The sequence below is a fragment of the Thalia democratica genome, chromosome 4 (assembly GCF_965202585.1).
Source record: "Thalia democratica chromosome 4, ktThaDemo2.hap1.1, whole genome shotgun sequence".
In the NCBI taxonomy this organism is placed as follows: domain Eukaryota; kingdom Metazoa; phylum Chordata; class Thaliacea; order Salpida; family Salpidae; genus Thalia; species Thalia democratica.
Window position 1 is genome coordinate 34,280,151 of NC_139168.1, and position 63,324 is coordinate 34,343,474.

At 26.2% G+C, this 63,324-nt stretch overlaps 2 protein-coding genes across 3 annotated transcripts; one reads left to right on the forward strand and one right to left on the reverse strand.

Moving 5' to 3' along the window:
- Nucleotides 1-4,702: 4,702 nt before the first annotated feature.
- On the reverse strand, nucleotides 4,703-30,078 carry LOC145833911 (collagen alpha-1(XII) chain-like). Of its 2 annotated transcripts, none has more exons than XM_082941173.1 (40): nucleotides 29,930-30,078; nucleotides 29,359-29,509; nucleotides 28,605-28,765; nucleotides 28,070-28,195; nucleotides 27,780-27,905; nucleotides 26,943-27,040; nucleotides 26,607-26,775; nucleotides 26,290-26,417; nucleotides 25,991-26,132; nucleotides 25,476-25,739; nucleotides 25,219-25,296; nucleotides 24,961-25,152; nucleotides 24,604-24,678; nucleotides 23,945-24,175; nucleotides 23,761-23,838; nucleotides 23,178-23,363; nucleotides 22,917-22,994; nucleotides 20,850-21,059; nucleotides 20,203-20,280; nucleotides 19,210-19,407; nucleotides 18,954-19,031; nucleotides 18,570-18,764; nucleotides 17,145-17,222; nucleotides 16,354-16,530; nucleotides 16,079-16,156; nucleotides 15,748-15,942; nucleotides 15,319-15,393; nucleotides 13,975-14,241; nucleotides 13,453-13,635; nucleotides 12,819-12,896; nucleotides 12,293-12,478; nucleotides 11,909-11,986; nucleotides 10,995-11,189; nucleotides 10,708-10,785; nucleotides 8,367-8,636; nucleotides 7,926-8,108; nucleotides 7,657-7,731; nucleotides 7,377-7,565; nucleotides 6,838-6,909; nucleotides 4,703-5,676 (listed from the first exon to the last, which is right to left on the reverse strand). In XM_082941173.1, the coding sequence occupies exons 1-40, from the start codon at nucleotides 30,018-30,020 to the stop codon at nucleotides 5,279-5,281; spliced, it is 5,988 nt and encodes a 1,995-aa protein (XP_082797299.1). In that variant the 5' UTR covers nucleotides 30,021-30,078; the 3' UTR covers nucleotides 4,703-5,278. The 2 variants fall into 2 exon arrangements, with proteins under 2 accessions (XP_082797299.1, XP_082797298.1); XM_082941172.1 differs by having other exon boundaries at nucleotides 23,178-23,399.
- A 19,726-nt stretch (nucleotides 30,079-49,804) lies between these two features.
- Nucleotides 49,805-55,311, forward strand: LOC145834766 (uncharacterized). The gene is made up of 11 exons (XM_082942277.1): nucleotides 49,805-49,896; nucleotides 49,963-50,027; nucleotides 50,095-50,181; nucleotides 51,385-51,452; nucleotides 51,701-51,999; nucleotides 52,366-52,598; nucleotides 52,795-52,959; nucleotides 53,206-53,367; nucleotides 53,523-53,675; nucleotides 54,264-54,368; nucleotides 54,948-55,311. The coding sequence occupies exons 2-11, from the start codon at nucleotides 49,992-49,994 to the stop codon at nucleotides 54,999-55,001; spliced, it is 1,362 nt and encodes a 453-aa protein (XP_082798403.1). The 5' UTR covers nucleotides 49,805-49,896; nucleotides 49,963-49,991; the 3' UTR covers nucleotides 55,002-55,311.
- Nucleotides 55,312-63,324: the final 8,013 nt, after the last annotated feature.

The following is a 63,324-nucleotide window of genomic DNA, read 5'->3' on the forward strand; positions in this document are numbered from 1 at the left end:
AACTGTTATTTAAGCCAGTGCTTCTGAAATGGGGTTCCGCGGAACCCTAGGGTTCCGCGAAGCCTTTCGAAATTTAAAAAAGAAAATAAAAAATATAAATTATAAAACTTCAAAAAAAATAGTACACATAAAATGGAAAACATATATAATTATAGCATTCATTGATCTGCTTAGTGTGTATCTAGTGGTAGAAATTTTAATAGGTATTCATTATTAATAGGTGTCCTGGTTGCGCAAATTTTTGTAAATTTTTTGAATTTCTATTTTTAGTGAAGTCATTAAAATATTGGTATTATCACTAAAGCAAACAATGTAGGAGCGATCAAAACAAATTCTAAATGTTTACACAATAAAACTAAACAAAAGATCTTTATCAGAAACTTATTTCTGGTATATTATATTGTTTCAAATGCTGTAAAAATGTTTAAAAAGATGTCTATTAGCTTGATTTAAAATTTAATACGTATAAAAGCTTATTTTCTACTTAAAAAATGCTACTATAATGAAATGAAATGTGTCGAAAATTATTTCATCATCAACGGTTTAGAGTGGAATAAATGTGTCGGCATTTGTACTGACGGTGCAGCGTCTATGACTGGGTCCAAAAATGGTGTAGTGAGGAAAATAAAGGATAAAGCAGTTGAAGCTAAATGGATACATTGTTTTTTACATAGAGAAAATTTGGCAACAAAACATTTTCCTTCTTGATTACAAGAATTTCTCTCAGCGTCGATTAAAACTGTTAATTTTATAAAGAAAATAGACACAAAGGCCAGATGTTTCAATAATTTATGTGAAAGTCTAGATGCTAACCATCTGCGACTTCTTTATCACAACGAAGTTCGCTGGAAATCGAAGGGGCGGACACTGGTTCGTCTCGTTGAATTAAAGAAGCAGGTGTTCACCCAGTAAGCAATGGTTAGCAAAGGTTAGCAATGGTAATTTTGCTATGTTTCACCGGTTTGATGAGGCCCATGAAAAATGCATAGAATTCAACTTCTCTGACGAAATATACAACCATCTTGATCTTTTGTCTATAAAGTTTCAACATTATTTTCCTGAAGATGTTCGCATCGGAAATTTATGGATTTTGAATCCTTTTATGTGTGATATTGCTTCAGAAGAAGTGAATCTTCCTACAGATACAGAAAACGAATTGCTGCAACTATCTGAAGATAGCAATTTAAAATTAAGTTTCAAAGGGAAGGAGTTTTTAGATTTTTGGATATGTGTAATTTCAGAGTACCCCGTCTTAGCAAAGCGTGTAGTAAAATTTATTTTACCATTCACCACCACTTTTCTTTGCAAGTCCGTCTTTTCGCATGTAACAAACATTAAAACGAAGCAAAGGAACTGAATGCTGACTCAAACCTTATCTGCCTGTCTCCGTCTCAGTCTATCCAAAACCCAGCGACACATTGACATGCTTGTTGCTAAGAGACAAGTTCAAGCTTCGCGCTAAATGTTTTTTATTTATTTTTCATTAGGCATCTTACCCGTTTAATACAGTAATCTGTGAATTCGATTAAGTTCATGTTCATTTCGTTATTGTTTGTAGCTCTCAAATTTTTTTTTATGCAAGGAAAGATTTTTATAACGTTGCGATTAATCATGTTTGTTTTCGTTTATTTATTATAGAATCATAAAATACACATTGCCTCTGGCGCACTTTGAGTTTGATTTGACTTAATATTATTACAATTGGTATGATTTCTAACAATGATATAGTTTTGCTGAAAAATTAGTTTTTCACTGAAATTCTTTTGTTTTTTGCAGGAAATTTTATATTAAACATTTTATGTAAAATTAAATTAGGGGTTCCGCGGAAAAGTTGAACTTTGGAAAAGGGTTCCGCCACTAGAAAAAGGTTCAGAAGCACTGATTTAAGCAATACTTGAAAAGATTTAACTTAAACAATCGCATTTTCAATTAAAACTATTAAAATTCCTTTTAATTGACTTAGTGATTTCTTATTAGTTTGTAATATATTTGTTAAAGTAAAAATGTGTTAAAAAACCTCCTTATATACTATTTAATTTATTATGTATTATTTTTTAGTACAATTTTTTTTGTAAAAATTGCAATCAACTTTTTGTAAAGATTACTTTTTAAAAATTAAATAAGTGGTATTTTTATGCGTGATAGACTTAAAAATAAAATATTTTTTCTTGTTTTACAAGTGCTATGACCTTTTAAAAAGTTCTAATAAATTATTTTAAACATAGTTTTTTTTACAATCTAATATTCTGTAAAACTAAAAATTAAAAAATTAGCATATAAAAGTTTAATTAATCAGATATTTATAGCAGTAAAATGTTTCTACCTATAGGGATTGTTAGTCATAACACTTCTAAAAATAAAAACAAAATGTTTTGTTTCCTAGAAATATTGCAACTGACAATCTCAGTAGGGAGAAAAATTGTGTTGTAATAAACTTGTAATTAATTAAATTTATACATTTTTTTTAAAAACAGATAAAGTTGAAAGCTCTAAATGTTTTATTTTTGTAATCTAAATTCTCAAGTATCTGAAATAAACATAAGCCCTATGTTGCTTTATTAGTTTGTGAATCATATCAAAATGCAATAAAAGAAGTTTAACATTAAAAAAATGTTTATAGCATTCTTATCTATTTGTTCTAGTTTGTTTCAAACTTGTTGCACACACAGTACTCTTGTATAAGAACTTACTTAATACTAGATTAGATGGTTAAATGTTTGTTCATTTTAAGAACAAGTATCTAATCAAGGTTTACATAAAACATAGTAGACTAGTTGATAAGAAATATCAGAGAGGTAAAGTCATTAATAATAGAATAGACATGTTTTGAAGATAACATTCTATTCCTTTATAAATAAATATATCTCAGTGAAACCAGTTTTACTTTAAATAGTTTTATGAAAAAAGGTTTTGCAGTACTTTTTTTGAGAAAAAAATTATCTATAAAAAATGGCTAGTTTTAGCATGTAAAAGGTTTTCAATGTTAGAATTAAATACTATACATAACCTAATTAGAAGACATTATATAGTAAAACATGTAGAAACATTATTAAAAAAAAACTAAAGACATTTTATAGTTTATTTTAAAGGTGAATATGAAACAAAATTAAAATAACATTTTCTTTCATTTTTTAATTTTGTTTAACTGATTGTTTTATTAGATTGTTGGTTTTATTAGTTTTATTGATTTATCCTGGACGTGACTTTAAACTGTTTCCTGGTGTATGACTCGCTAACCGAAAGGTTTTTCGTACACCAGGTCCTTGGACCAAATATTCGAGCGCTTTTTATTTTTCGTTCAATAAACAACATTATAACATAGATCTTAAAAAATTTTTACGCACAACGTTTTTTTTTTTTGATTTAAAAAATAAAAAAAAGTTTATTAGTTTACTACTTTTCTTTTAATATGTCGAAACTGTTACTATTTTATTTTTTATTTTTCTGGTAAATTAACAAAACAAAAAATACTAAATGTATGAAATTTCTTTATCTACTAGAAAAAAAAAACTGAATAGCACAATCTTTATTAATGATTATCATTAAAAACTTTATTCATCCTGTATGCTGGTTTTGTATTTTGTAATCAAAAAAATTAACTATTTTATTAAAACAACGAAAATTTGTAAACTCTTTCATTAAAAATGATCTTATAATTTAAAAAGTATTAACCAAGCTTTGATTACTACTATTAAAAGGTATTTCATTAAAAAAACATCCTTTATATTTAACTTATATTTTTGAATTAAAATAAAGTCACATTAAAGTTTAAAGGACTGAAAATTCCTTTTGACACAAAAGAGAAACTTCTATATTAAGTGTAAACTATCTTAGCAGAAATCAGGGATCGGTAGTTTTTTAAATAAAATAGGTCAGGTATATTTGTAAAATTCATTCGCGGCCGTTTTAATTAAAAATATGTCTAAAAGATAAAATATAATAACATATTAAAATATCTCTGTTAAAACAAACATTTTTAGAAATGATCATTCGCATAAGCTCTAGTGTTTACTAACAAATAAATTAAGAGCACACTTTCAAACATTTAACAGTTTTTCTAAAGTTGTTTTTACCTAACAAACACGTAACGAGCCAGATGCTTTTGCCTACGATCTAGCCCACGAACCGTACTTTGCAAACACTTGATACACTTTAAAATCGAGAACAACAAAAGCAGTCAAAATGCAATAAAAAAATCTTAAAACTACTTGAGATCTTCAGTACATAGCTAGTTTTTAGAATTGTATTTTTGGATAGTACGTAACAACACTTTGGATTGTAACACTTTATAATGTTGAAAGTTTAGCAGGTTTTTTAATCTAAACAGTCTTTCTTCTATCATGCATTCATTGTACTTGAACAAAACTTTGAAAGATATTTAGTCATTGATATTAGTATGTCCTATATGGAGTTTATAAAATGTATTTAGTCTCTTTGATAAAACTTAGTTTTTATTTTAGACAAGTTGTATAGGTGTTCTGCTTTTTATACATTGTTATTTATACATTTTTTGCAAACTAGAATATTAAAGATTCAAATGTATGTATGTTAAGATTATTTATGTATGCTAAGAAAGTATGTATTAATGAGTTTATATATTTTGTTTAATATAAAAAACTAATTAAAACATTATCGTCAAATTTAGAGTTCTAAAAATTTATTCATAGCAAAACAAGACAAAATTCCACAAACAACTAAATAAATAAAAATACTATTTACTTATTTTTTCTAACCTAAAAAAACATCATTGAATTTTTTATAATAAAGTATAGAAATTAAAAAGTAAATCTTAAACTTAGGTCATTAATTTTATTATAACTAACTTAATTAATAAAAACTGATAACCTTCAAAATAAAACTATACACAGTATTAAAAAAACAAAGTTAGGCTGAATTCTTTAAAAAGTAAAGCTTGTTCGTATTGATGTACAATTTTAGAAATAAATCTAACTACTAAACAAGCATTAAAAAGACAAAAACATTCAATAGAGTAATTGGCACAGTAAACTAAAGAAAAAACTATTATAAAAATACAAATCAGCTACTTTTTTCTAACAGTGGCAAATATTATTTTAGCCTTGAAAATTTATTTTAAACACTTTTTTTTGAAAAATTATTACAACATGTTACTTATTTCATATTTGGCACACACAAAAACCAGGCTACGTATGACAACATTATTTGTACGCTAGATTCTTCATTTTATTAAACAAGGCAGCCTCTTGAAATGAAATTTATCTATTGTGTGAAGCAGCAAAACAAAAAAGCGTTCATGTCACTAAACGTCGATCAAAAAAGAGTCTAAGACGTCATCTAAATTTGTCGATGTGGTTTCCGGTTTATCTGATTCCTGATCGATGAAGTCGATCGCGCTACCTTCATCCCCCGACGAGACTTCCTCGTCTTCATCTGCTACCTCCACCTCGGCATCCTTTTCAGGTTTTCCCATCATGCTCATGGGAACGAACTTTTTGGTTACGGTTCCGGGAAAACATTGGAAGCTGCACTGCATCGCGCGAGTGTCGAACGAGGTGTATCCCCCATCCATGAACCTTAAATTCGCTTCTTTTTTTGGTGGTACGTCAGGTCTTCCGTACATAAAGTTAGATTCGTACTTTGATTTTTGGCTTTTTTGGGGCGTGTAATCGAGCATGATTTTCAAATGGCTTGGCATTTCTGAAAAAAAAAGTACTTTTTAAGCATAGAAAAAAAACATATCTCGAAAAAAGTTTAAAAATTTAAATAAGTTTATATACAATTTACAATTAATTTCACGGCAGTTAAAAAGTTTCAAATTTTGTTCAGTTTGAGCGAACTGTGGTTGTTCTTTGTAATTTTAAGCGTTTCAATTTATTTTTTTGATTAAATCATCATCTTTTAATTAGCGGTTAAGGGTTAAATATTTAGTGATTAGAATGTTTAATCTATTTGACTTTAGAAGTCTAAGGTTTTAACAAATATTTGGAAAGATAAAAACATTTTAGTCATTAAAAACAATAAAAGTTTGTACTGTAATTTAACAATGATAAAAGATAAGATAAAGCGTGACAAATAAAATTTGACAACAAAACAATATAGCTAAACCACTAAATACATTGTAACACAATTATTGTTTCATTTAATCAAATGAAATGCTACATGAGTGTTTATTTTACATCCACAATGTATATTAAAATTTTAATTGAAGAACTAATACATTCCTAGAATTACTAAGGTATAATTGAAAAACTTAAAAATAAAGAAAAATAAATTTAAACCAGTTTATTTGTCAACTTTCTTTAAATAATTACATTATAAAAAAATACTTATTAGATATCATATATATTTAAAAACTTCAAAAATTCAGTTAAAAATTACTGTTGAAAATGTCAAATTATTTTAAAACTAGTTGTTACTTTTGAAACTTAATTTTTTGCTTAAGTAATAAAATCTGATTGATATTAATTCTAAGATTGCAAATTGCATTGAAACATATAGCTTTAGTCTCATTTTAAGTTCAAAAGTAGTTGTTTGTGAGAAAGAAGATTATCTAGATGCATTACTTAAGATGCATTTTTGTGTTTATTTCATAACAGACGTTACATAATATTTGCAATTATTTATATAACTTTGATAGAACAGAGTTTTTGGTCTACCGTATTATCTATCTTTAAACGGTAGCTAAGCAATTATGGTTTGATAAATTACATGAAGTTGAAAAAAAAATTAAAAAAAAAACACTTAAATTGTCAGGCCTGTTTGTTAGAAGTAGAAACTTAAAGACTATTGTCTTAAATAATAACTATAATTAAAAGTTTAATGATTTTGTTTTAAATTACTTGAAAATTTTTCACTAACCTTTTGACTCTTTAACCATTCTCGAAATACTTAATTGGGAGTGTAATTCATACTGAAATTCTTCACTTGGAACTAAAAAAATATTTTATAATTTAAACTACTTAAAAATGAATTTTACTATTATACTTAAACTGACATTTTAAAACAAATACAGCAGCGTTTTACTTAATACTAAATATTTTAGTTTTAAATAACAACAAATACAAAACATAATTACAGTAAAGGTTTAAAAAGTTTATCATAAGTTTGTAGAAAAGTATAAGTACGGTAAAAGTATAAGAATTTCTAGAATAACATATTCTCATTGGCAATTTTTATATTATTAAATTATTCAAAAACAATCTAAACAAAACTTGAGTATTAGTTTTGTGATTTTCACACTGTTTAAAAGCTACCCTTTTTACCACAATTCGAACGTACTTTCAAAAAACTCACAAATTCTAACTTATTCAATTCGCATCCAAAGCTTAAATTAGGATAGTATTGGGAGGACCGTTTACAAAGCTAAAGTGACAAAACAATTTAATCTTAAAACTAACTGGTTTGCACAGACACGGGCACGCTGCCGTAGGCTTCCGACCGGTTCCTGCTGTCCAACGAAAACACGACAAAGGTGTACCACATCCCGCTGTGGAGGTTGGAGAGGAGGGCTTGCGGCTCCGACGTCAGCAGGATCGTGTCCTCCTTCACTCTCGCCCCGCTTGTGAACACCCGGTACAGAACGGCTCCTGAAAAGGGCGGTTTTTAAGTTTACAAGTAGCTTTGAACAAAAGTGTTTTTTTTAATGCAAAAATATGTTTTAATTAAATAAGTATTAACCTTGCACCGGCTTCCATCTGATTGAGACTTCGTTTGACGCGATGGATTTTAAGAAGACTATAGGCTGTGCGGGCACTGTTGGTTGATGTAACAATTTCAATTTAACATATAAAAGTTTTGATTATTTTAGTGTGCTTGTATCTTTTAAATCTAAACTTTCGTGTTTGTTATATTTTTAATACATCATTTCAGCGAAAAATAAAAAATTCTAGGAAGGTATTGCTCGTTAAGCAGTGAAAAATTAAACTATTTCAAACAAATCAACTTACAAGTTGATTCGAGATGTTCTTCCGATTCTTCGCTCAGCTGGTTCTGGTGATCGTAAGAGTTGATGACGAACAAGTAGCTTGTGCCCGGCTTCAGCAGGTAAAACTCCGCACTACTTGTGCCAGTAACCATCTCCCCGGACAGTATTTCGTTGGCGTACGCGCGAACGTTGTAGGCTGATGCTCCTGTCACAAGTTTTTGTTGAAGTTGCACTTAAAGTTACACTTTAAAACTTTTGTCATGTATGAGAAGATGTTAGCTTTTGAGAGTTTCAAAAAATTAAACATCAATTGATAACTAGTCAATTTTGTTTTAAATTTTGTAAATATACAATTTTAAGTAAAGTGTAACTGTTAAGCAAACCTAAGTTTTATTATTTTATACTGTGCATTATGTTTTTTTTACTCAAAATACACTGTTTTTATAACAACAAGAAGACAAACCGTATACTGGATCCCACGCCAACTTTATGAAGTTCACATCAACATCTTCGCTCCTGAAGTTCTCGGGAGCCTCAACAAGAGTTTGGAAACCCGTAGGAATCGACAACTCCAAGCTGAGGTCTCCGAGGGGCCCGACTGCCTGAATTGCCACCTGGTAACTTTCTCCCGAGACCAGCCAGCCATCCAAATGGAAATAGTTGTTTTCGGTTGTGAAGTTGAGCGCAGACTGGTTGCCGACAACAAACACGTGGACCATGTAGCTGTCCGCACCTGAAACAGTTTCAATACTTTAGGATCAATACTTAAGTAAGTATTACTTACCTTATAAGTATACTTATTAGGTTTTGTATGAGTTGTAGAAACGCGTAGAAGATAATTTTTTGTTTTTTTTTTGTTTTACGTTCCTACAAAAAATATTATTTTTGAATAAAAATGCTTAGTAGAAAGGTTGAAGTTAGTGTTGAATTAAAGAAATAGACTTCTATCATAAAAAAGTTAAATTTTTTATAAGTAGATACACTAATTCTTCTAATGCTTTTTGTATTGGAAAAGTTTTTATTAAAAAAAAATGTTATTAGTTAAACAATATATTTCTACTTTGCGTTTTTAATTAATTTTAAACGCTTAAAGATATATCTAATATACTGCTACATATTAAAAAAAAAAGTTACCTTTTAAGAAGTTAAAGGTATTTTAAATTTAAATATGTTATATATTAGATGTAATATATTAGTAAATCTAGAACTAATTTCGTTTTTATAGGAAGGTTGATGTTTGGTTTATAAATTGGCTTTAAATAGAAAAATACCTAGCTCGGATGTTAAAATTCTCGAAACCACGTTTATAACAAATCAGAAAAACAATAGACGTTTAAACGATTATATAATGGTTTAATTTTGGTTAAAGGGTTTTAGTTTTCAACAGAAAAATACCAGGCTTACAGTTTTTTGACTAATACATTTTTACTGGTTTAAAATGCGGTTTATTATACAATTACGTTTTTAGTTTTATAAAGCATAAATAACCCTTTTAGTGTTTTCTAGAAAATATAGCTAGTTGATTTATTTTTTTTAAATAAACGGCATATAAAAGCCAAAAATAATCTAATCTAAATAGAACCTAACTGACATTTTTATTATACTAGCGTAATATTACTTTTTTCGTAACAATTAGCTACAACAGTTTATACCCTTATAGGTTATTGTTTAAAAAAAACACATTCCCAAAAGATGCTCATGTAAAAGGATAACAACTAATTTGTAAAGTCTGAACTCACGCGAGTTTTAAAATTACATATTTTGTCAAAAATTCATGTCTTTTTCGAAGCAATTAGAAAAGACATGAGTTATTTTTCAAACAAGCCTAATTCATCAATCTGGTCGCTAATTGTCAACGCCTGGAGCGTTGATGACATACACTTACTTTACATAAAGCACGACCAGAAGTATTTTGATTATTTCGCAGTAAAACTTGTGTTCTTGTTTCTGCTTCAACAAACTTGTGTAACTTCAAAAATTAAGTAAAAGTTAAAATTTAAAAAGGTTTTAATTTGTTCGCTGGGCGTTCGGACATGTATTCACACGTGGCTCACAGTGGAATGCTAAGCAAGTTAAAAAAAAGAATTACAGTTTTTAATATATCACGTGCATAACTTGTAATTATACTTAATGGATTGCTTCAAAGTTAAATCAGAAATTAAAAGAATATTAATAACAGACATGTTTTAATTGAGTTTATATAACAGGTTGATCGAAAGCTTGAATTAATCTTGTAAGCAACTTTGAAATATACACAAAAACAGTTTTTACGAACTTGTAAAAAACAACAAGTTTATACAAAGTTGTCAGTTTAATGACCTAAACTTAGACATATTTTATTAAGTTTTTTTTGAGTAGGAAAGCAGTATATACATAGTATATAGTGCATCTAAAAGTTTTACGATGAAATTTGCTGACTTTTGTTGAGAAGAATAAAACAGCATTAGTTTATAATTGCATACTTAATATCTCGAGAGTTGAAAAAAAAAACTGTGACTATGTAGAATTTTAATATACTCTACCTAAAAAAAATACTTTAATTAACAAAGTTTTAGTCTTTATAAAGTCACTAATTTCCTTAGTTTAATTATACTTTTCGTTACCTAAACCTTACTTCAAATAATTGTGATTGTTTAAGATTATTTTTTAGTAATAATATATAGTTATTGTACACTGTACAACTTATTAAGCACAACGTACAGCTATATACCGGCTTGTTTAAAAACTTTCATTAAACAAAGTTCAGTCGGTTACTTTTTTGTATTTTGAATTTGTGAAAAAAAATATTGTTAAACGATAACAACCTTCTGAAGCCTCCCATTCGACAGTTGCCGATTTTTTTTCGATGTCAGTGACAGACGGCTGATCAGGCGTGTCTGGTTCTATAAACAAAGTTTTTAGTAAAAGTACGTTTCTTAAATCTAGTTTTCAAGTTTAGTTTTAAAAATTCAAAAAACTTCACCCGTAAAACTGCAAACTAATTCACTGATTTAGTGAAAAACTGCTAAAGTAAAAATGTGTATGTAACTTAATACAAAAAAAAATGATACCGCAAAATAATTTATAGCCACCAAACAGACTTCAGACTAACTCGTAATGAAGGTGATGGTTGCTGAAGGGCTGCTGTAGAGTCCGGACAGTCCCACGCACTGAATTGAGATGGCGTACACGACGGAGGGCTGCAGGAAGTCGATTGTGAAGTTTCCCGTCTCCGTGTCAAACCTGTTGTCCTCGAACGGAGTTGAACTGTCGTTTATCGAAAACGAGATGGAGTAGTACGCGACTCCTGTTCGTTTAGGAAAAATAAGTTAGTAATAAATACCTTGGACTTGATTATGATTAAGTCGTTGTCGGAGAAAATTTCAAATGTATTAAATGGTTAAGCGCTATTAAGAAAGTTAAAGCTTTTTTGCATAAAACTGTTTTTTAGCTCAGTTCTAATAGTCGAAGAAGTTCAAATAGATATCTTTAAACTCACATTACAATAAATCAAACATGCGCTGGTCATCAACAATAAAATTTAAACTATTTATAAATAAAAAACAATTAGCTAGGTGTGTTCAAAAATCGAAGCTTCACGAAAAATGCTAATTCAACGCTATCAAGTAACCAATTGTTTCGAAATTATCCTTACTTAAAAAAGCATCAATCAGAGGTCTCTTGACATCGCCTATTGTGTTGCTAAGCACCACAAGCGCTGCCAGGCAACAGTGGTCAACGGCACCTACATTTATCAAGTTCTCGTTCCCGACCGCGACCCCACGCTAATGTTTTATGACGTGTTAAAACCGAAAAAACAATGATTGGTATTTACAAGCGATTAGTTTTGTTGTTTTTTTTCTCAACAGAACAGACAAGTTTAAAATACGCTGACCGGTCTGGTGAGTTATAAATAAAATTTTTAAAAACGTTTGTGGTTGAAAAAACAATCAGACTTCATTTGCGGTCAGGTACCTGTTGTTTAGTGACAAAATAAAAGTGATTTCTAAAATGTTATCAGTTTACCTGGAACAGGATCCCACTTAATTGAAGTGCTTGCCTCTGTGACGTCATAAACCTCTAAATTTGTTGGCGTCGAAGGCGCTGAAATAGAAATTAGTGAAATATGTAAGTTTTGTTAAATTCGTACACAAATATTATTATTTTATTAATTTAGATATTTATTGTTCTACAAAAATTTATAAAACATTAAAGCTTTGTTAAATAATTTTTGAGAAATTTTATGACAAAACTTTTAGAGATATCTTCAAGTGTTAAAAAAAACTCCTTCCTAAAAACTATTATTCAGATTTAATTAAGTACGACATTTCATGTTTATTTTTCTGAATTAGTTTAAGCAAAATTCAAGGACAAATTTACTATTTTATCCACTTGTTACACAAATCTTACCGGTCATTGCTTCTTTAGCAGTCGTTCCTGCCGGGTTTCTTTTTCCTCTCGAGCCGATCGAAAACACTGTCACGTTGTAGTAAGTGTCTGCAGTCAGATCTGAAGCCAGCACTTCGGTTTCTTCCACCTCGTAGTCGTGCTTCACTCCGTGGTCGCTTATCATGAGAACGTAGTAGCCGATCGCGCCTAATAACAACGCAGTTTTATTGCAAAATGTTGCTCGAAAAAAAGTTTGTTCACAAAAAACAGTTGAAATGGTGCTTTTAAGTTTATAGGTATTGCTATTGATTCAATAAAAAATGTTTTTTATGTTACAAGTATAATGTTGAATGAGTATTAATTGTTTGTCACTGTATAAAATAGGAACTACATAAAGATTTTCGTAATTTCCCTTTAATTTTTTAATGTTTATAACTAACTTTTATTATTGCAAAACTATAAAAATTTATGTAATTCTGTGTCTGAGAGATGCTAAAAATACAACTGTGTTTATAGACAACATTTAAAAACTATAAACAAAGCTTACCTGATACTTTTCCCCATGAAACTAAAAAGGATTTTTCTGTGTTTTCTGAGATTTCAACCACTTTTGGAGCAGTTGGCACTAAAAATAAGACAAATGTTTTAAAGTCCGTTTTAAGTTACAGTTGAGGGTTGCAACCACTGTATAATCACTATAAGTTCTATCAATTCATCAACTTTGGATTAAAATACTTAAAATGATTTATAAAAAGTGCATTAATATCGTAACCTCGAGTTCTTATTATATTTACATATTTAATTTTCAACTTTAAAGCGCTCTTGGTCTTATAACCATAAACTATAATATTTTCTTTGTAATATGCTAATTTTTAAGTATATAGCAATATCACCATGCATTAAAATTATTTGTATGAATTATGAACTGCAACTTATTTCACTAAAGCATTTTTTTTTTTGGAATAATCATTTTAGTTATGCGAAGTTAAAATTAAATGTTTATCACTTTTCTTTTATAGGACTAATATTAACAGTTTTGAGTATAAAAACCATTTCCTAGTAAATAAATAGAAAAAAATCCTAATAATGGTAATATATACTTCATAAGTCACATATTCTTCTTAATGATCAACACTAAAGTTGGCGTGTTGTGTTTTAGTAAAAAAGTAAAATAAACGAACGGGTAAACTCTGAAACTCTCGCGGGTTCACCGCTGAGGGCGCCATTCTCTCCTATCGACCACAAGCTCAGCTGGTACTCTAGACCTGGTACCAGCCCGTCCAATTTGTAATCGATACCAGAAATCTCAATGTCTGCAACTTTGACTCCAGACTGATGCACATGCAGCTCGTAAGAATCAGCTCCTGAAGAAATATTTTTCGTTTATGTAATCAAACTGGCTAGACTAAAAGTAAAAAAATATTCTAAATTACAAATAGTTTACATGCAACAACTATGTTGAGTATATGTTTAACATATATTGTAGTTTACGTAACGTATTGATTGATTACGTTATCTGATCTTAGATTGATTACCTTATTTGTTACTTAAATGAATTAGAATTTATAATGAAAACAGTAGAAGTTCTAAGTAAACAAATCATGATAAGATTTTCTTTTAAAACTCACAAAAAAATGCCTGTGTTTCAAATAACATTTAACAAGTGTTCATTAGGTTAAGTTCAACTTAACAGCAAAACAAACCGAAAACAGGCAGCCACTCCAACTTCATTGAAATCTCGTCTATGTGGACGATGGTGAGGTTACTGGGAGGCACTGTGAGGGTGTAGAAGGTGGTGGTGTTGCTGGTTGCCAGCCTGCTCTCCCCTCCGTCGCTGAACGCCACTATGTGCGAGTAGTACTTGCTGCCCGCCTGCAGCCCCTCGAAGGTTGCGGGGGACGATTTGGCGCTGACCACCGCGCTGAAGTGGTAGCTGGCCGCTTCCAAGTAGACCTCGTAGTCCGTGATGGCTGGTTGGTGATCGTATATGTAAATGTGAAAGTAGTTTGACAAAATATGCGCTTTTCAAATAAAACTTAATGTTAGTATCAAAAAAACTGTTTCAATTATTTGAATTTCAACATAAACCTTGTCTAGTATTGCAATAGTAGTAAAGTGTTTTTCAATTTTTGTTTTTATCTTTTTGTCATAAATTAAATTATACAGTTTAGTTAACTTTGTACGAACCGTGATTAAACTTTGACTCACTTTGTGAATGTCAATAACAAATAAGCAGACTAAGTGTTTTGCTTTTGCAACTTAAAAAGTTCAATATAGTAATTAGTTTAAAGTTAAATAGTCACGTAACAAAACATAATGCAATTATTTCGTATTATAAAACTTTAAAAACAAAATTAAAACATTTTAAAAGAATTGGTTAAAATTTTTGAGTATTGTACGGTATTTGAGTTATTTAAGACATTTAAACTAACAAAAGTAGTATAAAATTTTACCTTATAAACATCAGTTTACTCAAAAACTAGATGTTTTAAAATTAAAATATTAAAGTTTTAGTTATAAGTTTTAGTATTTAACGTTGAAAGATTTTTGTAAGTTTTAACAGCATAAAGCTCTATAAGAACATAGGTTTTAAATATTAAACATGTAAACAATTAAAACTTTTTTATTCATTTTAAAGTAGCCTGACTTATTTTTGTTGTAATTTTTGAAGCATTTTATATAATATTTTAGTTAAAATTGTTTCTTCTACCAAAACTTTTTTTCTTTTTACATATTTTATTTAAACATTTATTACTAAATATCATAAATTTTATACCTCACGTAGTAATTATTAGTCTCTACAATATTTCTAAAGAACAATACGACTCTTGAAACTTTGAGCCCTATATAGTTAACGTTATAAGTATGTTTTGTAGTAAAATATGTAACATTTGTAAGTAGTACTTATTACACTATTTATATTTAAAAATTTTTGAATATTTGCCAAGTAATTTTCAACTAAAACTCTACTTTTAACAATTACTGAGTATCTAAATAAAGTTCATGTACTTCTATAAAACTGTTGCAACTAAAATGTGAAAACTTACCCGGAGAAAAGTCCCACATCAAGGTTAAGCTAGTCGAAGTTGTTTCTTGTAATCTCGGTGGTTCTTGCAAAATGACTGTTTAAAACAATTTAGTTAACGTCAACGTAGGTTCTGCACGTTTTATGGTGCGTTGCATCATACTTAAAAATACTTCCGAATTACATAAAAAATGTTAAGATGATGTTAGCGTCGGGTCAAGTTCATTGTTTCTGTCGCGCCAGACCTACAAATTGCTATAAAACGCCACAAAAAGCATGCAGTCTTGAGCTTGTCATATCACGTTTATCGTCAATCTCAAAATAGGTTATTTTGTTTTGTATAAACAGTTACTGGAAAAGTTATAACGTTATATCAAATATAGCACTCGTAACTTTAAGAAAAGTAGATTTTTTCTGTATTTGAAAATTTACAACAAATTCTAATACTAACAAGTTGCAAAAGTTCTTTCAACGCTTTTTTCGCTCAACCTTCCTTCTACGTTTTCCACCTGAACAGTGTACGTGTAATGAACGGAGGGCTCCAACGATGTCAAGCTTATCGAGTTGTTGGTTGACGTCATCACTTGCTTGTAGGGCTTCTGCGTGTAATCTAACCACCACATTGTCACCAAGTAAGACACGGCTCCTAAAATAGAAATGAAACTACTTTAGAAAACTACAAGTAAACAAAGTTTGTACTTTGTGTCTGCATGGTCTAAAAAACTTAATTTAAGTAAGCAACAGAAATAATTGAGTTTAAATTTTAGTAAGATCGTACAAACCATCAACTGGGTCCCATTCGAGTCTTGCTGCTCTTTCTTCCACGTCTCTTATGAACAAGGTGGTTGGTGGAACCAATGCTGCAAATTAGATACATCTCGTTTGTTTGTAGTAAATAAAAATAGTTTAAATTCCAAAAACTTTCAAACTTCTAAAACACAATCAATTTCATCTTTTACTAAGATAAAACCACTAAGTCAAACTACCGTTGGAGAGCTTTAGATACTAATATAACAGTACTTGCGTTTATTTTAAGTAACTCTTAAACCTAACTAACTTGTTCTTGCGAGCAGAATTGAGCTTGGTTCTGACGACGATTGCGCCCCGACAGCCCTGACGCTTATTTCGTACTGGGTGTCGCTGGTCAGACCGCAAATGTGGGCGCGAAGTCCCATTATCTCCTTGTGGTAGTTTTCCGTCGAGGACACCAAATGCACTTCGTAACTGTATGCTCCTGAAAAAATAATTGCTATATTTTGATCGTTTTTTTATGATAAGGTTTGTATTTATTTTTATATTTTAGTAAAATAAAAAATATTTTTGGGTAAACAAATTTCAAATTGAATAAAGGCTTCGAACCATCTAAAGTTTAATAGTTTATTAAACTGATTTTAATGTAGCTATTATAAATTCAATTAATACTTTTTATTTTAATAAATTTTTTAGACTAGTTTGTAACATTTTTAAAGTTGTATGCAATAATAAAATCTAAAAATACTTTTAATTTTGATAAAAAATAAAAACACTATCCTAGTTCTAAAAAACTGAAAGTTGTATTTCAGTAACTTATAATGTTTATAAAGGTATACTACAGCTGAAAAGTATAATCATTTCATGTTTTATCACTACTAAAAGCTGCACTTACAAACAAAAAAATTCATATATAAGTTTTTTTTTTTGTAAATAGTCCTTACTCAAATTACACTACACACAACAGTATAAAAATAAGTTACTAAAGTGTATTTATTTCTAATTACAATCAAGATTTTAAAAATATTTAAAAACTGTTATTCCAAAATTATGGCATGTTGTCAGTTTTTAATGTAAAAGTGCTTAGCTTTTACAAACCTCTTGTCGAGTTCCAAGAAATGTCGATGCATTTAGAAGTAATGTGCTCCATCACTGGTTTCGATGGTGGTAAGGGATCTGTAAACAAAAAATAGATGTTATCTGAAAATTAAATGTTATAGAATGAGATTTGGCGACTTTTATAATCGCAAGCCTAGTTTACTGGTAGAAATTTTTTGCAGTTCGGACTTATTATAAATGTCTTTCTTATGCAGCGTAATTTCGAAACTTACAACATTAAATTAAAACAAACTTTTAAAGCTCAAAGCTGTAATAAGTTGGTAATTTAATAAGCACTTCAGTATACTGAAAATGAAATTATAAGCACGTTTAAAGCTTTTTTTCATAGATTTTTTTTTGTTTGGCGCATTATATCATGGGCCAGACATTTCTGCTTAGCGGGTTGTAGATTACCCAGTCTTATCTTAGAGATTAGCTTTTCTCTAAAGTTTTCTTAAAATTGCTTCTATTTTTATACTTTTTTTTAATCTACTAAAACGAAAGTTGTACAAATACATTCATTTAAAACTATAAATGCTTAGTTTAGTTACACACTAAATAAAGTTTTAAAAGATTTGTATATTTAAAGATTCAAAAAACAAAAAAACTTGCTTTTAACAAATTTTTGTTAGTTTCAAATAAAGATTTAACCCAAAACCTTTTTTTTTTAATTTAAAGCGCACAAAGCAATTTTTTAAGTCCAAAGAAATGTATTATCTCTTTTTAATACAGATACAAGGTTTCATCACACAGTGATACCCTAAGTGAGTTAGGTAGTTAAACAGCTTTGAACTAGTTTCAAGTTTTAATGGGCTGAGATTAAGAAGTATGGGACCGCAAAATTTTTTCCTTGCTTAAAACGAATTAACTTCAACCGCATATTTTTATGTTTTTTTAATTAATTTCGTACAACAACAACAAAGCTGCACACGAGTGTTGTAACGAAGTTTTCTGAAATCATTTAATATAGTTCCAGACAGCTTTTAAGGTGTACCTTTTTAAATAAACAGTGTGGAACTACAAATTAATGATTTTATTTACAATGTGAAAACTTTTTCTTAATTATGAACAGCGATAACATCTATAAATACTTTACTATAGTTTTTAAATTTTAGAATAATACACTTATACCTTATTGCATAACACAAATGAAAGTAATAAGTCGTGAAACTTTGAAAAAATTGATTTCGGTCTATACATATTTACTACAAAGTTTTAAATTTAACTTAAATGGTTCTAAAAAATGTTTACAACAAAATACTTTAAAAAAATTTTTAAGGCAAAAAACTATGTCTTTTTTTGAAAAACAACCAGTTTACTAATAAGTTTGAACAGTTTGAGTTGCCAATGTTAAAAATTAAACTCATTTATACATTTTTGAAAAAAAAGTTTCAAATTATTAGTATTGCTTTTGATTTTGTATACCTGTAACAACAGCATAAGTCGAGCTGATTCCTCCTGTCCTGTTGTAAACCGTGTTATACGGCTTCACTCTGAACTCGTACGTAGTCCCGTCCAAGAGTCCTTCGAACTTTATTTTGCTTTCCGAGCTTTCAAACTCTTGCGGTAGAGATCCCTCCTCGTCGATGTTTAACTTCGTGACTACATACTTGTTTGCTCCTAGTTGTTTAAAAAAAAAATATGCTTAAATTCAATTTTTTAATTTTTAAATAGAAATTTACAAATATAAGAAACTTGCGGTTTAATAAAACCGTTATAGATGATTAATATAGGTGTATTAAAATTCTAATACGCAAAGTTTATAAGAAAAAATGTGGTAAAATTCAAATTTTAAATATTTTGACGAACCATAAATTTCATCCCACTCAATTGTCGCTTCCTCCGTTGTTACTTTTTCTTTGCGAAGGTTTTTAGGCTTGTTTAATGCTGTAACAATCATTCAAATATTAAATCGTAAATATTTAAATAAGGTTTTAAGTTTGTAGGTATAAAACTAAAAGAAACCATGATATCTCTCAAAAACCTCACTATAATTTAACTTGTATAAATTAAACTGCTTTAAAAATGGTTAAAAGTTTATAAACTTAACGTACTGCCAACTAACCAGTTTGTGTGAACAGTTTTTTAGAAGTTTGATCTTCCGTATGAAACTTGTTTTCGTTTTTGATGAACACGGAATAAATCATGCCCGGAACCAAAGACTTGAGATCAATGTCGGTGTTCTCAATGTTTTTGATGACCCAAGTCTTGTGTGCCTTTGAGTTGATCATCTCCGAAAGGGTCAGGCTGAAGCTTTTAACTCCTATAAATTGATTAGTTTTATTAAACTTAATGCTTATAGATTCGTTAAAGTTATGTATTTAGCATACAAACTTATAGTACAAATACAAAGTAAAAGTGTTAAATGACAAAGCAGGTTCCTAAGAAAAATTTAGGGCCATATCTAAATAAATAGCTTGAAATGAAAAAAATAATGCTCAATAAGTAAAGAATAAGCTAGTAAATAAAAAAGGAATAAATTTATTTATTAGAAATACAAATCATAAACGCTTAACATATCCTTATTTAAGTGAGTTTAAAAGTTTATTTAAGCCTTATTTCAAAAAGTAAATTAAAACTAAAAACTAAAAATTAATGAAAAGGTAAATTCATATTAACTTAGAATAACAATAAGAAAAAAAAAATGCTTTTCAAATTTTGAATTTCATACACCCAATTAAAACTATATCATATCACTTTTAAGTTATAAACAAGTGGGTTGTTAATTAAACATTTGTACGCAAACGCTATAAATTCAGAGATAAAAATAGTTTAGAAATTAAAAAATCACGAGTAAAAATTTAGTTTAAAGAATTTCCATAAACTAAAAAATATTGTTTTAAAAAGTAAAACACCGCATTTAAAAATTTACAAGGATTTAATTGCTTTTTTAGACTTTCTAAGAAAGCATAGACTTCTAAAAAATTGTAAACAGGTTGAGAATAATCTATAAATTAAAAAGTATCTATGATTCGAAGCCTAATGTTTGATAAAATATTGATAAACAAATTTTTGATATAGCTGTTAAAATTATATTTTAATGTACATTATAACTAACCGATAACTGGAAGCCACTCAAGATCTACATAAGTTCTTCCAAAAGAAACAACAGTCGGTTTTGAGGGGGGAACTGGTTCTGTTGAAATTCACTAATTTAAGGTGTGACATTCTTTTGGTGATGAAAAATATTGCTAATTACATTGAATAAAGTTCAAAAACTGATTTAACATGGCCACATACACAAGCTTAAAATTATCCCGTAAAACAGCGTGGTTAAACTAATGTTTTAATTTATATTCCAAAACAAGATTAAGCTGCTGCATTTAGTACAATCAGACCTACTCTATAGCGATAAATATAGTCTTAATATGATGAATCAGTTGTAATAAAAATTTAATTAATTATTTTTTAATTGCTGATCAGCCTAAAACATGTCAGATAATGCTTTAAAAGAAAGTTACTAAGTTCTAAAGGTACAGATTTATCATATGTTTTTGAAAATATATTTTTGTAATTAAAACAATTTTACAGTTCCTATGTTAAAATGTAAAAATTATCACTACCTAAAAAAAAACTTCATTTAGTATTAGATAGACACTCAATCTTATTTTAAACTTAGCTTCGACCACCGTAAACAGAATTTTGTTTCAGTCTTACTTTTTTTTATTAAAAACAAAGTGCGTCATTGTTTACATTACAACAAACTTGTGGTCATCGGTTTTTCGGGAGACTTTTTGCTTTCCTTCTCGTTGAAGTTGATCGAGTAGACGCTCACTTTGTACACCTCGCCGGGATCGAACCCGTTTATGGTGCCTTTGTTGCTTCCCTTGATGACGAACTCGTTGATCTTCGACTCGTCTTTCTGCACCGCCTGCGGGTCTGAAGCGTCGAAGACAAACCTGTACCCGATCGCTCCTGAAAAGTTTGCAATGTCTCTAGCTTTTTTATTTTGATTTAAAAAAGCTTCGGAAGATTGGGTCGCATAAAGTAAAACAAAATAGGAAATAAAGTGTTACTAAATAATGAGTGTTAGTTAAGCGTGAGTTTATCTTATTTGAAGATTTTGTGGAAAATACTTAAAGTAGAGAATAAAAGCTGAAAACATTTTGTACTTTAACATTTAGTTATGGTTTTAAAATGTAGAAATTTGCATGTATGTTTGTTTAATAGTTTAGTTTGCAGTCATTATAAAAAGTATAGAAAATGTTTAAAGTTGTTTTTTATTGTATCACGCTTTTTCTACTTTTCATGTGATTAGAATATAGAAATCAATACAATTTAAAACTGTTAATATAGTAGTTTAAGTATGAAATTACAGAAGTTTTATAAACTTGTCTATCAATGTTAAAAAATTAAATTGTCTCATGAAAAAATAAAATTTCACTACTTATATTACTATCTAAAACCATATTTCTATATAATAAACATTCATTACAAAAAAAAGGTTCTCCATCAGAAGCAAGTAACAAAAAATAAAAAAAATAGACTTAAAATATTTTTTTATGAGTCATATTAAATGCCAATATTTACAACATGCCTATTAGGAATGAAAAAAGGTTGACAAACAGTAAATTCTACTATATTTAAGAATTATTTTGTATCAATTAGCTTGACCATTATTTTTAACAATTTACCTACCAAATTATAATCAGTTTTGTAATTTTTATTTTAGCATTACCAACTAAAATTTCTGATGAAAAAATGTTCTTTGTTCATTTGCTTTACGAATGTACAAAAACAAAAAAAAAGGAAAATGTTTTTAATATACTTGCGTACTTTGGATAAACATTTGTGATTAATTGCATAAAAAAGATAAATCTAAGCAAAAAGCAAACAAATTAAGATATTTGCCATTATTTTACGTATATTAACCATCTTTAATTGCTTATTTCTATCTAGGGAATTTTTATAGACTAAAAAATTCTGGAAAAACTTAAACTTCTAAAAAAATAATATTAATGAATGGAATTCTGCACAAAGTAAATAGAGTAAGCACAAAGTTTAGTTATATAAAAATGCTTAAACATTTTATGTAAATAAATAAAGTATTAATAAAAAAATTACAATTTTTTTTTCTATTTCTTAAGAATTGTTATAATATGTCATTATGCCATGACGTACTCAATTTGGAAGTTGAAAGAAAAAATAAATTGTTAAAAATAGTAAACAATCTTTTCAAAGCTTAAGGAATTTTCAAAACTAATTCTTTGTACCTCAGTTGTGCTTGATAAATGCATTTGTAAAACATTTCTTTAATGCATGTTTGTACTATAAATAACAAATACATTAAAAAGGTCTAAATATAATGTAAAATATTACCAAACTCAATACAACCATAAACAGATTATAACATGTTTTATCATTTTATAAACAGAAAAATAATTGCTAAAGCTCTACAAATATTAGTTCATAAACAACTTTGACTATCTAAAGTGAGATAATCGTATGCAATTAAGTACAAAATAAAACTGTAAATGATATTTCTTTTTTTAAATTTGTATAAGTATAGAGATGTAATTATGTCTTGAATTCGTAGTCATGTTTTTAAACTGAACTGATTTTTTCTAACACTTTTGTTTTGTAAAAAATTTAAAGTACATATTTGTAGTTACTAATGTAAAGTTTTATCTATAACTATTGGTGCAACAATATTAACAAATTATAAAATTAATGTCAATTTTTTTCTAAACTTAATTAAAAAATCTCTTTAAAATTTGTTTTAACTAAAACTTGAAAGTTAACTAGCAATATATTAAACCACACCGAACAAACCTTTAACTTTTTCACATTCGACATGGAAAGTCGTCGTGTTAGAAGATGTGATCTTGAAGTTCCTCGGCGGCGAGGGATCTGAATAAAAAAAAACAACTCAGCTTAACAACCATTTATAGTATTTTTTATTGAAAGATTAAGAAAAGCGCTTAACAAGCTTGGTCTAATAACCTGGTGTGTGAAGAAATTTAAACATAAATTTAATTCATCTATCAATCATTTTTTTCTATTTAAACTTAAAATATCATTCGTTCGACTCACAAGTTTGGAATCCGAACACCTGAGCGTGGGCGGTGTCCAACTCCGCCCTGATTTGCATCGGGTAGATGGAAACCGTGTAGATGCCGCCCGGCACCAGCCTGGACAGCTGCAGCCTCGTCTCCCTGGTCTTGTACTGGGCGACGTTCGCGCCGTCGGTCGCCACCAGCACCAGGTACGAGTAAACTCCTGAGTGGAAAGTAGTTTTTAATGGTTTAATCCATTCTGAAATAGATAAAAGGCTGCTGATGATCAGGTAAAGCACGGTTTTGTACTTTGATTCGTTTTTATTGTTAATAAGCTCCTTAATAGTTTGAATTTATTAGTAACAAAAAAGATTTAAGCAAGCGTCAGATAAGTGATAAATTCTTACAAGTTTAACTAGAAAACTGTTTTACTAAGTACTCTAAATAAAAAAGCTGTAACAGATTTGTCTATAGCTAGTTGTTTCATAAAAGTTTACTTTTTTATTTTACTATAAATTTAATGATTTTTTTATTATTGAAAAATATTTGCTCAAACACAAATTTTGGCATCTTATAAGCTGTTCATTAATAAACAAAAGCAGTTATTTATCATAAAGTACCTTCAGTAGGTTCCCAGTTAACTGATGCAGTATATTCTGTGACGTTTGTGACTCTTCCGTGGTAGTCTTTGCCCGGTACTAATAAAAATTATCAAGTAAACACGTGTTTTAACATATTTTTTTTTAATCATCTAAATAAGGACTTTTTTGTCTAAAACTCTTACCAAGATATTTTAAAGCTCACATGTTTGCACCCATACAGTTTCACTGAATTCAGAGTGGACGTCGAACAAGCCAATGGAACGGACTTTGAACTCGAAAGAGGAGGCGGGGTTCAAGTTGGTCATGACGAACTCCGGCTCGCTGGTGTTGGCAAAAGTTAAGAACTCGGACACCGGCACCGCCACTTTGACGCCGTCTATTTCTTCGTAGTAGACTTCGAATGATTTTCGGTAAATTTCGTACTTTGTCGCACCTGTAAAAATGAATAATAGTTAAGTTTGACCAATATTAGATTTTTTTTTGTAGCAGAACTCATTGAAACTTTTATATCATACTTTTAGTCCTAAATTAAACAATTATAGTTTTGAAGTTTTGTAGATACACCAAAAGGGCAAGTTTTTCGAGCTTTTTTTATTAGTTTAAAACTAATAAAGTGAAATCTAAATAAGTAAATAATAAAGCTGTGGTAATTATACAAACAGAAAAGTTTTTAAGCTGTATAATTATATACTTTCGGTCTTTTTTTTCCCTATAATCCCTTAGATTGATGTCAAAGTAACGTACTTAAATTAGATACCTTAGAACTTTCTACTAAATTCAATCACGAAATCTTGTTACGACGGAAAAATGTTGTTTACAAGCAAACTATGTTTAATAAAATATCTTAAGAATTTTTCAAACCTCTGACCGGATTCCATTTGAGACTGAAGCTGAACACGTCCGGAGTTTGCTCGATGTTACGTGGCGCTCTGGGGACTAAAAACATTTGTTTAGCAAATAAGTTTATTTTTTTACAAAGCATAATTTAGAAACATACAATGATATTTAAAAAAATTTTTTATGCTAACAAGTGGAAATTTAATAATCAATATTGTTGTAGTGTCTTTGATTTGAACTTTTTTTTAATTTTAAACAAAGAAAACTACCATGTAAAATTAATTAATCTTCAATTTTAATTTTCAACTTTTCGTGTATGAGAATAATTACTTGTAAGAAAAAGTAATAAACACCTTAAAACCTTTTATAACTTATACTAACTTGTAGTAAATTTAGTCGGGTATACGTCATCGAAATCTTGCTTGCCAGCTTTGCCTATCGAGTAGACGGTCACAACGTAAACGGTACCATGCTGAAGCCCTGTGAACGTGCTGTTAGTGCCTTCCGTCGTCACAGTCTCGTTCTTTTCCGCGTTGAAGCCGTCAGACAAGAAAACGCGATACTTAACAGCATCTAGTAGTGTTTAGAGTTATTTTCTAGTAGTAGACCGTTTTCTAGGCTGGTTTTAATTTAACTAACCTTCAATATTTTCCCAGCTGACACTAACTTGATTTTCAGTGACGTCATAAAAGTTTAACAGCTGCGGATTTTCAGGAGCTAAAAAAATATAATCTTTAAACATCACAATTCTTTGAAAATATTTTTATTGACTAATAAAAATTTGACTTAAAAATTATTAAGCATAAAAAGTTTCAGGTAGTTTACAAAAAAGTCTAACATTTATTTATTAAAACGACTAAAGTTTAATACCAACGGTAAGAAATATCACAGCGAACCTTTCAATACAGCAGAAGCTTTTCCGAGTTTTCCATCAACGCCCCATTTGTTGACACACACTCCTTGGAAAGAGTACGTGTGCGTTGCTCTGAGACCTTCAACTTTGTAAGTTTCACCCTTCACCTTATCAAAAGTAATTTTCTTTCCAGTTTCCACAACCCTCATGAAAATTTTGTAATGTTCGGCTCCCTTCATAGGATCCCATTGTAGAGTAGCGAAAGTCGCTCCAAAGTCGATAACTAAAATTGTCGGAGGCAGGCACTCTGTGTGTAAATGTTTGTTTTTTAAAGCACCAACTTGAAAATAGTATTTTTGAAGCTCAAATTCTCAGGTTTATTTTATTTTTTTTAGTTTACAAACTTTTGTATCCTAGTTGCTTCTTCATTGATCTTTACTAAACGAAAGTTATTAAACTATAACTTTAAAACAAAAAAAAATTAGACGAATTTTTAAAGAATCCTAACTATATAGTTATTAGCTACTTAAATTGGTATAAATTCTATAAGCAGCATACTAGTATAAAATGGAGTTCCATAAGCGTCTTCCAAATCTTTCTTTGGCGTGTAAATGTATCCAAGTTTGGCTGTGTACGCGGTACCTGGTGTTAACTTTGTCAAAACTCGGGATTTTCCAGAAGCTATTTGTGTTTGAAAGTCCTATTAAGGTTATAAATCGTTATTACTGTACACTCACCAAAGAGCGTAAATTTAATTATTATGGCATTTTCAACTATAGCAAAACACGTTTTTCAAATGAGATCATTAAATGTACACTGTTGATAAGTTTGCACAACAAGTAATTAAATCAATCAACCTTTGGATCGTCTTCAGCGCGCACATAAACGTGATGTTTACCACCTCTCAGGTATTTGTTCCATCTGACCACGGCCGTAGTTTCTGTCACCTCAGTTTTACTTATTTTCATGTCAGGCATCTTTACTCCTGTTGCAATGTTAATTAGTTGTATAACTTTGTTAATCTTAATGAAAAATGTCATGGTAAAAAGTTAGAAGAGCATAGCTTAACGTACTGAATTTTGTAGTTTTGGCTATCTACTGTTATGTTTGTTTTTTTAATTTATATTTTAATTTCTTTCATACTTTTTGTAGTTCTAAACACAAAAAATTCTACCAGTAGTAACAATAAGTGCAGATTGTGGTCCTCTTTTCCCTTTCGAGTCAATCGGCCATACGTAAACATAGTATTGAGTGCTCTCTTTTAATCCGACAAATGTAACTTTGTTTGTGTTGGTCAAACCAAACTTTTTCTTTGTTCTACGTGGTGGTCTACGAGGTCTTAGCTGTTTCAATTATAATACATTTAGCATTGAAAAAGGCTTACGCAGTTACGATTTTAGTGTAACCTAGTAAACCAAATTTTATTAAACTTTAAATTTAAACAGAAGTGTTACTTAATAAAATAATAACATTTGCAATACTAGTGAGAATAATCAAACAAAATGCAAACCATAGCATCGTATTTCATTGCATATTTTTGCGGAAGCCAAGCAATTGTAATTCTGTCATGACTTATGCCTGTTCTCTCCAATGTAGGCGATGCAAGAGCTAAAGTGTTTTTGTTAGGTTATTTTTGATTTATGTTTTAATAATTTTATTGTGAAATTTTTTTAAATAGATACAGCAACAAAATTGAAAAATTAGGCTTTTGCTTTTTAAACACTAAGTTTTAATTTGAAATTATTTGGTAGTTGGATTAGTTTTTTACGTTGTTAAGGCTTTTTTTAAGTTTCTTTAAAGTTCTTAGACACGAAAAAGTTTTAGTTCTTAAATTTAAGTAAAAATAAAGTCTTTTTATATACTAATATATCATTTTCGTTTAAGATTTCTTCTCTGTTATCAAATTTAATTTACATGTCCTATGTAGTAGGTACTTTTTGCATATTCTTATTATTTTTGTTAAAAGTGTTTTGTTTTTTATTTAGATAATAAAAACAAATTTTAAAGTTTAAAATGTTACTGTTTTGAACGCAAACATGTAATAACTTTTTGTATAGCTAAAAACTAAATTTATTTAATCAAAACTTCTCTTTAAAAAGAAAATGAAAAAATAATTTAGTGTTCCACCACCTATTTCACTTAAAAACTACAGAATTGAGCTCTAAATATAAATAAACAAAGCTATAAAATAATTTACAATAAAATCAGTTTGAAAAAATATTTTTATTCAGGTTCTTTTGAAGGCTAAGCTTTTAAATACTAAACTTACAACAAAAATGTTGAGAAGATTAAGAAACTAGTTTATCTTGTAAAGTAAAAATGTTAAGTTAGTTTTTAGGAAACTTACGTGGATTGCAGATAACATCGACGATTTCTGAAACCTTGCTTATTATACCTTTATATGTTCGACTGTAATAAGCGTGTTGACTACTTGGTTTACTACCGACAGCGTATAATTGTGTCAATCTGTAATCTGTGAATTTGATGGTTATAATTTGAAACAAAATCATTAAGAAATATTTATTAATCTTAGTTTATTTAAATATATTGAAATTTAAGAGTTCAAAAAAAAGAAAGTATATATTTGTAATATAACAGTTTAAAACTAATTAAAAAACTAAGTTAAACACTACAAACATTTGATTCCAATAACGACAACTCTACAATTTTCTCTCAATTTAGCTGCTGGTTTGAAATAATTACCACTGAATGTGTAACCTGTCAACAGAATGCAAATTGCTTCAGCTTCATCTTTTCTACGACCTGTAAAATCGAGACTGATTTTATCTTTGCGATACCATAAAGATTACGGAATACGCAAATTAGTTTTAACTTTAAGCAAAGTTTAGTCCGTATTAATTTCGTTTAAATCCTATTTAGTCAAAAATACAGTTTTGCTTAAATTATAACGATTAGCTGTTAATGTTGTAAAAAATACTTTTAAATCAAAATGATTTCAAGCTACATTTTTTTGGTTTATAATTTATCAAAAAAAATATAGCAGTGTTTTAAAACTACTTTGAAAAATTAAATAAACTTATTTTAACTTAAGTAAACACTATAAATATTAAAATATAAAAAAAAGATTTTTTTTTTAATTTATTATATTTTATTTTAATCAAGTAAAAAAAAAACTGTAAAAAATATTTTCTCAATGTTTTCTAAAGTTTACCGTAAGGTTCTGTAAACAGATGATCGTTAGCATAGTCCATAAAAGTATGTGTCCAAACTCCGTATCCATTTTGTGAAGTTATTTTATCAACTGCGTCATAAATTCGAGCTGGATTTGAAGACTCAGCGAGTGAAAGGTGATTCTCTATTCGCTGCCCGTAACTAGACGTTAAAAAAAATTAGTAATAAAAAAAGTTTTTTCTTAAATTTATTTAACTTTTAGGTAAATATTTTTCTAAAATTTTTTGAAACAATTTAAAAACTGTAATTACTATTCATTAAGTATTTTCATAATAAAATTAATTTAATAGATAAACTTATAAAGTTTAACATAATTTAGTTTCAAGACAAAACATTCAAACTGTAAAATGTCCACACTTTAGTTTTATTTTTGATTGAAATATAACAAAACTTTGTCTTTTGATTAAAACAAATTTGATACCTGTAAGTTCTAATAAGTGTATTGTTTTGTTTACAAAGTATGTTAACAAATAAATCATAATCTTAACTTTAAGTTCTTACTAGTTAGCCGTAGGCTAAATAGATCACTTATAAAACCTGTTTGCTTTAATTTAAAAAAGCTTCTGTTTCTATTTTTACCAAAACACTACAATATTATGAAATTTCTTAAAGTATTGTATCTCATAATTTTTTTATAGTTTTTATAGTTTTTCATAAACTATTTAATAAAACATAAAACTAAGCTGTTTCTTAAGCAAATATAGTTTTTAATGACAATTAGTTTTGTTTTAAACCTTGAAACCGATATATGGGTGTTGTTGTCTCCAAGATTAAAACTTGCCATAATATGCTCTAAAAACGTTTTTGCTGTGTTGATATTAGCTTGACCGATAAAGTTCGACGCCTCAACCATAAAGTATAAGTCATACTTTTCCTCTCTGCACCCTATTTTTATAATATTAGTCAGATGCTTTAGATCGTACTGAAAACTAAATAAAAACATTTAAACTAGTTTATTTACATGTACCGTAACATTTCAAAATATATTTCCGTATTGTTTTGTAATAAGCTTTCTTGCAGAAAAGTTTAGTTTTAGCAGTAATTATTTCAAATATGCTTATTTTATTATTAAGAGTTTACAAGTTTTTTTGAATTTTTTTAAAATAAAAAGTTTTATGTTTAAATATTAGTTCTAAATTTATAAAACAAAACTCAAATTGAGTTGTATAAATTATAAACACATAAATTCACAAATGTGTAATTAAGATTATAAAAAAATAAAATAGTATTTTGATAAAGGAAAATTGATAGTTATATAATACAATAAATAATTTACTAAAGCGCAAAAAAAAACTTTAAACTTACGTTTTGTGAGCTGAGAACTAACATTGCTGCTTAAAGATAAAACAAAAAGAAGCACTGGGAGTATATTTAGACAATACCGTTTTTCTGTCATGTTCTGTTATACTTATAACTAAGTTATAAAAACTTAGTTTAAAATTCTAATCAAAAATAAATCTGAAGATAAAATATTTTAAGTAAATTCGTCAATGTAGCTATGGAAACATTTTTAATACAATTTACAGTTATAAATATTTTAAAAGTAATCAAAACCTTAATTTTCGAAAAAGAAAAGTTTAGTTAATTTTATGAAAATATTTTAAAAATAATTACAAACTATAGTTTTTGAGTATTTTTTATACTTGATTTAAGCTAGTACAATTAATGTAGAACTATAGTGAATTCTAGCTTAAGTTTTCTTATAACCAGATTTAAACTTATAAGCTGATAAACTAAGTTTAGAAAATAAAATACTTTTTTTTTTCGTTAAGGTCATTAATCAAAATTTTTTAAAATGTTTTCACTAATTTTACTCTGTTCTGTGTTTTTGAAATAATTAAAACTTAAAAAAAAAAAAGATATAGATTTGAGATATTTTTATTATTTGATAATTTACTAGCAAAAAAAATTAATAAAAAAGTTTTTATAAATACTCTAAATTTAAAGCAACAAAAATTAAGATTAATCTATCAGTTAAGCTACAAGTTTGAGTGCAATTGTTATATCATGATATACGTTTACCGATAAAATACTTTTATGATTTTTTATTAACTGTAAAATTTATAAATATTATTTTTATTCTAAGCCATATATTTTTAATTTAGGAAAATTATCTAGTGTAGAAATTTATATAGTACACTTCTTAAGTTTTAAAAAATAGCTGTTTTATGCATTAGCCTTTATCAAACTAAACTCATAACAAAATAAAACGCTTTATATATTCTGTGATATCTCAAAATAATGAGAACAGCTTTTTTTTACTTGCGTTTAGTTTCAATTCTTTAACAATAATTTGATGGTACTTTTTAAGGCATACCAGTAAATAAAGAAAAAAGTTTATGACGAAAAAGTGTATGTAACACGTTTTTCGTAAGGTTTTGTGGTTTGGTTGCGTGCATAGATTATTTACTTTTAAAGTTTTTTATATTTTTAATTAAGCTTTTAAAAGCATGATATCTATATTCTAACAAGTAGCAAGAAAGTACTTAAATAAACAAACTGTGAACAAACGTGCGATACTATTAAGCATAACAACTTAAATTTAAATGATCTCTGTGCTCCTTATAAACTTTATAGCTGTATAAAAACAAAATGCTGTATTTATAAACAAAATTCAAATAAATAGAGGTTTCTTAATATTTTTGGTTTATACAAAAAACTTAAGTTTTGAATTTTCTGTTTATTTATTGCTTATCATAGTTTTCTTAAGCAAAACAAAATGAAACTAATAAATACTGTATATTTTGTTAGGATACTAAAAAACTTGTAAAAACATTTTACAAACACGAGTATGAACATTGATAATGTAGTGATAAAAGTTATAGCTTAAATAAATTGTGCATTATTCTGTACATAATTGACCAATTTTGTGTCATATGCACTATTTTTTTACTCTGGACAGAAAGTTAAGATATGCCAGTATTTTATATTTAATGGTTTGCAATCTACAGTTTTTAGTACTTGAAATTCATTTTATGTTCAAATTTTCTCATTTTTATGTAATTCCCTATGATTAATCAAAGACCAAAATGTGTGCAAAAGTATACAATTTTTTTTTAGGAAATTTTATTTCTATATGAAATAATAAAAACGTAAGATTGAGAGTGCATGCTGCTTATTACACCTTTTGTTCTAACAGTCACACCTCTAAATATAATATTTATTGAAAATTTAATAAAGTCTTGTCAAAATTGAATAAATAAAATTATACTTATTTTGATTTCATTAGTAAGTGTTTTTGCGACTAAAGTAAGAAATCCACGCCCATTAGAACTACTTAAAAAACTAAAGTAGATCGTTTGTTAATAAAAGTATTCAATAATTGTTTTTTCTTCAAATGTTTTTTTCTTAATAAAATATTTATACTGCTATTATCAAAGTTTAAATTACTTAATGAAAACATAAATTTTTTAAACAGCAGTTTTGTTTTTTACATGCTTTTGATAGTTTTACGTAGTTTTTATCATTTTGAAAAGTTTCAAAAGTACATAGTTTGTAAAAGCTGTCTATCGTTTTTAGTATTTAGAGTATTAAAAAAAAGCTGTAAAATTAAATGCCTACTTAAATTTAAATCAAAAAGATAAGTTCTATTTGAAGGATATGATCATAAATATTTATAACTGGGTAATGTTATAACGTGTACTTAAACTAATACATCTTGAAAACTTTTTATACAAAAGTTTAAAAACTGGTACTAATGAAACTTTTAAACAATTATTTTTATGTGCATTTCACAAACAAAAATATTTATTTCCAGAAACTACAGTAAAAATTTCTACAAATCTTTAAATTAAAAAGCGGTAAAAAGTTGTACATGTTTGTAATAATGTAAGAAAATATAAAATAAGTTTAAAGTTATTTTTTTAATGTAAAGACTCTAAAAATATAAAATATTTACAGATATTTAAAAGTTTTTTAAAACTTCTAAAAAAATACTATATCTTTTCAATAGTAAAATAAATAACATATATTTGAATGACAAAAATCATAAATTAATTATAAAATCAATATTTAGAAATGTAAAGATGATTTAAGTAATGAGAAACTTATAAGTACACTTCTTAAAAAAAGACTCTTAATCTTTTTTTTTTATCTTATAATAAATTAAAGTACCTGAAAACATTAATAGACTAAAGGAGAAACAAAACGTTAGTGTATCATGAACTGACAGGTTACTTTTTTTAAAGTTTGAAAATTTAAGCAGGAGAAACTAGTTTTTACATGTCTGTGATAATAAACACAATTTTTTAAACACGTTTACAACACTTAAAACTAAAAAAAACTATACGATAACGTTTTAAATTTTTAGAATATTGTAATAATTGTTCTATAGTAGGTTTCTATCGTGTCAACGTTCGTTTAAGTATATATTTAGATAATTTAAAACTTTTTTTTCGAATAACTTACTCGTACATTTGAATAAAATAACAGGTAAAAGATACCATGTATAGATTTAAGTAATGGAAAAGTTTAATACTTTTATATTTTAACTAGTAAATTTAATAATAAACTTAGTTGTAGTTTACAGATTGCTTATATACATTTTATTTACCACACTAAGATGCTGTTCGAATAAAGTATATTATTTGTACTTTAGTATTAACAATTTCAGCATAAAAGAATTAAAAAAGATATACTGAGTAGTAGTTATTCAGACAAAAAAAAAATTTACAACCGTAAGTGCTTAATAATTAGTTTTGTAAGTGATTACTAAAACTTACTTTTAACCAAAACTGTTTTTAGTATAAAAATGGCTAGTTTTTTTGAGTAAATAATCTTCAAAAACTTGATAAACGTTAAATAAAAAATAGAAAGTTTTTTTTTTAAAAACGTTTTATTTTTTCAATTTTTTTCTTATCATTAATTTAATTTTTTATTTGCAGCAAAAATGAGATTTATACACTCTAATATGTATCAATTTTAACTGTTGCTATTAAAAGACAAACTGTTTGATGCTGTTTTTTTAATTTACTAGTTTTTAAATACCATAGTATACAAAACTTTTTGCTAAAGCCGTATATATATACATATAATGTTAAATCAACTTAAAAAAAAAGAAATCTTAAAAACTGTTTCATAAAGTCTAGAATATTTAATTAGAATATAGTTATGTATGTAATACAAATTCATCTGTAGTTAAGGTTAAGACTAAACATTAGACATACAATTTGTATTTTATAATATTATCTTCCCTGTCTACAGATATGAATAATAAAATTAATGTTTACGTAATCGTTTTCTATATACATTTTGAACTTCATTAAAAATTGCTTTTTTATTTTCAAATTATAAACTTTTTAAAGTGTTTATAACCTTTAATTTTACTATAATTCAGTTTAATGATACAAACATACAATAAGAGTGTTTCAGTTTTCTTTATATCTATTTAAAATTACACACGTTTATATTTACATTATTGTTACGCTTTTTAAACGAGCCTTTTTTATTTTATTTAACGTTACGAAAACTGCATCCATAACTTTAACTTTTAGAAATATATAACTTATCTAAAAACAACCTTGTTTAAAATTTTCACGATTGTTTCACTGTTTTTGCAGCATGTAAAAAGTATATAATTAAATTTTTGTTACTAGATATTTGGCTACTGCAACAACTAATTTGTAATAAGGACTCTGTACTAAAGCATTATAAAAAAACGTTTTTTTTGTTTATAAATATATATATATATATATATATATATACAAGTCTATAACAGTATTTTTTAATGAACTAATAGTTTAATTTAATTTTTGAATAATATAATTTTTTTTCACCAGTTCTTATATACTTCGAGAGCTCCTTACTAATCACAAAAGTTAGTAGTGCTAATTATATTTTTTAATTTCATTATAAAATAATTTATGGAAATACATTTTTTTAAACTTTTTTTTACTTTGTTAATAATTTTTATGCATAGAACATCAAAAATATTTAAAATGTTTGTTTTATAAATTGTTTCAAAGAATAAGAAATAAAGATCTAAATACAGTTTGATTTTTTTTCTCTGCTTGAAGAAAAGTTAAAATTAAAAACTTAATAACATGTATTATTTATTTAAGTAGATATTTTTTTTGTATGTCATCAATCAATTTGATTTCAACATTTTTTCAACAACAACAACAACAAAAAATGTTCTGACCACATCTTATACATAAAACTACTTTTTTTATTTTAAATGTACAAACTTGAGATACAAAAAGTCACTTTTAGGTTTATATGTCTACTACTATGAATAAATTACTTAAAACTTTAAATTTAATATAAGAGAGAAAGGACTAAACTGATGAAATCTCAAAAAAACTAAACTGCTTACAAGTTTTATATCATACCAACGGTTGTTTTTCAATAGAAATATTTTCGTAAGAACAATACGTAAATTAAAAACTAGCATCATAGATTTATGCTATATTTGTAGTTTAAATCATTTTGGAACCAGACACAAATGTCTCTGAGACAATTAGTAATCGTTTTCTTTTTTAATCAACACAGTAATGAAACTTGTAAGACATAATAATCAGATTACACTAATAGAATGTAATGATGAAATAAAAACTGAAGCAGACTATGGAACTTTTTCGTTATTCAACTAATCGCATTAAAGCATGACTATACTAATCTAAAACCAAAGATGAAATTATTCTCTGTTTAATAAACACAAATGCTTGAATTTAATTCTTAGTAGTGTAAATTTCACCACATATGTAGTAAGAAAAACATTAAATTTAAAACATGTCTTAACTTTTTTAACCTGTTAAAAGTTTTTATATTTAATTCTTAAATTTTAAACTTCAACTTTGTAGTTCTACAAATTTTTTAAAGCTAATAAGCTTCTTTTTTAACAAAGTTGTTTTTAATTTATGAATTTAAAACAAGTACAAACGATAAGTAGTAAATTCAATCCACATGTTGAAAACGTTTTGTATAAGTTCTATAGAAACATAGTACTTTTGTTTTTTTAATTTATGATAGTTACAAAAAAGTATTTTTATGCCTAACTTTTAGCTTATCTTATAAAGGACTTTTGAGAGTTTTTATAAGTTTAAATTTTTTTTTCTTTCGTTAAACATTTAAATTAAAGGTTTTTAAATTAGATTAGTAACAAAGTCATAACAAAGTACACTTTATACACTAAAAATAATTACATTTAAGCTCTTAAAACTTTACCATAAACTTATCTTGATAAAGTGGTCATCGGATACATACCATAAACAACATAAACTGAAAGGATTTATTATACTGAATCTTCAAAAAAATTTAAATATTGTTCGTAATCATTTTTTAATAAATATTTTTCCCTTGTTTTAAGATGTTTTAAAGATATCTACTTCAATAAAATTTAAATAAATTAAAGTTTTTAGAGATTAAATTCTTTATACATGTTTTTATTTAAGGCAGCAAAACAAATATAAAATATTTTTGTATGGTTTTGAAACTCTTAGATATAATAAAATAACAATAGAAAACATAAACTATATCAAAGTTCCTTAAAAAGAGTTTGTTGTTGTTTTTTTTATTCAGAAAGAAAACTTTCGCTTATTCATATATAACAATAAGTATAAGATAGAAACTACATTTTTACGTTTATTCATTTCTTATAGGTTTCAGTGATTTATAATTTCATTGATATTATTGTTTAACATAACTGATTTGAAACTTACTTTAACTATTACAGTTGACTGTTTTTATTTTGAGTTGAATTACTTAAAACAGCAAATGCCTGTTTTAAATTACTTTTGAGCGTTGCTATAAGTCTAGAACTTTTTACTTCCGTATTAAAAGAAATTATAGGTTTTACAAATCAACTATTTTTTAACTTAATGATTTTTTGTAATAAAATTATACATTTTAAGACATATTTGTTAATTACTTAATTTAAAATTCTAATATTGTTAAGTATCATTTTATTATCTCCAAAACTTAGTGTTAAAAAATGAAGAATAACTTATTAAAACTTTTTTTTTAACTTTAAGACTTCTAATTTTTTTAAGTTTCTATGTTTATAACCTGACATTTATCTAAAAAGTAAACTAATCTAACTTGCTTGTATTAAATATAATTTTTTTTGACTGTAATAGATCTTAAACAAAATTTTTCTATTGAAAAGTTCCGTAAACTTTTACCATTTTTAAACTAGTTACAATAAATTAACTTTTTATGATATTTGTTATTAAATGATAAACTTAAAGTTGTTTAAGTTGCTTTAATATTAAAAAAAGTATTAATAATAATTTTTTTTTTTAAAGACAACGACGTCTCACCTAAAACTGGGATAAAAAGTAGTATATAAAAAAGTTGCTTTAGTTAATAAAAATAGCTTTTAATTTAAAACTACTTAGCTAATGTCATAATTTTTCTGATGAAAAGAGGTAAATTTTATATAAAACAATATTTATTCGAGCCACTGATAATTTCAATTTAGTTATTGTATAAGTAAAGTTACATTATATAAACTCAAGTAGTAGCTTTAGTACAAAATTTATATTTTAGAAGATATTTTATATACAATTTTTAACGATCCATATCTAACTGATACATTTAAGTAAAAAGAAACTTATCTAAAAATAAACTCGGAACAATACTAGTCATATTATAAGTATTGGTCAACAAATTATACTCTATATACCTATAAAAATACCTTATTAGCAAGAAACGACGGAATAAAAATAATATACATTTTGAGTAAAAAAGGTAAAATACGAGTGCTTATTTTAAACAAATCTTTAAATAAAAATTCTCTTTCAGTTGGTAACAATTTTTAATACTTTTTTATATACTACATTTTAAATATACCTTTTTTAGTAAAATTTTGAGTTAGTTTTTATTGATCAAAGTCAGCCATAAATGGATATTAAACTTTTTGACGTTTCAAAACAAATATTTGAAAAATTATTTTAAGATTCAAAATACTAGAGATTCACGATAAACTATAAAAAACATTCTTTAGTAGCAGCTACTATTAACTTTTCTGTCTATTCAAAACGAACTATTTCGCTTAGATATGTTATAAACATGATGCTAAGTCATTTTTACAGATTACATTTTATGCGAGTTTTAAAAAAGGAGTAAACAAAATTGAAAAATTATAAAAAATTCTCTTTAGTTTTATGTATATTAAACTATTTTAACTATTTAGTATTTATTGAAGGCATAAACGTATATTCTCAAAAAAAATTAAGTATACAGAAAATAGATTGTTCATTACATATTTTAGCAAGCAACTAAACTGCGTAATAATTTGGTACCTTCAGTAATCTGTTTATCAAGTTTTATCTTTTGTTAGATAGCATTACTTACATATAACGAGGTTTCCAAAGCATGTTATGAAACCATTAATTCTCTATTTGGCCTAAAAACAACCGATTTAAGGGATAATTACTGTTAGACAATACAATTTTCGGATTTAAAAACCGTAATGTTGGCAGTTAATCAAGTATCAACGAGATTCTTTTGTACTTCTTAATATTTTCTAGTCATTTACCGTGCGATTTAAGATGAAATTAAACAAATTTGTGTAGAACATGGTGGTTTGGTAAAAAAAATTGGAAGTTTATACAAGTTTCCATACTTAGCAATAGTCGTGACAGTTACCGGGCGCCTTGAAATTTTTATAAAACTACGTAACAAAAGAATGATTAAACTTTCAGACCGCAAACAAGGGTCAAAGTATTGATAAATCTGAAAGTAATCTTTAAATATCAGGTTTATTCTTTATTAGTTTTACCTTGTTTCAAAATGTTTTTCTTCATTTGGACATGGACTGTTAAATTGTTTTTTTGGTTGTAGTTCTTTTTATAAATTAATATTTAAGAAAAAAATTCAAATGCTAGAAATGTTAGTTTACAAATTAGGAAATCACAATTGACTCTGTAAGTTTAATTATTTCATGAAATTATTACTAGAAATAAAAATTGAAAACAATATTCACTAAACTAGATAACAATTTGTAGGACTAGAATTATAATAGTTAGTTAATGTGTTTTTACTTATACTTTTTTGTACTAATTGTTAAATTTTTAATGTTCATTATATTCTTTATTGAGTTACTTTTTTTAAGTTTGCCTAGTATAATTTTGAAAGAATAACCTATTTACACTTTTTCTCAAAACTTTTCAAAAAGCTCAAAAAATTTTGTTTATCACGTTTTTTAACTTTTTTTTTGATTTTCAAGGAGGTTTCTCGTTTATTTTAATAGAAATCTTTCAGTCTAAAAATATACTACAACCTCTACGTTTTTTTTTATTTGTTCCATTGTAGAAAGATTATTGTAGGTTTTGTAATAACATTTGCAACATAATTTATATAATCAGAAGTTGCTTAATTTTCTTTAATTTCTATTTTGATTTTACACAAGCGTTTTCGACATAAAAATCTAAGTGTCCTTACCAAGTGATATTACGAACTTACTGAGTTAATAGTTGCTTACTAGCTACTGAGAAAATTTTTTTAATGAAATAAAAGCATTATAGACGTACACGAATTAATTTTAAACAAGCATAAAAGTGTTTTTATAATACTTTTAATTGACTATATGTGTACTTATCATTGGCATAAGTTCTTCAAAATATTTCATTTACTAAATAATTTTTTATGTTTTATTAAAACTTTAATATTTAAAAAATAAATACTAAAATTTTCATTTTATATGATAATTACTTCAATAATATAAAACTAAAAATACTGCTTTTTGTCACTTTAAAACCACTTTTCCGTATAGCTGTTTTAAAGTTATATGTTAACTAAGCTCTTAGAGGAAAAGTTAAAGTTAAAATTAGACTTTACTTAAATAATAATTAAGTGACATACTTTTAAAATCTAAACTACTTATATTTTTTTATTATATGCACATAAAATATTTCATATAATTTTGTTAGACTTTTATTTGATTGTTTTCTAAGTGAAAATAACTTTTTTTGATATGTACCGATCAACAAAAACCTTTTTAATTATTGTACTAACAGTATTTGAAATTACTAGCTTAGTTTTATTATTCAAACGGTTGGTAATATTTTTTTTATAAAATGGTCTTGGACAAGATATTAAACTGCAACCAAGATGTATGATTCGATAACCGAAAGGTTTTTTTCGTACATCAGGTCCTTTGAACAAAACTTTTAATTTTTTTTTATGTCGTTCAATAAATAATATTATTTTCATTAACACGGAATTAAAAGTTTTAAAACAAAAAATGAAAAGTAGAATATAAATTTTATAGAAAATAAGTATTTAAGTTATTTTAAGTACATCAAAACAAATCATAATACTTCGAAAATAATTAGTGTATTAGGTTTTTTAATTGATTGTAAGAAATACTCAATATTATTTACTTTTTATACTCGAAGAATACCTTTAGTTTAAATTTTAGTAATAAGAATTATAAAGTCAATTTTCTTAAACCAAAAAAATCTATTTTTTTATTGGTTTAAACTAATTTAAATATAAAATAAATTAAGATTAAAATATACTATGGTAAAAAATAATTAATAGTTTGACTACTTTCTACATTTCTTTGACATTTTTATAATGAATCAATGAAATATACGATTAATTATGTATTCATTTAAAAAAAGGTTTTATTGTTATTTTTTAATTTTAAAGTATTTTTATTATAATTAACTAAATAAGACAATACATTTTACGGTTAAACAACCCTTAAATTTGGCAAGTTTCACAAACAAATAAGATTTATTGCATTTCTTATTTTAATTTAGCTATAACTTTAGATAATTTTAAAAGTTTAGATAACACAAAACATGTTTTGTTTTACTCTAGCTTTTATGGTTTTTAGGTGTTTATTAAATTTGCGGAGTAAAGTGAAAATTAAAAGTGGAAATTTAAAATACTAAACATACTAGCTTTGAAATACTTATACCTCAATAAATTACACAATTTTTTAATTCGAATTTGTGTAAAGTATTAAACCTCATTCATAAAAACTGCGGTTAAAAAAATATAGTTCAAGTTATGATTCCTTAAACTTTTGCGAGATAGATTTTTATAAGACCTATGATTTTTTAATAAATCAATTTTTTTACTATATAAAAAGATTCTACAACATAACCGTTTATTTTTTCTCTAACTTGTATATATATTATATAATTAACTTAGAAAACCTAATGTAAATAAAATAGGTTTTGTTAATACTTATTTGAAGAATTTACTTTGTTCTAAAATTGTTTTACTTTTTACAAATTGATTAATTAAAGTTATTTATTTTTATAAAACAACAACTAAAACCTTATATATTCATAGCTTTGCCACTATACAGAAATAAGATTACGCTTTTAGATACTGAAAAAACAAATGGCTAAGCAAATTTTTAAAACACTAAAAAGTGTTTAAGTAGATATTAAGTGTTATAAAACATTAGATTAATTTTTCCTATTTAATACTAACAATTAATCCTTTGAATAGTTTAAAAAAAATTATTTAAATAAATATTTTACGTATCAAATTGACAGAAAAAACTTTGACCTTTTTTTTCCTAGGTGTTAACTGTTTTGTTAAATAACACAACTATTTATTTGAAAAAAAATTACCTTGTGCAAAGCAACTTAGAAGACCAAAATATGTATGTATAGATTAAACTTATAAGTTTTGGCTTTGTTTACTTAAAAACTTTAGTGCACATGGTAATTTTGAATACTCCCATGTTTATTGAGATATAACTTTTTTGTATCATCCTAAAAGCCTATTTAAGATATAAGTATTACAATTAGTTTTAGTTATAAATCATATATGCTACATGCGAAACATAATACATTGACTTTGTTGTTGTTATAAAACTAAAAAGCTGCCAAGTTTCGAACGTCTGTGCTTAGTAAACACTAAAGTAAAACCTTTCTGAACACTGTTATCTAAATATAAAAGACTTGATACTAAAACTCTTCAAATTACGATTTACTTCTCTATCAGAATTATATATATTAAAATTAGTTGAGATAAAAAATTAAAAATACAACTAAGTTGATTTGCATTAAAATATGATATTTTAATTAGTTTTTTTTTTTTTTTTTTTACTCTCGTGCAAAAATGTAACTCGTGCAAAATTTGACCCTTAGTGTAAAATCGTCTTCGTGCAATTTTGTTCAATTGTGGGAATTTGGCTTCGTGCAATTTTGTGCACTCGTGCAATTTTGTTCTTTCGCAATTTAGTCCCCTCGTGCAATTTAGACCTGTTGTTATATTTTTTTCTACAAGTAAACCTTTTTTATCAGTCTCGGTTGATGCATATATACTTATATTATTTACCAGCACAAAGCTTATATAATCAATTGTATTTTTTCAGACACTAGCAGCCTACTAAACTATTAAAAGCTAAAAATTACACTTTGAGTTTGATTTATTAAATAACAACCTTAAATTTCAAAAATAAAACTGTAACTAAAAAGATATATAAGTTTAGTTTTTTTTTTCCGTTTTAAAATTTCAGAAAAAAAACTTTAAAGACTGAAAGTTTTCAAACTTGTATATCGAAATAATAATTGTTTTTTTTTATCGTTTAACAGTTTTTTTTTATTATTAAGAATATACAGAAATTTTATTAAAGAAAATATATAGTACGCATAGATCCGATTTTATAAAAAAAAGTTACAAAAGATAAAGCTGAAGCAAAGCATGTATATAAACTTTGGGAACAGGTCACTTCTGCACGAGGGAACACTTTTGTACGGAGACACTTTTGAACGAGGGGACACTTTTGCACGCAGGGTTACTTTTGCACGAGGGGACACTTTAGCACGGCGTCACTTATTCACGAAGGGTAATTTTTGCACGGAAGGTCATTTTTCCACATAGGGTCATTTTTGCACCAGAGTAAAAAAATTATATAAAACAAAAGAAAAAAAATTGTAAAAAAAAACAAGAAGAAGTATATAAAAAGATTAATCAATAAAAAAAATACCGACTGAGGAACAGTGATGCTAAAAATAAAATGTAAAAAAGAAAAAAACACAACAAAAAAATTAAAAATTAAAATAAAAAACTAGAAATAAAATAAACTAATAAAAAAGCAAAAAATAAAATAAAAAGTCACCGACCGAGGGTAAGGATTAGGGGTAAAAGTGATAGAATAAATATATATACATAATAAAAATTATTAATCAAAAAAAAACAGCAAAAAAAAAGATATTAGTTATAACAAATCAAAAAAATATAATAAAAAAATATTGACCAAGGAAAAGAAAGGGTTAGGGGTGTGGTGATAGCAAAAAAAAAATTATTAAAATTGTTAAAAGAAAAATAAATTTTATTAATAACTTGTACAAAAGTGTCTTCGTGCAAAATTGACCCTTGTGCAAAGTTGAAGCTGTGCAAAAGTGTACCCTCGTGCTAAAGTGACGGTCGTGCAAAAGAGTCGCCGTGCAAAATTGTCCACTCGTGCAAAAGTGACGCCGTGCAAAAGTTTCACCTCAAGCAAAAGTGTTCCCTTGTGCAAAAGTGACACCCACCCATAAATTTTAGGTATAACTTTAGGACAAATTATCTATTTAATTAACTACTAGATTTAAATATTATTGTCAATTTTTAAAAAAGGTTATTTTTTTATAACATTAAGGTTTGGCATGATTTATCTGTTAATAAGTAATTAACTTCAAATAAGGTTTAAAAATGTAAGGTCCGCTTAAAGAATTCCTTAGCCTTGACATGATTTTTTTCTTTAAAGTGATTTATAAAAGTTTATTAAAATTAAGCTTTTTTAAAACAAACATGTTTCAATGTGTCTTCAAACTTATTTTCAATATGCAGTAGTGATGAATAAATGAAGTTTTAATTACATATGTGCTGTTTTGGAATTTTTGTTTCTTATTCTATGCTATTTTAATTACAAGGCTCGAAAAACTTTTTATAACAATTCAAAAGGCTATTTCTTCAAATCTAGCCCACCGACTAAAAAGGTTGCCCATATCACTAACTCAATGATAATGTTTTTGCATCAGTGTTTCTATACTTAATAACATGTATGCATAAGGGTGCACAAAAATAATTAGTAACAGTATTTTATCTTAGTAAAAGTAAATTTTGTAGTATAGTTAGTTTGTTTTTGCAATTAAATAGTTATATAGTAGTAAAAAGTACAATTTATTTCAAAAGTTGTGCTTTTTACAATATAAATTTTATACGTACGTCTGGTTTTTTGGATAAAAAAACATTTATCAAATTTAATTATATATGGTTGCTAAAGTAATTAACAAAAAGTATTCTATACTATATAGTTGGGATGAGTATTTTTTTAATTGTTTTGAGGATAATTTTTTTAAAATCTTAAAGTGTACATAAAATATAAATTTTCCGGTTATCCAAAATCTTAAGAATATCTGTACAATTTTAATATCGTCTGCGGCCTAAATAAAAGTTCTCAATAGATTAAATACCAATTATGCTATATTGAATTGTGCATAAAAAACAAACATAATAAATCAAATTAACATTTTTCAAAGTGATTATACAATACTTTACCAAAACCAAACTTTAAAACTTAAATCTAATAAATTAATTTGTTTAATATTCTTCCTTACGTTAATTTACTCATTCAAGTTTCATAACCACGACAAGACCATTTTTGTATAAATTAGAAATTCAAGCAGTATAGAAAAGCAAAAAGTGTTGTTGTGTATTAGTAAAAAAATTATTTGAAACACTTCCAATCATTACAAAACATCTAACATTACTATTATTGATAAAAATAATCTAGTGTCTAAACCGCTGTACTAAAGGTAAACTTCACGAAACTTGATTGCACGTATATAAATAAAGTTATTTAAATAATCTAAACGACCAATACTTTAGCAAAAAAAATGACTTTAATTAAATAAGTTCTTTTATAAAATTCTACCATTAAAACTTTTGGTTTAACTTTTGCTAAAACAAAGATAAACAGCTTTTCCATCAGTTCTTTAAGTAAATTGTAATTTTTTTAATTAATCTCGAAATGTGTAGATTTTTTTTTGTTGTACCAATGTCAAAACTGTTGCCAATGTTGATGTTGTTACCTAGTTTAGTACACATGTTGAAAAAATTGTAAAAAAAGCTCTAAACGAAAGGGATAAATGTTAAATTTTAATGTTTTCTGTAAAGTACAAAAATATAATAATTCTAATGATTTTTTGTGGTTTTATAAGTTAACATTTCTTGATATCTTAATTAAAACTTTTCTCTTTTAGTTATAAAAGCGATTTCAGATAATTAATAGAAATTTGTAAAGTATATTGATTGTTCTGAACGAAATGACACTCTATAATTTTCAATGAGTGTTAGCTTCCATATGTGTTTCTTAAAGATCAAGCGACAAAAAATAATACAATATTTGTCAACTTTTACTTGATCTAATACACTAAAGTTCTCAAATTTAAAAATGTTTTGAAATTATTATGTGAAGTAAAACTTCTAAAACAATGTAGAAACAAAAACTAATTTACCATCTAATTAAATTACATGCTTCAAACATAGAAACAAAAAATATTTCTATTGTTTTGTTCAAAAGTTAAAAAATCTAAAAAGACCATTTACAAAAGTATATTAGAATCTTTTTTTTAAATATAGTAATTATTTAATATTTTATACGCGCGAATAAGAAGGCTAATCAAAAAGAATGAGCTGCATAAAGTTGAAAAACTATTTAATTTTAAAGTAGTAGAATGAAAAAAGGAATAAAAAGAACAAAAAACTTTACTCCTTTTCAAGACTAAAACAAAGCTGAAATGGTACTTGATTTCTATCTAAAACTTTTTATAAAAGTTATAAAGTACGCCTTTCACGTAAGGTTTGCACTTTTGCTTTGAACCTAGGTTCAAAATGCATACCTTATATATATCTCTCTACTAATCTTTTATTTTTATTTTATCACTCATACCTTATCACTATTATTTAAATGCTCTACATGATTAATTAGAATAACTACCTAGTAGCCTTAGTGAATAAAAAAAAGTACACAACATACATTGTTAAATTTTTTTTTAATGTAACTCGATGATCGGAAGGTCTTTCTCCATACCAATCCATTGACCATAATTGTAAGCTTTTAAATTTTTCTTTCTTTAAAGTTGCCTAATATTTATTGGCTTTTATAAATTTCTCGATATAATTTTTTAAACAACTCTTCTATATAGTGAAACATTGAAACGATTGTTGTTAATACTTTACAAACTTTTTGAAAAATCTTATCTAAGTCTAATTTATAATTAATTATTCACTGCGTAATGAAAAACTTTTCAAGGTAATTTTTTATATGTGAAGTTTATTGTTATATTCTTCTTAAACTACGTTTTTTTGTTAAAGACTAATCAATAACTTTTAAGTATGTTTTACTAGTTAAATAATTTCTAGTCTACAAAATGTATTTTTTTAAATCATGACTAATATAATGTAATGAGTAATGGAACTACCAAACGTAAGCATAGGCCAGATGTTTTGATGTGATTTAAGCTAAAAGATGGCTTCATACAAAATTACTACAAGTAGCTAAAAATATTACTTGGACATGTAAAATTTATTTCTGATCTGTTAATAAATTTGTGTTTTAATTAAATAAAACATTGTTTTAGTTTAAATAACTTTTTATCACTTTTGCAAAAAGTATTACAAATAGTTTTATTCATTTAAAGCTTCCATTAAGCTTTTAGTAGTTTAAAATTTAATTGTATGCAATCAAAAACAATTAATTTATGCGAAAGCTAGTATGCCATTAAACTTATTAAAGTATTAAATTTAATTAAAGTTTTATTTTGAAAAACTTAATCATTTGAGCTCAAATTCTGCTTTGGAACAAATGTATAAGATTTAAATAGTGCGAAGTTGTTTAGCGCGTAGTAACGAATTCAAATTTTTGAATTTCTGTACAAGCCTGCACTTGAAATGTTCACCCTTTGTTTATCTTGTTATGAACTTGTTTTTGTTTAAAACTTTTTCTGAAACGTACCTTCTAAATGTTTTAGCTTTTTAGTTTGAATTTAAAAAAAAAATTATTTAAGTATTGTTATTTTTGTTGGATAATTTGTTTTTAAGCTAATAATGGCAGCTGTTTGTTGTGTAAGCTAGCTAAAATTTCAGCAACTTAGTCATTGAAGCGTTTAAAGGTTTTAAGTTTTAGATTGTTGTTCCACTTTTACTTTCAGAAAAATGTTAACTTTGTTGCAGTGAGCTGTTTGTAAACTAACTAAATTGGTTATGAAACATTTGTTGTTAGAAATTTTGAAACGAAATAAAAGTTAACTGATCTGTTGAAAACTAGCTTAAACTGATTTTTTAAGTTTTTTTTTACATTTTTTTAATAACTTTAACTTTAATTTTTTGAATAAATTAAACTCAAAAAAATAAATATTGATATTTTTGTTAATTTAAGGAAAAAAGTCTAAAACTAAACTTTTAGAACTTTTTATGATAACAATTTCCGTTATAAAGTATTTCTTCTAACCTAATCACATTTTAGTAGGAGCTAAGTAAGTATTATATTGTTTTCAGGACTTAAATTATCAAAACAATTTTATAAGATTATTACAAACATAAATAACTAACAGAATCATTTTTTACTCTTCAAGCTATAAATATATTTATAAAAAAGTATAATAAAACTTCGTTGGTTTTTAAAAGTAGAGTTCAGTTTAAGCTTTTCTTTTTTTTACTCATTTAAAAGTCTTTCAGCAAAAAAAGGCGTTAAATTGTAAAACTTAAAGTTAACTTAAGTATGTATTCAATTTTAATTTAAGATGATACTTCTACTTCATAAAGATAAGTACAGCAACAACAACTATTTAAAAAGTTTTACATCTAAACCTATTTTAAATAAAGCTGTAAACACCTATAATCCACGTTAAGCTAGTTTTTTATTTTTAAAGTATAAATTGTCTAAAAAAATAAAGTTACTCTTACAACTCGTAAGTATAGTTGTCAAAAAGTGTTTTTGCAACGTAAACAGCTAATATCATTTTTCCTTATTAAAAGTTTTTGGTGATTAAAAACTAGTTTAGTTTTAATTACTAAAAGTAAAAGCAAGATAGTTTTAAAATATTTCAAATGGTGTTTTCGAAAGTTTTATACTTTGATACATTTTAAATAAATAAACCAAACGTCGTTTAAGTTTTGTTTAACAAACTAAGACACAGCTAATGTCCGTGCTACTATCTTGACTTCAAAGTGTTTTTACTGAACACTACTTTAAAAACATCTGCAGTTTACTTAAAAAAAAGGTGCTTAATAAATTTATTTTTTTTTATAATTTTCAGTATCAAAATCTTTATTTTCAGAAAGTTATTTGATGATTATTTATATTTTTTTACGTTGTAAGTACGTGTTTCAATTTCTCAAGTATTTATTTTACAATTGTAGAGCTCAGTCGTTTCAAAAATAAAAATTACAGCATTCTTTAGTTTTTTATAACTTTGTATTAATAAAAAACACTTTTTACTACTTAAAATAAACTCGTAGAACTTAAAATAAACTTTGTTTGTAAAATTTATTTTTATTGCAAGTGTAAGGTGTTTCATAATTATAATAAATTCATAAGCTTAAACAAATACTGAAATTTCATGAAAATCTGGTGTATAATCTGGTGTAAAAATTGCAAACATCTGTTTTACTTACAACAAATATTCAACAAATATACAACAAAAATTTCGATAGAGTAATGTCGATTTTATCAAGTTAAGAAAACAGTGATAACAGCACCTAATGGCTTATTAAATACATCAGAAAATTATTCACGCATAAATAAAAGTAAAACTTTAATAACTAATTTATCAATTTTAATTGAAGTTTGACAGTTAAAGTTTCTTTTTAACCTTTTGTTTGTTAAATTACTGAAAAAGTAAGTTAACTTAAATTTTCGACATAGTTTTAAAAAATATTAATAAAATTATACAAATACTAGGCACGAAACATACTAGTTGACACAAAACAAAAAACACATAAAAATATAAAATATCAAAAAACTAGTTTATAAAGTTTTATGTAACAAATAATCTGGAAACCAATTCGTTTGATTTTCTTAGAGTGTTTTTTCTTACCTACAAGTCAATAGAAATTTACTCCTGTGTGTGCAACTTACCACGAGTTCTGTTTTTTTAAGCAACCACTATCTGCTAGCAAAATAAGAAGTAGTTCTTTTAATCAATGCTTACACCTTTGCCTGGCCCAGGCTTGTTTTCTACAACTAGAATTTTCAAGCCTAGATTTGTAGTCTGTGTTTTCTTGCTTTAGATTGTGAATTAGTTTTGAGAGTTCTAAATTGACGTATAGATTGCAACTTAAGTTTTCAGGTTTGTAATTGATTGTTATTTTGTGTAAAGCAACCCTCTTTGTTATTGGATTAACGACCAACCAACTAAAAACTAAAAATTTTTAATACAAGATCAAAGACTGTAGTCTCTAACCTAAAGCATAGTGATAAGATAACATACTTTTAAAAGAACTTTTAAGTTCAATATAAAGAACTGAAAATCAATACTAAACAAATTATTTTTGTAGTTTTGTGTTTTAACTACTTTAATTATATTATCCTAAACTTTTTAGTTATAACTGAGTACAAATTAAAGTGGCTTAAAAGATGCTTAATTTTGAAAGTACTTACGTTTAGTTCTTTACTAGTTTTGAAAATTATTTTTAAGCACTAACAAATACTCAAGTTTGCATTACTAAGAAGTAATTTTCATTAACTCTACTACTACTTTTACCAATTGCTTACGAAAATGTAAGTAATGCAATACATTGCAATAAATCTAAGCTTATAATATACTAATTATAATATTGCTTGTTAAAAACTGTTAAATTATGTTAAGAAAATATAAGTTTGTTCACAGTAACACTTGAACCTAGTTAATAAAATAAAAATTAAAATAAGGCAGTAACACTTCAGAATTTTACTTCATACTAATTTCACTAAAACGCATTGTATAATACAAAATATAAGTATTAGGGTTATAGCTATTTCATATTACGAACACAAAGTAGATGCAGTTTTTTAACTGGCAGTTCTTCTATAACTTTTATGTAAATAGTTTTACAACTCAAAGTTTTATTTAAATGTATAAGTATTACTACTCGACATATTTTATACTTCTGTTTTTTTTAGTTTAACAACATTTTTTTTTTCAAAAAACTGTTTCTTTTATGGTTCGTTTTGAATACTTTATTTTTGGATATTAAAATAAGAACAGATTGATGAAATTTTTATACTGTTATTTCTAGATTATAGTACTTAAAAGGTAATTGTAAGATTCTTCAATCAAGTTTTGCTGGACGATCTTTGGTTTAATTTTGTTAAAGTACTCTGTACAATACAGGTGAGAAAACTTAAATTAATTAGTATTTGCTTTCACATAAAACTTCTAAAACAACTATTTTCACAGGTTTTTTTTTAGAGTTTCAACAAGTGGAAATGTCAGAAAAAATAAAAAGTTACTTTAAATCTCAAGTAAGTAATTTATGTCTAAAAGTTAACAATATGTCAAGTTATAAACTCAAAAATTACTTTTTTATAGAAATGCAACCTAGAAAACAAAACCAGACATCCGTTTGAAGTAATAACAAAACAAAATAGCAGTGAATCTAGAACTGTTTTTAAAAAGGTATACTAGTTTTAATACATTTTTAAAACATTTTTTTTTACATTTTAAAACGTTTTTAAAAGGTTATCATGTTGTTTGTTCTATTCTACTAAATAAAGTCAAGAGTTGAGTTTTATTTTCAAATCTCTAAAATCTTTAAAAGTTATGTTTTTAATATTTTTTAAAACAATGCATTATAATAAAGTAATATAGTCCTTTGAACAAAATTTGTTACCATTATAATGATTTGAAATTTTTTTTAACTATAAAAATTGTTGGGTTAAATTGTTAGTCTTCCTTAACCAAAAACACTTAAACCAACTCATGAAAGTACATGAGTTACAGTTATGTGAGGTCTACTATCAAAATAATTCGAAGTAGGTATGATATATCAAAAGTTAAATTTTTAGAAAACTAATCTCAAACAGCAATCACTTAATTTTAATCTTTATTTTTATTTAGGTCATTAAACCTAGTTTCTAAATTTTGCTTTTAGAAAAAGACCCACATGCTAAATTGCTTAGTTTTTTTTTTATAGGTAGTATAACAAATAAATAAAATATATTGTATTATTTGAGTTGTGCAGAGAGGCTCTAATGTAGGGTTATGAGCACAAATTATCAAAAAACACTTTATCATACAGTAAGCGAAGTTTGATACATAATATTGTTTTGTAGTTGAAACTATTACTTGCTTTAGAAGTGAAACTTTGCATATCGTTGGTATAGGTTAATGATATCAAGGTACATGATAGAATGGAATTTTTTAGCTTTTTTAACAAATACAACAATATGTTTTATAGACTTTGTTTACCTATCTTTGTCAAAATATTTTCAAACATTATACAGCAGCAAAAAAATGTGCACAATTGCTAACTTTCAAAATTATTAAATCTAGTTTTTATAGTTCGATAACTAAAAGGTTTTTTCGTACACCAGGTCCTAAGACTAAATATTTTAAGCGCTTTATTTCTGTCGTTTAAAAAAGAACATTAACCTGACAACATATTTTTCAATTAAAAACAAGTTAGTTGTCATCAAAGTCTTTTTTTATAAGATATTAATAAACTTAAACATGTATTAAAAATAAAAGTTATATTTTTCTCGTCTTAAGATGTAGGCTTTTATGTAAGCAACATTTGTAGCGCTTTTTAATTTAAAATGACAATCAAAAATGATAACACAACATTAAACGACATAAAAGTCATTTTGTACTTTTTTTCAGCAATTTGGAACAAACTCAACGAAAAGTAAACTGATAAACACAAAACATACAGCTTCTAATCGAAACAAGTAAGAAATTTATTGTGATTTTATTTAGACTTATTAGTTTATTAAAACATTTAAAGTTCTTTCATCTAGTCTTGTTAGAAATAACAAGCTACAATACCATAAATGCTTGTATGAATAACCTAAACAAGTTAGAACTATAGTAAATTGATAAAAATATTTAACTTTCTGTTAAAAATAATAGCTAGTATTGATTGTGTAATCTCATAATACTAAAGTATTAAACATTATTTAGTACTTCATACTTACAGATTGAAAAACAAAACAAACAGCAAGGCTAAACAAAATAAAAGACAACTTCCAGAAGACTTTAAGAAACAAACGTCCATAGATACGTTCTTTAAAAAAACTAAAAAGGATGCCGACAAAATTGAAGACGAGGAAAAAAGTATCGAAAGAAGCAGCCAAGACAACAATTTAAATCATGAAACTAGTAAAATAGAAATAGAAAAAAGAAGAAATAAGAAATCAAGAAAACAATTATTTTCTTCATCATTCTGTCCGTCTAACTTGTCACCAATTGTAGAAAGTTTTACAAGAACACTAAAAGGTAAATTTTGAAACTTTTCAAAAATAAAATAGTATCATCAACTATTTAAAAGCCAATATTACTTAGTTTATAAGACTCATTTAAATACAATAAAATAAAATAAACTGTAGTATTTGTAAAACTAATAGTCATTGGGTTAATTGCTTAAAAATTGAGTATATTTTTGAACAAACCGGTGTAGATCAAACAACTTAAATATAAAGTTTCACTTATTAATAATTTGCTTAATTAAGGTATATTTTGTAAATTTTACTAACTAACAAATAATAATTAAGTTACTAAAAATTTTATTTAAAATTAATTTTTTGAAAAATCTTAAATTGAATTTTTTTACCCATTTTTATCAATAATTTTTTTCAATGCTAGTCGGGAGTCCTCCAGTTGCATCAAAACACAAAGATGAAGAACAAACTGTCGAGATGAGAGAAGAAATCATACCCGTTCACCAAAGTGAATACAACTCGCACATAGTTCAAAACATGAAACTGAAAGAAACCGAATTTGTGATTGGCTCACCGAAAGATGTCTTCAACATACCTGCCACCGCTGAAACGTGGTACTGGGAAAGAAGGAGGAGTTATGTGAAGAAACTATCTGCGGTTGGTTTTGTTTTGTAGGTGCGCAAAAAACAAGCTTCTCCTCTCAACTGAGTATGAAGTTTAATTTTGTACAGAAAAGTATTTTGATCGGTTTTATACATATAAAATATACAATATAAAATTGTAATTATCTAAACTCATTAAAGCCCAAGAAAATTTTCTTGATCTCAAACTTATTAGTTTTCAACTTAATTAGGTAATAGAGGCAAGCAGATCAGACATAAATGACGATGACAACGACGAATTGCTCCATCTTGCAGTTAGAATATTCGACAGATTTTTATCAAAATCAGTGTTAACACTACCAAAATATTTCTTCGCAGCTAGTTGTACTGCTCTTTTTATCGCAGAAAAGTTTCATGTTAGTTTTTTTTTTAACAATAATACTAACAACTCTGTTTAAAATTACTTTTTGATATAAAAACAGTCAAGTTTGTCTTATAACAAATCAAGTAACTTTAAATTACTTTTTTGCAATAAATTTAATTAAGCTATGTAATCTGTATGATAATTAGCTGATGTTCAAAGAAATTCAAACAAATCAAAGATTATTACATTATGATACAAATGTACTTACTAAAGTAGAACAATATTAAACTTTATACAGATAAGCCAGAATGAGTATAGAACGTTCACCGTAGAGTGTTTACAAAGGGATCTTGACGTCGACAAGGAAAAATTGTTGGGAACCGAACGACTCATACTGAAAAAATTAAATTACAAAACCAACATGCCCACCATTCACACATTTCTTCACTATTTCTACCGGGTTTGAAAATATTATCTAAAATAATGTGTAAAAAATTAAGAAAAATTGAAGTATGAAAGTTGTTAAAATGTATATTTAAATAACTCTTAAGAATTAAAAGTTCAACTGAAAGTAAAAGTATCTTTGCATAAATCTTGTGGTAACGTTTTTTTTAGGATAATTTCGGACCTAAAGTAAAGCAAGATGCAAAATTTCTTGGCGAGTTATGTCTGTATGACGAAAAGATGTTTTGTTATGAACAGTCGAAAATAGCGGCTACATGTCTCATGCTGGCCTTACAAAGACGTGAAAATGGAGTCAAATTGAGTGTTAGTACTTTACTAAAAAATTAGCGTGTTAATGGAGTTAAATTTTTTTAATACTGACATTTTGAAGTTAATTAACTTTATTTTTATAAGTCAGTTATGCTTATTGATGCGTTTTTAACCTTACGTTATTTACAAATTTAAAAACTTTTTAAAGTTTTAGTTGGCTAATAAAATACTTAAAAAATTAATCTTTTTTGATGTATTTTAACTTGTATTAAAATTGTGTTTAATAGATTTTTACTCAAGTTATTTTTTGCCTCGAAACCTAAAATATTTCATGCAATGTTTTCTTTGGTAACAAACTAAAAAGTATTTAATGAAGCTACGTTTAAAATGTGTTGTTAATGTGCTAAAAAAGTACTAAAAACGTCGGTAAACACTGTAAAGAAGTGAAAAAAACATTTTTGTTAAACTTTAGTTATAAAGCTAAAACCTACAAGTTTGCCATACTTAGTATTAACTTAAAAGCAGAGTAAACTTTGTTTTTCTGTTCTATACTTTGAATAAAGTTAAGTGTTGTAAACAATCTTTATAGCAGTTACTTTTTTACCTTATCTTCATTATTTAATTTATTTCAACTATCAACAGAATGAAGAGTTTTACCAAATTACGACATACAACTACATCGAATTGGAAGATTTACGGGCTAGAATGTTGTGGGTTGGAAACCGAAGTGGTTACAAAGATTTTTCTGTAAGTTGATTTGCTATCGTACATAGACTATTTTTTGTTATGTCTGTTTTGGTTTATCTTATTCATTATAAAATACAAACTGGTTTTGGTGCTGATTTTTTGTTAAAACACTCATATATGAACTATTCATTTTTTAAGTTTTAAATAGTTTTATTTTGTTGAGTACTAAACGTAAATAATAAATAAATTTTCCAACTTTCAAAATGAATAATCGTATACAATTTTTATAATATAAAAAAAAACTGTAAATATTCTTAATTTAAAATTCACGGAATCTACAAATATTTTTATTTTTAATAATCTACAAATTTGAACTATGTGAAATGTTTTTTCATGACAGCGTAAAAACACTATAAAGATTAAGTTCGCGTAAAGTTATTTTTATAAAGAGATACGCTCTTAAGTTATTTTTAACTTTTTTAGGTAACACGAAATAACTCGAATATTTGTGTATGCTTAGATAAAAGTACATTTAGACAGTTGATACAATAAATTTAAAAAGTTAAATTGTTTATTAAAGGTGATTAAAGTAAAAATAAAAAGTTGTTGAATAATTTTGATAGATTTTTGTTTTGACAGATTCTAGATAAATTCTCCAAAAGACTTCAACAAAGACAATCAAATGAATTTTAAAAATGTTGTTTTTATTTATAAAAAATATTTAAGGAACTAATATCTTATTGTTTCTAAAAACTTTATTCTTTTTTTATTCTGAGTTTTACATAAGAGCTACGCTAATGTTAATAAGCTAAAAGATTTTATCTTTATTAAACCTTTCTTATAGTTTGGTGCTAGTGGTAGCACTTTTAATTAGAAGGAAAATAATCGAATATTCTACTTTTTATGACTTATATTTATAAAACTTGATAAACTGTCTGTTAGTTTTTTTTTTTGTAAAGTTTATCCAAAACACCACTGCATGTAAATATTCCACACGTGTCGAGATAAGTCATTTTAAGTTTTGTTGTTTTCAAAATATATATTCTAAACTTTCAAAGAATTCCATTTAACATTGTTGTTTGATTGTTCTGTTTGTGTAAATAAAGTTTTTAATAGAAAAAATTGTTTATTATATACTTAATTTATAGACTAGTGAAATACTTTTCTTGACTACCTTGTACAGTTTTAAAACATTATTTGAGTAAAAATATTGATAATAACAGTTTATATAAAACCGTACTATAAACAGCGAATAAAGGTGAAAATAATTATATGGGATAATAAGTTTTTATGGAGTTGAAAAAAAATATCATTATGTGTTCGTTTTTATTTTAACTCGTACGAATTAATAATTTCAGTTTTTAAAAACTTTAAACCAAATTTGTTAAAAAGTTTTTGATTAAAGATAACTTTTTCTAACTTAAAACATAAGTACGTAAAAACTTATACAATAAACTTCATTCTATAATTTTAAACTTTATCTTTATACGTTATACAAAGTTGTTACAAGCTTAGAGCTAAACCGTGAAATACACTCTTAACGATAAAGAAAAAAGTCTCCAATTGTAAATTTGTAGTATAACAACACGAGAATCTAACACTTTATAAAAGATTTGATACTGGAAGTTTTTTAATAAATTGTTATCATTTGTTTTTAATTCCTTAAAAATATTTCACATACATTTTATATTTTATTTGCAGCTTAATGGTCGTGTTTAAACGAACTGTCGGAGACAATAAAATAAATATTTACGATTCAGATAACGATTTTTCTAGTTTTTATATAAAAGTTAAAACTCATTAACTAAAATATAATTATTTCTGTATCTGTAAAACTGTAAATACTTTTATAGTTGCTAATATAACAGGCCGTAAAATTTTTTATCAGACAAATAAAAATTTCAAAGTTGAATATTCCCATGTCTAGTTTGGTTTTCGTTTTATACATTTTAGTTATAATTACTTTATTTCATAAAAGTTTTTATTTAGCCTTTATTCATTAAAAAAACCTTTAAAACGTTTGGTTACATTACAGCAACTTTTTGTTTGTTTTTTTTTTAACGAATATGTCAATACATTTACTTCTGTTTATTTTAAACTCGAAACACGTTAAAACATGTAACTATTTATTAAAAAATGTATTTCATCACCGAAAGAACTTGTAAGTTATTGATTAATAATTAATTAACTTAATTATCATATTATGTAGTTTTAATTAATTATTTATTATTTAGTTTAATTTTAAGTTTAATTTTCAATCTCCCCTTTGAATCGATTACTTTGTCTAATTTCTTTCAAACTCAATAGCTTAATTTTATTATTGTAACTTGAATAGAATAGCTAATATACTATAAGGAAAACAATATGTAATTGAAATTTATATAGTCACTGAGTCATTTACAATAGTATAAAGGTTAAGGAAAAAACAAGAGCAATCAAACCAGCAACTACTATTTAAAAATATTTAAAACGTTTTTTTTTTAATAGTAGTATTTAATGTATAAATAAATAGGTAATTATAGTTTTTTGATTATGTGACTGGCTTAAGTTTTCAAATTTGTTTTTTTTTAGTGTCCAGACTAAATAGTTTAAAGACTAAGTACGAAAACTAACAAAAAGTTTTTGAAAAAAGCATTTTTAATAGAAATAATTGTTTTTTATTTATTTTAAAACTAGCCTAAAAAATCTTATAGTTTAGATATTTACTAGGATATAAAGTTGTAACTAGTGATGTACCGGAACTACAATTTCGGGGCCTGCCAGACCCGGATCCGGACTTTTTTTTTTAAATTAGAATCCGGCCGGAACCGGATCCGGATTTTTTTTTCAAATTAAGATCCGGCCGGAACCGGACCTGGATATTTTTTCAAATTAAAATCCGGCCGGATCCGGATTCTTAATTCTCTGCTATTATCTAATGTAATTTAGTTATTTGTAATGTAAGTAGTAAAAAAACTACTATGTACGATAATGCATTTTTATATAACTAACTACTAACTAAGGATAATTGTGTGAAGTTTATCTTTTATGTGTTATAGTCTAACTATATACTTTTGAATTTTGAAAAATTATAGTTTAAAAAAAATTTAGACTCAAAATATTAATGTGTTGCTAAATTAACTAAATGATAAGAAAGTTTAAGATATGTTATTAAGGTCTAGTTAAGATTAATAGTTAAAAATAGTAGCTGGAGTGTTTGCTAATTTTCTGAACAATATTTACATTTAAATTTTATTAAAATTGAAAGAACAAAAGAAAAACTTGAAATTGAAAAAACGGTAAAAAAAACTTCAAATTAAAAGAACAATAAAAAACACTAAAATATCTTTTTTGCTAAACTAATAAACTTTCCATGATTTTTGGCAACCAGAATATCACCTAATTTAAGCTAATATCAGGGTTGCCACTCTTTGATTCAAAAAAACTAACCTGAGTGATTATAAACTTTCCTGAGTCAGTATGGGGTTTTGAAAAACCAAAAAAATAATTACTTTAAGCTAATAATCAGTAGAACAACTAGCCACAAGGTTGAACATTTTAAGTAATGTTTACAATTAAGGCTATAGGGGGGTTAAACACTTTTTTTACAAGTTGATCTTATTTAATAGAATACTATCTTAGCTACCAGATGCTTTTTATAGCTTTACAAAATTCAAGGTAGTTTTTGAGATATAGGCGGTCAAAGCCGGAGAGCTCCATAGGGACCTAATGGAAGGCGTAAGCTAAAAACGCGGAAATATCCATTTAACTAAAAATATATTTCCTCCCAGGTTTTTTAAGTTAGGTACATCAAATTTTCAAAAAAATATTCCTTACATAGTTTAAAAGCTTTTAAGTGTTGGAATTTCAAGTAATTGAAATTTACAAATTTAAAGTCTAAAATTCAAAACAACATCTTTTTTTCAAAAAAGGGGACTTTTTCTCAACGTAAAAAAAAATTCTACACTCAAATGATTTGAAATTTAGTAAAGAGTAAACTGTAAAAATTTGAATAAGATTGCTTAAAAAACTGTAGGAGGAGATAGATTTTTAATAAAATGGTTTTTTTTCGCCTTTTTAGTTTGCACCTTCTATAAGGAAGCTATTGAGCTGGCCGGCTTTGACCCCTTGTATCTCGAAAACTACTTTGAATTTTGCTAAACTGTAAAAATTATCTGGTAGCTATGATTAAAATTTATCAAATAAGATCAACTTGTAAAAATTAAGGTGGACCCCCCTATAGCCTTACCAATCTAAAATCAATTAAAATCAAGTTCCTGAACAAAATTAACTAGAAAATCACAAAATATTGAAAACTGGATCATATCAAACTCATTCAAAATCTAAAAGAAAACTAGCCTAATTTTTTTTTTTAATCTTAAAACTAGCCTGAGTTTTTATAAAAAACTAAACTAGCCTGAGGCAGCCTTAGATTTTCAAAAATTCCCAATAATTTTCAAACTAGCAGGGTTGCCACTGTTTAAGTAAAAAAAAACTAGCTAGAGTGAGTATAAACTAGCCTAAGTCTAAAATTACTTTAATCTAATAATCAGTAGAACAGCTAGCCATAGGTTGACAATTTGGTAGTAAAGTTTTTAAATTTACAACATAGGTAAAGAGTTGCATTTCTGAAATGTTTGTTTCATAGTTAATGTAAACAAATGTAAATTAGTCACGTGTATAAATGAGCCAATCACGATAGGTGTTTAATTTTCGAACGTATTTTCTGACGAAAATGACTCTTTTTAATTTACACAGGGTTCGTTTTTGAAAAAATACTTTTCTGTATGTTCTTTTTTACTAACTAGATCCGAATCGGCCGGATCTCTGTTAGGATCCGGCCGGACCCGGATTCGGACTTTTTTTCAAATGAAAATCCGGCCGGAACCGGATCCGGATTTTTTTTACATATCAAGATCCGGCCGGATCCAGATATCAGACAAAAATGGCAATATCCGGCCGGATCCGGACCCGGATAGTGAGTCCGGTACATAAAGTTGTAACACACTTTTACAAAACTTTCCAAGATAGAATTATTTTCAAAGGTAGTGATAACTTTTTAATTAAATCTTTATAAACATATTTTTATAACGTAAAGTGTATAGTACAGTTACGAAAGCTTGAAACTATGTAACTAGTTAAGTTAAATAGTGAACATTAGTTGTTTTTACTTACCAAGTAATATCATAATTAATTAACTTTTAATGAACAAAAAACAGAAATTGTAAAAGTGTTACACCTTCAACTCCTTTATAAGAAAAGTATGTAGTAATGATAAATAAAAGTAAAAAAGGTATAAATTTGTTATTAACACCATGTTAATAATAATGTGTCATCATATTTATGCTTTAAACGAACCTTTTTTCTCTAAATATGCATATAGCAAGTAAATTGTCTACAAATGAAGCGTCTTTTTGTTGTTTTATTATACAAAAAGTATAACGTTATACCAGGGGTCGGCAAACTGCGGCCCGCGGGCCATTTGCGGCCCGCGAAGGGTAAATCTGCGGCCCGCGAGCACGTTATTTTTTTGAATGGAATGCGGCCCGCGAAAGAAAATTTTGTGGCCCGCGAGTATTCAAATGTGGCCCGCTGAGCAAAAACATATTTCAAATTAATTTTTTTCGGTAATTCGATTTAACTTGATTAGATTGGTTTTAAGTCTCTGTATAATATTTTAAAGTAATGAGAAGAAATTACTGCTTTAGTTTAAAAAAGTGAAAAAGACAGATTAGCATTCTAACAGGATGTTTTTCTCAGTTTTATAATAACTTCTTTTTTACAACAGCAAGTAATTATCTGAAAAAAGAGTGTAAAAAGTGATTGGATTTAATAAGTTAGATATATAATACCTATTTATTAAATAAACTAAATGCAAATGTTTTCCATTTTGTACAAAATTAATGCACAGTAATTAACTAAAGTGTCATTTCTTTATAGCTTAGATATTCTTTTTCCTTTATAGATATTTTATTTGTAAATGTTACATTTTAGTGTAAAAACATTAAACATAACATAGTAACAAGAGATAAGGTTTATTTGATTTTTGTTTTGATACATTTAATTTTTTTAAAGTTTTCTTTGCACTTTAAATTAATTTCTATGCACAACAACTTAAAAAGATGTTCATATTTTAAACCACTTTTTATTTAATACTTTAGTTAGTTAAAGTTTAGTTTATGCGTAATTTTCTAACATTGTTGTTTCTACATGTAATATCTAAATTGTACACATACATTTAAACAATATATATGACAAAAATTAATATAGTTTTTGTTAGGTATACATTTTCATTTTTCAAACATTTTTTTTTGTCAAACTTGGTTAATTTTTATCCCTTGCATATCAATACACACAATTTCTGTTTTTTGGAGTTAACTATTTAATATAAACTAGATTTAGAGATAGTAAGTTTATTAAGTTTGTACATTGTTAATTAAAATAGTTCAAATTCAAGCAAATAAACAACTAAACATTGCCAACGAGCGTGAACTTGGCTTGAATGTCTTTATTTGTAATTTAATTTTTTAACCAAACTTTAAAACCAACTATAAATTTAAATATTATATAATATATAATAAATTAAGTTAAGTATAAATAAATAAAATAATATATAATAAATACATAAATAAATATAAATATAATAAATCAAAAAAATTAAATTATATATAATTTAATATATATAATTATAAATTTAAATAAAAAAATTTGAAAAAAAAAAAATTTTGGAGAAAAACAATGTAAAGTAAAAAATACTCAAAAACATTAAATTTTTAAAGGGGCCCCACTAAAAAACTATAACTCTAACTCGATAAAAAGTATTGTGAAAAGCTAAACAAAAGAACGTTCTTTAGAACTAAAAAAAATTCCAAGTTAGCACTAAATAAATTAAAAATAATTGGTTTTAAAGTTTGGTAAAAAAATTAAATTACAAAAAAAAAACATTCAAGCCAAGTTCACGCTCGTACATTGCCACACACTGAGACTATAGCACTATTTGAAGACTTTAATTCTCAGGCCAACTAAGTCATTTTTTAAGTCTTTGGCTAGAATTTCTTTTTTTATACAAAAATATCAAGAATGTTTTTGTTGACTCAGGCTGGCTTTTTTGCTTAAAAGATTGGCAAATTAAACTTATGATGTATGTTTTGCTCAATCAATAGTCTTAGTTTGAGCTATAATCTATGTTAAATGTTAAGTCTTGCAGCTAATATAATTTAAAATGTTATTTATATTATTGTGTACATTTAAATGTGAACAATCAATGTTGCCAAAAAAATTGAATCCAGGAAAAGCTTTGAACTGTATAAATTTATGCTTAAAAATTCTGGAAAAAAAATTGAGTTTGAGAATTTTTGAAAAAACCTGGAATTTCAAAAAATGTTTACATGTAAAGTAATTAAATTTCGATTTGACACAAAAAACTTACCAAATAAATATTTTTCTATTAGCAAATATATTAAAGTAGCTTAACAGTATTTTTTAATATTGATATATTTGTTAAGACATTTTTTCAACTTTAATTAAACTTTATACTAAAAATAAAAAAAGGAATTGTACTTCCAAAAACTTTGTTTTGGCGTATTGCACCTTTACTTGTAAAATTTCACCGATTGTTGTGCTTCGCTTTGAAACTAAACCAAGAAATTCTACTAAAATGTCAAAGTTAGTAAAAACATCTCCAATAAAAATTCTCAGATGAGCAATAGTTTTTTTATCACTGCTCTCACGTTAACAGATTGATTAAAGTCCTAATTTGATTTATGCGACTATAACCTTAATGCATTTCCAAAACACGACTTCTAGTTGTCAATGAAGAATTAAACAAAAGCTTTTCATTACCGCCAACATAAATTATTTAGAAAAGTTTTCAATTATAAACGGTATCTTATTTTAAGTAATAAATTTTGCTACTTTATAATTTGCCTAAACAATTTTTTCTGGTCATTCTGTAGTTAATGAAGATAATTATGTGCTTTGTTGGAAAACTGACCTTGGTGTTTTGTTTTTTTATCGTTTCTCGCAATAACACCTAACTAACGTTTTTTTTTTATTCTTGTAGCTCGTCTTATATTTGACAATCACTACTTTTAAATGCAATATTCTTATTTCAGATAAAGAATTGCTAAAATGCTTAATAAAAAATAAGTCTTTCTACTTCGCTAATGACTCAATAGAGTATTATACTTTTGTTAAATTTGTTTAAGAATTTTAATTGTCCATTCCAGCTTACTTATATTTTTTTGGTATGTAATTTATTTACTGTTAATAACCTTCGTTATTTCTTTATGTTGTGAACTTTATTTCAACTGGGTTGCTACAAAAACAGGCTATTTTAAAAGCTTGAAAACTCAGGTATGTGTGAAACTTTTATTTCAAACACTTTAAAGAAATCTTTTAATTCTCAGAATAGTTTTTATGACTGTAGTGTAGTTTGCTAATTGTAATTTTTTCTTGTTTTCTTACATTTTGTGTACTTTTTGATAATGATGATATTTTAACTAGGTATTTAAGCTTGATTAAAAACTATTTATTAGCTTTTTCAACTTTTAAAAAACTTAGGCTGGTTTAATACAACTCCGACATTTTTGTTTTTTAAGTGGCAACCATGTAAAATACTTATTACTAATAAGATATTTTATTAAAATTTTCGAGAATAAATTATGTTAATGAATTTGTTTTAGCTTTCTGGAATACAAACAGGTATTAATTTTATTAAGTTAACTAATTAATAAATTTTCTAATGAGTGTAAATTACTTAACACGCAAAAACTTTTGAAGTAAATATTTATAGAAATATGAAAAAAGGGTTGATAATATAACATATGTATAAAAGTAACCTATAAATTTTCTTTCAAGTTAGGTTTTTATAGAGAGTTAGGTTGTAAGTAAAATTACAAAATTATTAAGTTTAACTTGTTAAGTGCTTATGAAAGTAGATAGTTTATAAACACTTAAGTATATTAGTCAATGTAAATTCTATCCAATAAATATTAATTTAAAAAGGCATTCTATGTATAGCTAAAAGTCATTTAAA

Coding starts and splice junctions, on each gene's coding strand:
- LOC145833911 (XM_082941172.1), bottom strand. CDS start 30,020: ATGACAGAAAAACGGTATTGTCTAAATATACTCCCAGTGCTTCTTTTT. Junction 23,400..23,760: donor TAACTGGGAACCTACTGAAG/GTACTTTATGAT, acceptor TATCTATTTCAG/AATGGATTAAACCATTAAAA. Junction 20,281..20,849: donor CGAAAAACCGATGACCACAA/GTTTGTTGTAAT, acceptor GAATTTCAACAG/AACCAGTTCCCCCCTCAAAA.
- LOC145834766 (XM_082942277.1), top strand. CDS start 49,992: ATGTCAGAAAAAATAAAAAGTTACTTTAAATCTCAA. Junction 50,182..51,384: donor CTAGAACTGTTTTTAAAAAG/GTATACTAGTTT, acceptor ACTTTTTTTCAG/CAATTTGGAACAAACTCAAC. Junction 52,960..53,205: donor TTATCGCAGAAAAGTTTCAT/GTTAGTTTTTTT, acceptor AACTTTATACAG/ATAAGCCAGAATGAGTATAG.